This window comes from Ixodes scapularis, unplaced genomic scaffold (genome assembly GCF_016920785.2).
Source record: "Ixodes scapularis isolate PalLabHiFi unplaced genomic scaffold, ASM1692078v2 PGA_scaffold6__148_contigs__length_123643588, whole genome shotgun sequence".
NCBI lineage: Eukaryota > Metazoa > Arthropoda > Arachnida > Ixodida > Ixodidae > Ixodes > Ixodes scapularis.
This window is the reverse complement of record NW_024609881.1, coordinates 118,848,839-118,920,927: the sequence shown is the minus strand read 5'-3', so window position 1 is coordinate 118,920,927 and position 72,089 is coordinate 118,848,839. Positions and strand designations below refer to the sequence as shown.

General features: G+C 42.1%; 1 protein-coding gene and 1 non-coding gene across 2 annotated transcripts; both read left to right on the top strand.

The window, feature by feature from the left end:
* Positions 1 to 35,682: 35,682 nt before the first annotated feature.
* On the top strand, positions 35,683 to 35,764 carry Trnas-cga. Its single transcript has one exon. It is a non-coding gene; the product is annotated as a tRNA-Ser (tRNA).
* Positions 35,765 to 55,790: 20,026 nt separating this feature from the next.
* On the top strand, positions 55,791 to 71,511 carry LOC8053118 (basic proline-rich protein). The gene is made up of 6 exons (XM_029969702.4): positions 55,791 to 56,023; positions 62,042 to 64,371; positions 65,359 to 65,465; positions 66,839 to 67,095; positions 68,657 to 68,817; positions 69,861 to 71,511. Exons 2-6 carry the CDS (start codon positions 62,050 to 62,052, stop codon positions 70,038 to 70,040), a joined length of 3,027 nt encoding a protein of 1,008 aa, XP_029825562.2. The 5' UTR covers positions 55,791 to 56,023; positions 62,042 to 62,049; the 3' UTR covers positions 70,041 to 71,511.
* The last annotated feature ends 578 nt before the right edge of the window (positions 71,512 to 72,089 follow it).

Genomic DNA, 72,089 nt, shown 5'->3' with positions numbered 1-72,089 from the left:
AAAGAGCAATTCACGAAGCAAGAAGATATTGCGGTGGCTCGTGCACTATCCCAACTCGGTGCGCATAATAACACGACCATGCAACGCAAACGCATAACCGACAACAAGGAGGTTAGAAGTACTAGGAGGGGGCACGTTGCAATATTGGTGAAGCCTAGTCATAAAAATGTTTAAACGATATTGTGCCCAGCGTGACCGCAGATCTCTCTGGCGATTGATGCGCGTGACATGTCACGTGCGAGATGGATGGTTGATCGTAGGAGGATTCCTTACAGGCTTGCGCGCGCTCCGTCCGGTAGGTTTTATCAGATCGAAGGCTAGACTGTGGTGTATTCTAGTACCCCATAGCCAGACGAAGGCTAGCTTCGGTCACGTGATGTGGTCACGTTGGCATGGTAAGTGAAGAGAGTAAGGAGGAAAATGAGAAAGAGGCGAGGCGTCAAGGGAGCATGGCTTGTGGAGGCTACGCGGCCGACGTCATGCCCTCTCCTGCCCTTCATCCTCCTTGACCGACAACAACGTTGAAGATGGCGCTCATCTTTCAGTGGCCTCGTGACTGACAGATGGCGCCACAGGTCTACAAACTGCCTGCACACCAGCTGAGCCAGGGAGGTTGCGCGAGTGTTTCGCTGCATCTATGATCATATCTGGTTCGCCACAATCATATCTGGTTTGTTTTTCTTTTATATATTTTTTGCTTAACGCCCTGGGCGTATCATAATGCTACGCGTTTATGAATGTAATCATCGACACGATTGTACAAAATATGCGCCTTCTGAACGCTACCATTTTCGTCCACTGGGATCTGGAACGTGTTGGGAGAGTGCACTTGGTGCTGTAGAATATCCGACACCGTGCATGCCGCTCGGCTTTTTTTCGCCTAGAGGATAAGCTCTGGAAGGACGTATAAAACTAAAACAATTTCGCAGACCTGTTTTTTTTTACTATGTTTTCTTTTTATATTTGCTACAGTCACAGACAATTTAAGAAACGCAGAGCGAGGCCTATTATGTCCTTGCCCCTTGCTTCTTGATTGTCTCTTTGTTGTTCATATCGGCTCACGTCGCAATCTGATTGGTTGCAGAGCGATAATTATATGATCAGTGCTCGTCCCTCCCTGGTTTCCTTTAAGCTCTTGGTCGCTATTGCGAAGAGCGTCGCGGATACATAGAACCGAAGCGTCGCGATAGGCAACACTATAAGACTTGCGTCCAAGGTGGAACACCGTTCGCGCATAAGTTCCATGGGAACGTTCACTTCTTAGTCGCGCATGCGCAGTTGGGTTCCCTGATTATCCTTAAACCGTTTCTGGAGCCTGTCTCCTTTTTTTGCGGTTTGTGTTTTGCAAATACTGCTGTTTGAATGAGTTAAACAGCCGGTGAACTTCCGAGTCACGTCCGCAATAAGCGTTTTTGAACACGAAAATGTTGCGAACGTTATATTCTTAGAGCAATGTTTGAAAAATGGGGCAGAAAACGGGCTCGAATGTGTAACAAAGGCAGACAGAGAGCTTACGATGTAGGGCGCAGTAGGGGATGGTCTCTGCTCACAAAATATTTTGTGAGGGAAGTGCATTAATGAAAACCACTGAGTTCTGACCCTGTACAATTCTAATTTTTGTGAAAGCACATGCCTGAACTTCAGAACTTACTGATCTACCGAGATGTTTCGAAAGACAACAGCGGCACAAATTACCTTCTCGGAGGTCGTCAGGGAATGCTAACCCGAGGTTCATGCGGGAGACTTATCTGACGAAACGCTTAATGGTTGCTGATTTTTATGAAATATAATGGTCGTTAATTTTCATACTGAAGTTATGGAAAATGGAATATATTATTATTATTATTATTAAGTTGCACTGAAATTAAACACATACTATAGTAAGTTACATGTCAAGAAGGTAGTGGCAAATTCCCCTCAAAGGGATTCATAAATCCCTTCGCCACCTCCGCATCCAACAGCGTCCCATCGTTTCCGTGACGTCGTGGCCAACGCGCGAGGAGGGTCTTGCCTTCCTGCAAATATTTGCTTTATCTTTCGAATGACTTGGTGTTGGGGAAGCCACGAGAGGGAGATTAGAGTTTTCCCCCTCTGGGGGAAACAAATACGACTTTGGGGGTTTAGGTTCCCCCTCCGATGGACACAAAGGCCACTTTAAGGGGCTCGGTTCCATCTCCGATAAATACAAAGGTCGCTTTCTTAAAAAGTGGGAGTCGGAGATAACTTGGGAGCATAACTTTATAGCCATTATCTATTCATGGAAGCGGAACAAGGGGCGTTTTCAGGGAACTTTTCTTTCGACTGCGGATGGATTTGAAACGGCCGCATCACGCTTGTGGGAGAAGCTTCTCCTACCTTCTTGATTTGTAACCGACTAAAGGTTGGGAACTGCTTAAACAAAGAAGGAAGTGCTTACGAGTAAATTTTTTTCGGGATCCGGCCAACTCCTCGGAAGCTAACTCGCCGACGGCCGATCCATCGAATAGGGCAGTTCGCAATAGAGCAATTCTCCGAAGTGCAGCTTGTTGAAGGGTTATTTGTTGAAGCGGGTGAATGACGGCCCGAGGTGCAACTTTGTGGTTTCTTGTTATTTTTTCAGACAATTTTTTGTTTGTGTTTAGACTAGGAACAGCGCCCTTGTCAGATTACAAGACTGAAAGGAAAATTACAGGGGGGCGCAGACAGGGCAGATCTTGAGAAAAGTTGAGACATATCTCATCTCGGGATCGTCATTTTGTTCCTTTTCTGCGAATATTTGAAAGGATAAAACATCAAGGACGGGAACGCAAACAAGACTTCTTAAAAGAAGTCCTGTTTCCGTCCCCGTACTTGATGTTTTATCCTTTCAAGTATTCGTATCTACTCACTAACACGCTTGTCCTCAATTATTGTTCCTTTTCTGTATTACTTTCTGTAATCGTCCAGCCCAGAGTTGTCACCGAAGTAATGACCGTCGCCCGCTGCACCGTGAAAGCGGCGAAAGCGGCGAAAGTGGCGAAAACGGCGAAAGTGGCGAGAGCGGCGAAAGTGGCGAAAACGGCGAAAGCGGCGAAAGCGGCGAAAACGGCGAAAGCGGCAAATGCGACAAGAAAGAGCGTACTTGAAGTCGATTACCGCACGACAATTTTACGGATCGCTATAGGGGAGAATTATTTTAAACTTTTAGCACAAAAATTATATATTTGGCTGTGAAAAAGCGGTGGCCAGTTGGCCTCTTCGAGGAGTTTTCCTTCGACAAGTTGCCCTATGACGAATAGGCCTATTCGACGAATGGGCCGCCGACGAGTTGGCCGACGACGAGTTGGCTTTCCACAAGTTGGCCTAGACCCATTTTTTTTTTTCATAATATATATATTGTACATACCGGTATCGAAAGAGGTCTCCACATTCTGTCACCAGATCAGGCGTCTTTGAAGTTCTATATTACTAAACAAATGTCTGAGAATAACGTTCTCAGACAAACTTCTCGTTTTCGTTTTTTTAAGAATTTTGCTGTAACTACTTGCGATTAGAATATACTGCCGCAACATGTTGTTTATGTTGCCGATTTTGACTGCTTTATTATATATAACAGAGATTCATTATATAGTAAAACATGTTTTTCCATGTTTTTGTGGGCTTATTTTCCACTGGTGTATACCCCTGCATAATGAATAACGGCGTAGCAGGTATACATGCAAATATATAAATAAATAAAAGCGAGTTAACGTATTAATAGAGATGATTAAAGTAGAAACTCAAATAAAAGGTTATAAATAATATTATATTTTTTGCTTGGCGAAATGTTAAGTGTTTTGCATTCACATGTATTTCGTACTTATTACTAAGCTGTGCACCATGGGCTTAACAATCAGTGCTCATGTGTTCTGAGCCAACTAAACCATAGCCAATTTCCATCCCTTGCCGAGGTAACCTTACAAGATAATTTTAATCGAAACATAAAATAAATATGTGCATTTTTGTCACTGAATGTGACAACACAGACTGAATTGACACCGGAGAAAATATTAATTGGATATCTTGTCAACATTTTATGAGTTTTGCTTTGCCAATCATTGAGGGTAAATATTCTCTTATAGGCAAATACGCTAACTTCTTGTCGTCCTCTTTATCTAAAGCTGCACTCTCTAACTATGGAAGAACTGGCGATTCATATAGAGGCCTGTAGTACGTAATTTATGCGATATACCGTGACAGGAGGGTACGCAGGAGGAGGAGGGCAGAAGGAGGAAAAGGGGAAAAGGTGGAGGGAAGGGGTAGGAAGAGGGGAGAAGAAGTAGGGAAGGGTCCTCCGTACTCTCCCCTATTTCTTTTCCCCTCCTACTTCACCCCACCTCCTCACCCTCCATAACCTCCCGTCTTCCCCCAGTTTTCCCGCTAAATTTAGCTGAAAAATTCACGCGAACTGACCTCAACACCAATTATGCTTCCCCGCTACATTTAGCGGGGAAAATGCCGTCACATGGCTTCGTGTGATGTCACCTAGGAAAAATTCAGTTTCTCCGCTAGATTTAGAGACAAAATTGACGTCACGTAACCGATTCAGATTCCCCGCTAAGTTTAACGGGGAAGCTGAACTGGTGTTGAGGTTATGTCCCGGCAGTTTTAGCGCTAAACGTATCGGGTAAGCTCAATTTATTCATAGGCGACGTGGCACGAAATCATGTGACGTCATTTTTCGCGCTAAAATTAGCGAAAAATTCATCTGGTGTACAAATTCGTGATGTCCCCTAAAACAACAGGCGCGGTAACGCCGACGGCGACGGCGAGGCTGCGAAACACAGAAACGAGCGCCTAAGAGCTGCGCTCTAAGAAAAGGAAGAACACACGTCGAGACAGGTGAAGCGAGCATCAGCGGCGGCGTCAGCGAGCGACGCTGCGTCGGCGTGACAGCAGGCTATCGAGAGATAGAATCAGCGAATGAATCGGCACTACCGCGCTCGGCTTCTTACCTGCTAAACTCGGCTTCTCGAAGATGCGGCCTAGACTATTCTGGAATGAGCTAAGACGAGACTGACTTGGGTATCCTTACCTTTTTACGCTCGGTGTAACAGTAAACACAAATTTTCTAGATGAACGGAGAAGCGTTTCTTTTCGGTCATGCACGCGGCATTACTTGCTTCTTTAAAAGTGCATCGCGCCGATGCCATTTTAAATACATGAACACGGTCAATAACGGCAAACAATAAACTGCGGGGCCGTCTGAAACAATAGTCTTCAGTGCTATAGAGCGTAAAACGGCTTGGGACGCCCGACGTGCACCCCTTCGGGTCGCGGCTGGCGCCGTACTGATGACCGTGTTCCGTCTGGAAGCACCTCGTAGTGCAGGTCTCCGAGGCTACGGAGCACCCTGTACGGTTCGAAGTAGCGTTTCAAGAGCTTCTCACTGAGGCGTCGTATCGATGTCCACACCCACACTCTTTCTTCTGGTTGAAAATGAACGACACGTAGACCGAGGTTGCCCTGGCTGGAGTCGACCCGTTGTTGGCCTTGAATCCGATGGTAGGCTAACCAGCGCGGCTCCTCTGCTCGCTGACTGGTCACCTGGGCGTCTACGGTCCATCGTCAACTGACTCGAGGGCAGCGTCCAGTCGAGCATCATCGTCACTTTTCTGCCATGCTCCGGCTGGAATGGTGTCACTCGGGTGGTTTTTTGAATTGGTGTCCAACGTGACGAACAGCAACACTTTGTCCAACGTCTAGTGCTCCAGGTTTACGTACATAGAAATCATGTCGCAAGGGTGGTCTTAAGCCGTTCCGTGAGCCCGTTGGTCTGCGGGTTATACGCTGTGGTTCGTCGGTGGCTTGTGAGGCTGAGCCGAAGAACTTCCCAAGTCAGCTGAGCCGTAAATGTTGGAATCCTCCAGGTTGCTTTGTTCGTAATAAGGACTTGAAGGGCTCCGTGACGGAGAACGATGGACTGAATGAAGAACCCGGCGACTTCTAGAGTTGTTCCGAATGGGAGAACTTTCGTTTTCTAAACGAAAAAAAAAAAAAGCAGTCGTGGCCGAGTGATTAAGGCGATTGACTAGAAATCCATTGGGGTCTCCCCACACAGGTTTGAATCCTGTCGGCTGCGTAATTTTTTTCCCGGTTATTATCGGACTCAACAAAAAAAAATTGCGGTTTATTTTTGTTCCCCGGACTCTTTTTGGTATGATAGGGTAATGTTCTCTCCTTTGTGCATCCAAAGTTTTACGAATGGTTAAATGCTTCTACTGCGGTGCCTTAAACGTATTGTCAATATAGCGATCTCCGCCCCCAAAAATCTATAAAGAAGACTCGAAGTGGCAACAAAAGATGGCAAGAAGCCAGCGCGTCGTGCTCTCGGGTGTCGCCGTCTTGGCGGTTGGTCGTAGAGGTTCAGGCAAACGTACGAGCAAGCTCGAGCGTCGTTGTCGTCACGGCGTCATAGCTCCTATCTGCCGAACCTACCTTGGACAGTCAAGTTGGAGAGGCACCTGCAATAGACCACGCGTCTGCAGCGAGGTAGAGGGGCTTGGAGCTATGCACTGGTATCCCGTTCGCCAGGCGAAAATGACCCCTATCCGGCTGCCACCATCTTGTACAATTTTGGCCCCTAGACACGTGGCCGTACCAAATCTTGAGGCTTTTACGCTACAATGAGACGCGATTTGTATTGCGATCGCTGTAGAAAACATGATAAACTATTTTTTCGATATTGTCAGCCCCAGACATCAGTGTCTAGCTCCGAATATCCCAAAATACACACCACGGCTGACCGCATCTACCGGAGGTATTGCGAAGCTGCCTCAGTTTTTGTCGTTAACGCACATTTTGTACTCAAAACAAACGAAACATTACTAATCTCGTTGATAGTGTAATGAAAGATCAATAATTAAATATTTGTGCGCGGTACTTCGTTAAAATCTAGACGTAAAACTATAAGGTCACTTGTCCTGTCGTCCAAAATGTGCAACATGGAGGCGGCCAATGGCCAGCTGCCCGTTTATCGCTCTAAGGCCCTCTACCTCGTTGGGCATCTCCCACTTCTATCTCGGCTGCTGAGCTAGCCGTCTCGGTGGCTCCGAGGCGAGAGCGCCGGCCTACGGATCCCGACCGAGGTGTCCGCAATATGACGGAGGCTTATAGTGGAGAAGGCGCCGTGTAACCGAGCTTTCGGTTGCACGTCAAAAGATCCCCAGGTGGTCGAAATTATTTCCTCAGTCTTCCGCTGGGGCGTGCCAGATGCCCGTCGTAGGTTTGGCACGTAAAACCCCCAAATTTGATTTGACTTTGGCTGCTGAGCCACCACGAGAGTTGCAGCAGACAAGAGCATGATACGTCTGTGACTTCATCAGGCACAAATCGAACAATCGCTTTTGAGAACAAGGTAGAGACACAAATCAGACACGCTTTACACGAATCATATTCTTACTGGGAACATTGTAACTTTAGTACTGCATCTGGCCTTAGGAAGCTGAAATTAATTTTTCTGCAATTAGTTACACTTTCATTTGGTGTGTCTGTGTGTGCATGTATTTTTTTAATGGGCTTACCAGCACTGTTTCGCAACTTGTCCAAGCTCAATGCTATCACCACGCAACGGGAGAAGGAAATGGCAAACAATGTTAAAAGTTGGCGCCCATCGTTCAGTGAGCCAATGTCTAATGGATGGCGCCACAGGTCCACTCTTCTTTTTATTTGTGCGTACTAGCCTAGCGTTAGAGGACGCGGGTGAGTTTGGCTACTTGTAATGTGATTTCAAGTACACCACGTGTCTTGACTACCTTATCACTGATCACTTCTCTACTGCTCTGTGGGTGTAATCGCTATAAAGATTGTGAAGTTCAACCTGTATGAAGCTACATGTTTAGATAACTATTTTCCTATTTTCTTATTCTTCCCTTTATTATTTACTAGGATATCAATCAGGAAATGTCTACAATACATAATTCAGCCGTCGCAATATATCAAAAATATAATCCGCAATCGGTATATATTGGTGGAGATTGTTTGACTGCGCCTTATTACGCATTCTCTTTTTCTTACATGACAATCGGTTTGTTTTATAGTGCGTGGTGTCTTCTCAGTAGTGAGTTCTACCATTAGTCTCTTACGTGAAACAACGAAGGCGTTCATTGCCAATGCAGAATTCTCACATGTTTCGTTGACGCTTGTTGATTCCATAAAACCTGCGCGTGCGCATCAAATACAAGGATGAAGAAAGGCCAGGACACAAACGATTTGCATTCGGAGATGTATCTGTGTCTTAGCCACTATCCGTCAACAATTACAAACTAATTTTAAGGTGTGTGAAATCACTAATAAAACTTCACAACAAGCGAATTCTTCTATAAAACCTTTTAATAAAACTATGTTATACTTAAAAGTCCAAATGAAAGCCGGTCAATAAAGATTTGTCATACCCACTATTAATAAAAACGAACCAGTATTAATTATTATTATTTGAGCGGCGATTTATTGTTCATGCCTCACTTGCAAAATACTGTGCCACTACGTTGCTAGAGAAGATGCGCACTTCACTGGTGACTGGCTTTCGCTTACTATACTGGGCTGATATAACCAATCAGAGAGCGTCAAAAGCACACCATCAAGGCGTTCATCGTGTTTCTGTAAGTGTTCTATCCTCGCTTTACCAATCATAAACAGAAAAGGCTTAGTGACTATCGTGTTCGCCGCTGCCTACTCTCAAGAAAAAAGGGTGTAAAAGGGTGTATCGTTACACACTTTGTCCCATATAATACACCCCAAAACTTTATCTCGACGTACAGAGCCCTATAGTCGAACAGACGATCCCAAATTTTACGAGGGGCTTGATAACGGTGCGATATAACTTTTTAAATAGCTATAGTACGTGTCAAGGACCACATCAAGAAAACGAGTTTTTACAGTAGGGCCAAAAAAAACTATTATGTTGTCGTTGTTTTTTTTTTTTTGTAGTCAATAAAACGTACATCAGCTATTTTAATAAGTTGTACCACACGGCTATCAAGCCCCTCGTAAAATTCGGGGCCGTATCTTCGATTGTAGGGCCTCGTACGTCGAATTGAAGTTCTGGGGTGTATTATATGGGACAAAGGGTGTAACAATACGCCCTTTCACACCCTTTCTTCTTGAGAGTGTAATGGGTCCCATTAGCTTGTCGCGTCAGCTGCGTTTTAACTTGAAACAAAGTATATATTGACCAGGATGGACTTTTTTTTAATCCCCACCAAACAACGCGGGCGGAAACAATTTCTTGGCCATGAAACGTGGCAATGGGTGCGAGTCCTCGACGAACGCTGACTGGGTTTCGATACGAGCTCAGAACGATTCCTGCCGAGCGCTGACGGAGCCATCGTGTACAATAAATGCACAAAGTGCGTGCCCAAACAATGGAGCCTTCGGATAATTGCCGCAGCAGGTACCAGATGGCACGCTCATTTGACAAGAATCAATTCCGCACGCCTAAATTCTCCACCCCTACTGCTGCCTAGGGTAAACGAGGCCACAGGGCAGCCCGTAATAGGTTCGTGAATTGAAAGATTTCTAAGGCCAATATTGAGTTTTAAAATGTCTTCCGGCGCTTTCCACATGGTTGCCAAGTCGCCTCAATATTCCCTAAACACACCAACAAACACTGCAGAACTATATCCAAGATATTCTGCAAAAAAGAAATTGTTTTCACTAATATATATAGAATTTGCAAATGTTCTCCTAATATTTTTATTGATTTATTTTTTAACTGGAAGTTTTTACTGGCAACAACGAAATACTTATGTCGGCGATAGGCAGGTGTTTTCTGTTTGGATGTATAATTTGCTCCCAACTGATTACAAAAAGTTTAACGATGGCCAATGAACACTTTGGTAGCTCGCTCCAGCTCCGACGCAGCAGTGCAGGACAAATTTGCGGCGTACTCTGCTTCCCAGACTCCATGCACAATCTGCAAGCCTGCCAGCTAGTGACATCCCGACACTGGAAGGTGCGGGCGTATTTGGATGTTAGTATTGGTGCCACAATTATTTGTCGATTTCAAGAAAACTATTCTGAATTTATCCATACTAAATAACATTCCGGAAAGAGTAAAGGTCGGGGATTTAGATAATGCATTTAATTGGAGTAGCTGACAAAAACTTTCAGCCTTTCCACTCTGGTGAAGAAAGAAGACCAGCGGAGCTGTACAATGGAAAGTAATGGCAGGCCGCAGGTCTACAAGCCAGAGTGGAAAGGCTGTCGCCATCTATTAGCGACGGCGGCAACCAGATACCTGGCTTGCCGCAGTGTTCATAGATCGCGGTAGGTGTCCACAGTTCGGTGTCTTCATTTCTTTGCGGGGAACACAATCCTGGGAAAACTAGCCCTTAACAGCTCCCCTGTAAAAAAAAACATCGGAGCGCTCCTTTAAGTGAGCGAAGGGGATTTCACAAAGCTCTTGACATGTTTTTGCAAGCGTGAGTTTCGGCTTCGGGCGCAGAGATGTATATTAATAAATGAGCTGATCAGCTGCTTAACCCGACAGCCTCATCTTCATTTTTATATATGCAAGCTATTTGGCACAGCAATATTATTAGAAGTAACGTGGTTTGATATTGACACACTTTATTAAAGCATATGTCAATTTGTTTTAGATTCCCAAAAATTATAAAGTGCCATAGCAAGCCCACTTGGGAGGAGGGTTTCCATATCAGTGCCTGCAAATAAAAAAAAGAGACATTGTCACGAACGATTCTGCGAAGTCCAACCAATGTGTATTCACAAATTGAACCCAGCGTATACCAGTTTCTAAATATTTTTATTGCCTTTTCATCAATTTCAACAAATGTCGAATTCTTACTCGACATTACTTACGCGAGAACAATGAGAGCGGTGCACTCTAAAGCACCGCTCTCATTGTTCTCGCTGATGGAAAGCCTCCGAATAGGAAGATTTAATAGACCGTTTTCATAACTCCGCAAACAATACCCGACAACGAAGCAATTTATGCACAACGGTGTCCATAGAGTACCGGGTATTGTTATTAGATTTATTGTAACAATTTCCTAAAACTCCCCATTAAATTGATAGGCCACCAGAAGGGAGGTTAAAGAAGAAACTTTGCATCTGATTTAATGCTCAATTTGGAGTAAATCAGAATTATTATCCTGCCACGCAACAAACACAAAAGGACACGCACTCTGGATTCATTTGCCAAGCTGCGGGTACCTCTGCTTCTGGGTATAATGACAAATTAGACCTTTGGTTTTATTCTATAGCATTCAAATATCTTGGTCTTTTCTAACTAATAATAAAATATTTATTGTGTATCCTCTCCAAGATATTTGTTGTAACATTTATGTGAGTTATTTTGCATTTAGTGTCTACTTGTTATGGAGTCATGATGCTACTTTTATGTTAAATTCACCATTTTAGTTAGTCTTGTAACCCCCATAGAGCGCTGCATAAAGACATCCTTGAAGGGGCATGCGCACCTTGAAAGATTAGTTGTTGTTTTCTTTCTATCATAACCAAGGTAATTTGGAAGTTCATGAGCACGTTCAATGAACAAATAAATGATGATGATAACGGAAACTGGTTTTTTTTCTCTGACTAATCTACAAATCTTTGCCAATTTTACCTAGTGTCATGTTGTTTTACTACCATATCCCTTTTTATTAAGAATAATATAGTCATGACCTCCTATAAATGTTTTAGGACATATTGTTCTGTAATTCAACCTAATTTATTGTATGTACGTTTCTGTATGTTGCAAAATATTAAAAAATATATACACCAAGATAAGAAAAGATCATACCTTAACTGCACTTTGTCCCAAGGAACTTCTGTATCGTCTTAAACACGGATTTAATGAGTGGGTTATTGCCACCCAAATTCTTGGAAATAATGTTCATCACGCTGCAGACAAGGCCGTTCAGTAGATCTCCAAGATTTGAGTCGAAGACGTTATTCACAAGGCACTGTTGGAATGGCGCAGAATTATTAAGGGCAGCTGAAAAGTTCCTATAGTTACGCCAAAATACTTGTAGCCGCAAGAACCGGGGGAGCGAACCTTTCGAGCAAGGCAATTGAATAATCTTCCAAAATGGCGCTGGCGGTTTTATGGTACAACGTAGTTTATCTAAGAGCTCTAGAGCCTACAGTGATGAGTAAGCATAAAAGAATAAATTAATGCGTTCAATACTCTCCTAAAAAACGATTTAAATGGTACTTTATTTTTTATGTGCTGTCATTTATTTTCTGAGTAATTCAAAGTTCAATCGTTTGCTGGATGGATGGAAAGTGTGAACTTCGCAGGCGCCCTTGCTTCAACGAAATACTTTCTTAATTTGTGAACACATTATTTCTGTACCGTAAAGCAAAGTTGATATATCGAAATTTCGCAACAGACTACAAAAATGTACGTGTTCACATCAATTTTAATGTTAAACGAATCGTTGAAATGCTGTAACTAATTTAATACTGATATAGCTAACAACAAGTATATTCATCGATATCAATTATAGTGTGAATTGCCTACGTACCGATAAAACTCTGAAGAACCCAACCACACCAGGCTCCTGAATACGAGAAAAAAAAAGTGGTCAGCTGTTAAGTAACGAAGGATTTTGTTAGAAATTAGTAAGATTTGTTTTGGAAAAGTCTATTTTTCTGCAGTTGCGTCGGCAGTGTTTTTTTTTTTATCTGCCTATGTTTGTGTCTGCATTTTTGGGCGTCTTCCGCCCCAACGCGCGGGCGGCTTCGAGCAGCCGCGAGGGTCGGTGGAGAAGAGTCGGACCCCGGTCGTTAAGAAACGTCTCGGGTTTCGCGAGGGGGGTGCGGGCAGAACACGTGTGCGGAGGGGCTGCGGCTTTTAAACGAATGTGCCTGTATAGAGAGGATTTTGCCGCTTAGTGTAAAATTGTCGCTTTTTTTTCGATGCAATAACTTAGTGGTTGGCGCCAGTCAGACTGGGTAATTTGCAGAGAACAACTCTACAGGGAATTTAGGTTTGGCGGTTGCAGCGCCAGGACGACAGCTCGCCGACCATTGGACGACAGTGTACCACGTGGGAGTGGTGAAATTTGAAGTGATTGGTCCATCTCTGGAGGGAAACGAGGCCTCTACGAGGCTAGAAAAGGGCTGCCGAGAGGATTCTCGGGGGGAATTCGGCTCTTGAGACTGGGGACTAAAGTATGGGGTTTTAATTTTGGAAGTTTTGGTATTACCATTGACTTGTCGTTTTGCTATGAAAATAAACGTGGCCACACTGGCCACCGTAAACCTACCAACGTCGGAATGTGTTCAGCGGGATCGAACAACTTTTAGTTGTTTTTTATTTCTTATTCGACTTCCCGGGGGACTACCATCGGGCGAACACCATCATCGTTAGTCACCATCCTGACCAGGCCCCTTCCCCCTCGGAGTAAATTAACTAAAAAATATTATATCAGTAATTGCAATGACTTAATGCTTACCTGCACAGGCATTCCAGCGTCACAGATTTCGGCAGTCTGGTTCAAGCACTGCGTCCAGATAATTCACGTTAAAAAAGTGTGAAATATTGAATTACAATATTTCATTGCTATCTATAATAGACTCACAGGGACTTTTTCCAGCTTCAGGACAACTTTGAAGCCTCAACGTGTCATAGCTGTGGTGAGAATCGAGTCTAGTCAGCACCTCCTAGACAGCTTTCAAGCTTGCACGTCACGTGACATGACGTCACGGTCCGGAGGCCTGCACGGGCACTGATTGGATGCGAGTGCCGCGTCAGTGCTCGCGTGGGACTCGTTTCCTATCATAGTCCCACGCGAAGGCTGACGCAGCACTCGCATCCAATCAGCGCCCTTGCAGGCCTCCGGAACGTGACGTCATGTCACGTGACGCGCAGGCTTGAAAGCCGTTTAGGAGGTGCTGACCTAGTTCGAAAAGGAAGCATCGTGTCACATCTTGGGCTTGTCTTATGTCTATCCTTCACTAGCTCGTTTGCGCCTTGATCGGCAGTTGATATATACCGGACAATGTACCGATGCAACACACTTGTATATTGGCGCGTTTATTATCCAGAAAATACGCTTGTCCGTTCCTTTAGAAGATTCGCGTACACTTTGACCCCGAGCATAAACGATAGGAGGCCAGAATGACTGTCTAGTTAGTCTCGCCCTAGATCATTCCCGAACATTCTAGGGGCCCCAATCTAGGCACTTGGTGAACAAGTCGGCGAGAAATTGGGTGAGCGTGATTGGCCAACGCTGCATTTGACCTTGGCGCCGGCCAATCATACCCGTAGGATTTCTCGTCGATTTTTTCGCAGTGTCCCCATTAGAGTATTAGGTCACATATTCGAGATGACGAGCATAAAAGGTAAAGAGCTGAACGCCGTATTTCCGATTCATTTGCGGATTCTCTCTCGCGGTAGCGAGCTCGATGTACGGTCACACGCTGCTGCTGCTGCCGTCGGTGCTCACTGCTGCTTTCTCGACCTGTGTTGTTCTCTTTTTTCTGTTTCTGGCAGATGTTCACCTCCATTAAATGTTTAGCTCTTTCCGTTTTCAACTGCCCCATTGTATGTCACTTGGGACAATAGGTATTCTCATGGTGTGGGTACGGTCATTATAAATAATTTCGGTAGAGAAAAGAAAAACAAGATTAAACTTGTCAAACACCACGTAATAGACAATGTGCTAAACAAACTAAATAATTTCTTCAAATTTTCCTTGGAAAGTGCGGGTCCTGGATTTATCTTCACAAATATCGAGGTCAAATCCTAAAGGTCTACGTGTCAACCTAACTTGAAGTACATGTTCGATGTTTTAGTTGTATAGTCATTTCGTTAGGGGCGGTATAAGTCAGGTTTTTCTAATACTTCAACAAACGGAGTTCGCTTAGCTTTAGGCTAGCTGGGGCTAAACGTTCTATAGTAAGAGTTGGTAAAGATGAGTGCACTTATTACGGGACCAGCTTCAATTGCTAGAAAAAATATTTCATACTCCTTTTTACACAATTCAACAAAAATAATGATCCCAGGGAGAACTTCTGAGGAAAGTCCAACTGGGCTCAGGCTTGACAACCCTAGGGCCTCAAATTGGGACCAATAGTTTTCCACCAAGAAGTACTTTTCTGCCAGATTGATTTTCTTTGGCATTTGTATGACTTATATGGCTAGCCACGTCATGGTCCAAGTGCCAGCCTTGAGCCATATATGCCACGTAAGGACCGGAGAACCAGCAGTGAAGCCTAAATCTGGCACTTGCTTGTCGATTTAGGCCTAATGTTGCTACTTGGAAACCAAACAACTAAAAGTGAAGCCTAGCACTCGGACTTGTTTGGCCATTTAGGCCTAAAAAGTCCAGATGACAGCCAAACTACCAGCAGTGAAGCCTAACTTTTTGCACTTGTTTGGCGAATTAGGGCCAAGATACCCAGACACTGGCCAAGGAATGTCAAATTTGGTGTCCCCTTGGCTTATTCTGGCTTTTTAAGGCCCTGAATTGTCAAACAAAAAACACATTTTGTCCAAAAGAAGTGCGCTATCTGAGCTTGTCCTAGCCGCACTGTTATTGGTCACTCAATGTAATTGTAGTTCAAAAGTGGTTGGAGTAAATAAAGTAAGCACACCAGAGAGTACTTTCTTCAGGCTTTTTCATGAAGTCAATTTTTGGGGAAAAGTACTGAAATAATATTGTGAATTCAGCATAAAAGGTGACAATACTCCTTACAGTTCCAAGTCCAAGAGCGCTGGGGAGGCTGAGCACGATTTGGTCTTCACATAAGGTGGTAGCGTTCAGCTTTAAGCCGGAGCAGTCAACCAGTCCGTTGAACAGTCCACACAGGCCATAAAGAATATCTGCCAGGTAACCTGCAACAATCAAAGCACCCTAATAAAAAAATTGCATTTACGTTTCATCAACGTTATTCTTAGCTCGATCTAATTCAATAAAGAGATGTATCTATTTCAAAGCAAATTTAAACCCACACTTTTGCTTTTAGTTTGAGAGGTCAGAGCAATTTTTTTTCTTCGCGTGTCTTTGAATTCCTCAGTTCTTAGTAGAACCTCTGTGTGCAACTGAGAAATATTTAGTAAGAATTTATCTGCAATCTGGTTATTTAATTCCCGGAATTATGCGTATTTTTATATTTATAAAAAATAGGTAACTTGTCGTATGGTGGTTCTCTAAAATGATAATATTATCTTGGGATACCTCATATAAACAGTATGCAAACTAGATATGCATTTTTTTATCTAAAAGTTAAAAAAACCTTTGTGCTTTTCGAACATCTTTCAAAATAATGGTTCAAAGACATCTGCATAGCTCCTCGACAGAGATGGGCACTATTTCAAATACAAGTATTTGAAATACGTATTTCAAATTCTTTGTGTATTTTTCATCTGTATTTAATTACAAATTGGGTAATGCATTTGACGTGTGTATTTAAATACTAAAACGTAGGTATTTTAAATACAATTGTAATTAAATACAATTTAGTGTGCGAAAATACATCCCTCAAATTTATTGTCACTGTCCAGAGCAGGAAGAAAACTACGTTCTGCACAGAATGCAGTGTGTCTCAATCAAGCACAAGCGTTTAGTGACTTTGTGATTACGGTGCTAGTCCAGAGGAAGAATAGTGACGAAATCGACGTTCACAGGCAGACTGGCTAAATAAGCGCCTATGGCAACTTGTGATGCTTTCCAGTCTGATTTCCATCCATATTTTTGCATGTAGCGTTCTAAATGCGCGGGTCGTTCAGATTTTCGTAACTGGTGCGAGTTGCAACAATAAAAAATTCTCAGCTAGTGCTGCGCGTCTTGGTCGTCTCGGTTCTTTGTTGGTCTATACCAAAATGTAATCGACAAAAAAAGCTGTTTGAAGCTCTGTACGTTTTTCACCTATTACGTCAAAGCTCATTACATTTTTTTGTGATTATATTTCTATTACGTTACTAGAGACTCGCACACTAACTCCCGAGTGTGCGATGCAAAATTAATATGATATACCCAGGAACCCGTTGCAGGTGCCCTGAAGTTGCTGACGCAAATTTTGAGGAAAGTATTTGGAAAAGTATTTGGAGGAGACCAAATACATTTGATTGTATTTGTATCTTGTACTTAAATGCTTTTTTTGTAAATGTAATTAGATTTGTAATTAAATACATTTTTGACGAAGTATTTTGTATTTGTATTTCGATACATATTTGCATTATTTTTCCCATCCCTGTTCCTCGATAATGGCAGTTAATGATAAAGCCAATTTAGGCAAATCCGTGGTTATCGGTGGCCTGTTAAAGACAGATCATTTTACAGTTATGTACTCATGTTTACTGGCCATCTATATCACACTTTAGTTATAACATTTTGATTTCATGTTAAAATCACTCTTTACTTAACATGGTTTTGAGATTTGCTAGCTAAACTGCCTGTATTCCTTTCACTTATTTTTACGACAGTTTTGCGCCTGACATAATGATCTACGAAACGATTCAATAGAAACAAATAATGTTATGGAATGTTTCTGAAATACACGAAGAAGACGTACCAACGCCGTTTCTTGTCAAGATGTCGGTGAGCAAGTTTTCAAGCAGAAATAACTGCGAGCCAAGGTCGAGGCTCCCAATTCCTTTTATTGAGCACTGCAAAATTCGTGTAGAATTAAAAATTAAATTCAATTATTAAGGGTTATTATTGCTATACCAATCAGTCTTGTTCGGATGAAGTTAAAAGAACTCACATGCCACTATATATGTAAAATGTGCAGTTTATTGCATGCCCTATTCTTCTACTTTTTAGTGAAAGGGGAAAATCTGTCGCGGCTTTTTTCAACAAAAATAGCAATATACTTTTTTTTTATTCTAGTTTCCGCTCAAAGATTTTGTTAAACATTTTTATATGGGTTGCGAAATCAGAGAATATTATGTAGTCAACGAAAGAAGTAGCAATAACACTCAAGAACAAGCAATGAGGAATGTATTCATATAAATGCATAGCTGAACCATTTTCCAAAACTGTGCTTTAGAGTATTCATCAAATTTAAAGCAAACTAATTATACTCACCCCCACTAGATCAGCAATAATGACTGCGACCCCTGTCTGTAGAAATAAATAATGAAGATGTTCAGAAACGGCCGGAAAATAAAATCATTTATTTGAGATCATAGCCAAATTTTTACTTCTTTCATATTCCTCGCTAGCAAAACACTTGCTCTAGTCTAAGGGACTATTAATTTTATTACTAGCATTTCATAGTTACGTTCTTTGGTATAAACCAAAGACCAGCGAAAAATGTAGGCCCTTAATATAAAGTTGAATCTAAGATTCCTTACCAAAAAATCAGTTATGCCACAAAAGGAATTGACCCATGGTAAATATTTTTACGGGCTTTTTGCGTTTTTCAAGTGCTACAGAGGTAAATACATTAAAAAAATAACCTCGTAATCATACGAAGAACAGTACGATTTCTGGCATAAATAAATACTGGATCAAAACATCGAACTACGGTGACATTTGTAAAACAAAATTAAAAACCTTCTCCAATTTTACTAAAAATATCTTACTAACGCTTTTTCATAGTTCAAGCAACGAGGTGCGCTTATTTTTAGATGTGTTTATAAAATTTCAATTATTTTTTTCATAAATTTAGGAATCTTCCCAGATATAAAGACACCTAGTTTTAGAGTCAAATAACACATATCCTTGACGATTTACACATGGAAATTTTAAAAATAATTAGTGTTGTACTTAATCGAAAGCAAACTTAATCGAAAGCAAAGATTAAAAAGAGCATAAACGATTATTTCACTTAGGAATAGTAGATTATGTACTCAGTGATTCTAAGTGATACAAGACGTATCACTTAAAATGAAAATGCGAGTAATACTGACTACTGAATGCCTCTTAACAATAAAATGTTCAACAACCAAAACATACAACACAGCTGGATTTAAAAAAAGGTATAACTGGAGTTTACTGTTTCAATGGTCCCCACCTTTCCCCGCGCTCAAGGGATAAACAATTTCGCGTCAGTTCTGGTTTAATCGAGGCGTTTGTTATTTCTTTTCAAATACCGTCGTTGGCGCTGCCTTAATTTCAAGCACAATTGCTTTTTTGCTTCTTTTTTTTGCAGAAAGACCTTACGCAATGATTTCAAAGTCAGGTAAAAGCGCCGTTACGTGCAGGCTCCAGAAAGTGAAAAAAGAGACAAAAACAAGACTACTGCATACAAATGCGGCTCGCGGCATTCAGTACGTGATATGACGTCACACTAGTTTAAATTTATTAGAAGAAAACGCCAAATTGTCTACAGCCGCGGGCTTTTTCTAGTCGCATTAACAAAAAATTGTCAGAACATATAAACCACCACGCTCGTTATGCATAAAAAAGGAAAATTAGAATAAACAGCTCTGATAATAGTATAATATACTTACTTCGTTTTGGGTGCATATGTTCCCTGAGTTTCCAAAGCACTTTTGGGATAGAGAAAACAAGATAATGAGAAACAAAAAGGTTTATCACTGAAAGTGTCTAAACGGCCGTTTATTAACCCGACTTGACAATGTCTATTTCGAGAACCGCCGCCCCTTACACATTGCGTCCCCCCCCCCCCCCAACTCATCTTTATTGTAGTTTTTTTTCTTATATTTCTTGCCATATTTACATCCCAGTTACTCAAAGAAAACACTGCAGCATATAATGTTTAATATTCACAAGTGAGGATACTGCAGTGGTGCGTATTTCTGTAGTTTAACATTCTGTTACCTGATGGCAAGCCTTCTAACCCCCTATATCACAAGATACCCAGACACCCATTATTAAACGAACTGTTAAAATAAAAAATAAACAAGTCGTTTTCGATAAGCAGATTACAATCAAGAATCACTTAGATTTTTTTAAGGAGTGGCCTGCGATTATTCCTGTGTTCGTGTTCGAAACCGCCAGATTAATTTCTATGGAAAGTTGCACTTTAGACTAAGAATTACAAAGAAACAAGGTAAAAGAGATTTTTATACATAGTTCCGTATGAAAGGTTCCAAAGGGGAACCCCGGGATTTTGAATAGGTGCTGATATTGCAATGTCATTTATTATACGAGGTTATTCTGTTTTGTTTTTAATAGCAGCCAACACTGCCTACAAATAGCAGTCCTATTTAGTTGTCGAGACATTGTCGCGAGTTGTGTTCCAAGTCATATTTTATTTCCCCTTACTGCATATTATCTTTTTTGTTAAGGTCATTTTTTTAGGCGCTTTTCACCAAACATCCACCAAGCTTTTCGTGCAGGAACTAAACAATGCAGCGATCGAAACGTTGGCGGTGAATGCGTAACTGCAAGGGGTACTTATCGAGGTATATAGGGCTTTTAGGATGAAACTCTTATCGTTAGTATTGCCTAAATAACTTATTAATTAATAAGGTATTTTCCTGGGATATAAATACACTACCGCAGCTTACCTCCCCAATTCCCAGAAAATTCGGAAGAGTGATGTTCAGACAGCTTGCTGTTTGTGAGAAATGGTGAAACGTTTCAAACATATATCGTCAAAACACATAAGCAGAAACATTAGAGGGAGAGAGGCAGCTTTGTGATTTTTTTATATAACTTAAACTGACACATTCTTTCATTTGAGATGCAAATTGTTTTCAACAAATGCATTATTTAAAATGTATTCAGATGAGCATTTCTTACTTTGAATATAATTATATTACCGCGCTGTTTTTCGCTCTCAACGAAGTTCACCCTAAGCTTGTAATATAGTATCCTTACCACAAGAAGTTTTTAGGCCAATTGACTTAAAAATAAATTCTAGCTTTGGTAACGTCGGCACTACAATTTAAAAAGTAATGTTATTTGTTGCATACATATACCCCGCAAAATCAGTCTTTAAGCCAAAGTTATTTTAGTGTTAAATTACGGCTTGGCACCATTTGAGACACAATAAAAGGTATTTAAAAGCAGTGCTCGGTCCAATCCAAAAACTTCGTAGGAAAAAACCTTCAATGTGTTCCGCATTGTGCAGCATCTAGGAATTCTTATATAAGAATTAATAAAAGAAAATAAAGTCTCACTGTCGGTTGCGGAAGCCTTGGTAATCAGGAACAGGAAGGCAGGCAAGACCGAAGCGTAAAGGTACTTCATATTGGTGGTTGAACTCGGTCGTAGCAGACAACAAGACGTCTGATGAAGTTTCCAAGATAATTTTCAGCCAAATATGTCCCGCTATTTATATACCGCTGACACGTGCCGGCGGCAGATTTTTAATTTATATATTTATCTTTGTTTTTCCTACAGCCACCTTTGATATGGGTGCATGGTAAAATAGATGGCTTTAAGATTAAAAATAGAAATATCGCTCGCTGTGGACTTTGTATTTCGTCTGCTTCCTGCCAATATAAGGTCAAAGCAACAAAATGACATATCGTTCTTAAAAGGTCACAATAACACGTCACTTTTTCTTTTATATTTTTTTCTTTATCCTGATAGGAAACACTATTGCATGTTACATGAGAACGCCGTATTCTTACCTGGGAGAATTAACCCTGAGAATACCATATTCCATCGACACGTGGAGAGTAACTCAGATTTATCAAACACTTGCGCCGTTAAAAATAGCGGGTGCTGCTAATGACAGAAGGACACATAGCTCTCATTAGACACAGCTCAAAAGAGAAAAACACTGAACACGTTCCGGAAAAGAACTTAAATTACCGAATAGACAGGAAATAAATCGGTCTTCGAAACATAATATACCAGAGGCAATGTGGCATATTCTCGTTAATCTCCAATGACGTTCAATGTCAATCTAACCACGAAACACTAAGTGAAGCACGTGGCTGTTGAACATCTGCCCGTCATTTTTTATGCTTTTTGTCCTACCATGTGAGAATGAGTTATGAGAAATTGAAAAGCATGCAGTAGGTGCCTGGCCGTTTAATCATCATGATAAGTGGCAATTTCCACCACCATTTTATTGGACAATAAAGTGCGCCGTGACAATACGATTTTTCTTGCACAGTTGGACGCATAACAAATATGAGAGCCATTTCAGTTTGATTACTTAGTGTCTCAATTTTTAAATATTTCCGAAAACAGGCCACATTCGATTGTTTTGTTTATGGACCTCCACATTTCCTCGTACTGTACCCCAGATGTGCATAAATTTGTTACTAAAACCAAATGTCTGCTATATGTTAAGTTCAATTGCTCCAATCAGGAATATGCCTCTTCAATTTGGGACACCGGTACTGACATAGGAGCATCCGCCGTGGAATAATAGTAATAATAATACTCTTTATTTTTATGTGTCCACAAACAGCACAGGGCCTTTTGTGTGGTACACTGCAAATGCTGACAAGATAAGAAACATAAGCACAGAGAAAACATAGCTAACCCAAAAAGAACTCACAAAAGAAACATAGAACACATAGCAACATCTGGTAAGCAAGGTAAGGTAAAAGAAGAAGAGGCGCTGAAAATACGAATACAGCAAACCACCCCCCCCCCCCATAAAAAAAAAAGAAACGCTTAAAATTGCAAAACACTGAGATCATGCAAATAATATATTCTCTAGATTACGCCGAAAAGTTGACTTGTAACTGAATATTTCTAGGAGTGAACAATCCAACTTATTAAAATCATGCGCATTTGCGTATTAGGGGAGACATGTGAAAAAACGTGGATGGATAAAAAAACGTTACGATTACCGCTTGGACGTGGTGGGGCGTGAAAACATACAGCTCTTAACAAGACAGGACAATCTACAAGCCCTTTGACAAGTTTGTGTAAAAACAAGATATCCCGACAACGCCGTCTGTTAAACAGAGTACATAAACCAAGTCTCTTGAGCAGCCAATCGTGATTATAATAAAACTTGCGTCAAAAAAAAACGATGGAAAACGATGCGAATAAAACGCTTCTGTACATGCTCGAAAGAGCAAGATGCTGCATCATTTATACAATTCCACACTATAGATGCTAACTCGAGTTTTGAGCGAATTAGACGACAGAATAAACGAACGATACATACATAGGAAGAAAATCGTCTTGTGAAACGTGAAATTGCTCCCAATGTTCTAAGTGATGCGGTGCATGTGACCGACACGTGATGATTAAAATTCAATGCCTTATCTAAAAAAACTTCAAGATCACGAGCAACACACCCGTTTGATGACGACGCCATCTAAGATATAACTGAACGCAAGGGGCTTTCGCTTTCTACAGAGACCTATAGCCTGTGTTTTATGTTCATTAAGCAGGAGATCATTATTAAAGCACCACCTAACTATGTTGTCGACATCGCTTTGAAGAAGTGTGCATTTAGAATGTGAACTAACATGACGAAACAATTTTATATCGTCAGTGAATAAAAGCACTTTAAAATTTTTTACCAAAGATAAAATGTCATTCACAAAGATTAAAAACAAAAGTGGACCTAAGTTGCTCCCCTGAGGCACCCCTGACGACGAAATAAAGGTTTTGGACATAAATCCCGATACACGAACACAGTTTGTACGATCGCTAAGGTAGCTCCTAAACCAATTACAATACGTTGAACATAGGCCGTAGTCATCTAGTTTACGCAGGAGCCGATCATTATTGACCCTGTCGAACGCCTTTGACATGTCAAAGTGGATAACGTCTACTTGTTGATGGCCACGAACAAATGGCACAGCATAATGTAAGAATGTGCACAAATTTGTTCCCCCCACTTTCCCTTCAACAATCCGTGTTGCTCAGGACAAATTGTTTGCCGGAAGTATTTGTAAAGACGATTATGCAGCGTCATCTCGAAAACTTTAAAGAAATTAGATAATAAAGAGACAGGGCGATAGTTGCTGACAATTGTGTTAACGCCTGATTTAAATATCGGAACTATCACCGAGTGCTTCCATATCGACGGGAATCTGCCCGAATGTAGCGACAGGTTAAAGATATGAAGCAACATCGGAGTTAAAAGATAAGCACATCCCTTTAAAATAAAGCTCGGTATTCCGTCTGCGCCAGTAGATAACTTCGACTTCATGTCCCTTATGCATGTATTTATCTCAAGCTCATCTATTGGAACAAACGGAAAAAAAAATCAGAGGTATTTCGGCATTTCACAGCTGAATTCATGTTAGTTCCAGAGGAAAAGCATGACATAAAATGCTGAGCAAACATGTCTGCCACTTCATTTGGGTTTGATGCATAGCCGGAACTACCCCGTAAAAGAGAAATACTACGCTTGTTTGGTACGAATTTCCAAAAGTCTTTTGGGCTTGAATTCAGCGCAGACTAGGTCTGAGAAACGTGAAATTTCTCATCTCTCTTAAACAGCCGCTTTGCAACAGAGTGACACTCGCTGTACTTCAAGTATCATTTCTCTAATCCCATTGTTTTTAAAGTCCGGTGATAGTGCAATTATCGGACTTGTTTGTTTATCTAACTTATCTAACTCAAGATAGATATGTCCGCTTCATACTTACAATTATCGCACTGCCAACATAACATGAATTAATTTTAGTTTGAATCTACCTTACCTTGCATCTTATAAACTCTTTCTCGTTTTTGTTAATCTCAAAAAATATATCATAAATCTTCATTACAAGGAAAGCTACTAATGTCTCCCTTCTATATTTCATCACGTGTCAATCACTAACAAAATAAGCATACCATCGTCTAAAACTGCCACTTTTCACAGTTCATTTATATGAAAGGATGAGTGATTATTTTAGATATAGTTTGAATAGTGAAGAGCACAATCATGCTGAAGGGTTTAACGCTCACACAAATCTTTGACCCATTCCTCCGTGCCACACTAAATCGGTGAAATTAGGAGTTGGTAAATCCTTAAAAAAAAACGCGTTGCGCAAATAGTGCACTCATTTTATGACTAATTGCGGTGAAGGGACAACAGATGATGCTAGAAGCTTTAAGATATAAAGAGAAATTCATAAAAGACAATTGGAATTGAAGTTTAAAGATGGCCATCAGCAAAGGGATTAACCGAGGGAGAAGATAGAAGGGATCCCGTATTTCCACAGGATTTTCCATAGCCTAAAGGCTTGCGCAAAGACATTTGTAGTAGACGTAGCATTCCCCTCAGATTTCAAAATGAGCAGGTTGATGCCATTTCAGTCATATCATAGAGGCTGCCAGAAGGTTCATTGCGAACCTTCAGTTCCTTGCGTAGGGAGTGTGGTGTATGTGTTTACGTTAGCGTGCTGCTTCAAGTACGTAGGAGAAACCTTGAGATGCGTAAACGACAGGGTATTAGACCATAAGAGAAATGTAAGCACAAATCCATCTAACTGAGAAATCATGAAGCACATTCAGGAATGCAGCAACAGTACTACGTACTGGTCAAAGACGGAATTTCTACATAAAGAGAAGGATGATACAAAAGGAGTCGTGAATGCAACAAAAAGGATAAGGTCTATCGGAAGCTGCGTAAGTAAAGCCTCGATGCAGCTTGGAAGCCACGGCAAAACGTTCCTCAGATTATAAACAACTGACGGCGGAGAAAAGATCACCGCAGAGAAGCTCACCGGAAATGCGCTCATCGGAGAAAAGCTCACCGAAGAAAAGCTCACAGAAAAATTGTCCAATGCGGAGAAAAGCTCGCCGGCCTTTTGTCGGATGCGGAGAAAACCTCACCGACGAATCTAAGAATCCAGCGTTCACTCAAGTGAAATACGTTCACTCGACTGAAGTATGCTGGAATGCCTTATGCGCATACGATCATTCTGCGGTTCACTAGCAGAGTATTTTTTTAATATAAATACATCCTGTGACACGTCAGGCGTTGACCGACAAAAATAAAACAAAAAACTTTAATAGAACGCTAATACGCAAATAACGGGTCGAAATACAACCAGTGTGGAGGGCTGCAGCTTGAGTAGTCTCTGGATATTTATTTATGAAAGGACATTTTATGTAGTGGAGCGACACCGCATTGTCAAATCTGGGTGATGTAAATCAAACCTTAAACGCAAAAACAAAACTCAAAAAATTGTTTTCTTTTTTTTTAAATAATTTATGCTTTCTATAGGCCATATAGTTTGCATCTAAATCAAGAAATAATCACACAAGAAAGAATAATATCAGACTGAACACAAGCAAAATGCAGTGGCCTTCGGAGCAAATCGATGCGTTGAGCTTCATTTCTACCTCCGATTTCTGCCGGCAGTTACGTCACATCTTTTTGCAATAAATTCATAAATTCAGAACGCAAAAGTCGAAACAAAAACTGGGTAAGTAATGTCGTGCCAATACCAGTCTTTTCGTTAAAAAAAAAACAAAGTAGGCTGCTCTTCTTCTAGTATGGCAGGGTTTTCAGGAAACGAAAGTTGTTAAAATTGCAGTAATTCTACTTTGCGCATTGTTTGCACTGTTCGGAAGAATTGATCAAATAACCTGTCGTGCTTAAAAATACATAGCGTGGTAATTAATCAATATTTTCTAGCGACAGTGATATTAGTCTGATTTAGATCATAAAAATCTTACTTAATTTTTTTTTAAACCTGACTTTTTAATTAATTTTTTTTTCTTACAGCAGGGCGATTTGATATGAAGTGTGTGCACTGCGCGATACTTTCAACGTAAACAACCAATTAACAAATTTTTTTACATTTTAAGGGGCTGCCATTCAAATTACTATTACGGTGAAAGTTGCTCCTTCAGGTCACAAACTTATGTCATAAACGTTTGATCCTAATCATCCACTTCTCTAAGTAAAATGCGAAAAACCACTTCGTGCTAACTCTAAGTAAAGGCTGTACCCCCTGCGTGCGAGACGCCTAAAGCCTTGGTGGTACTATTCCTATTAAATATTAACAACCACTTTACATAATAATTTATTTTGAGGTGAGCTTTTCTCTGTGTCTGTCAAAGGACTGGTGAGCTTTTGTCCGGACCCTCACAAAGGTGGGAGAGCTTTTCTCCGGTGACCTTATCTCCGGTGAACTTCACTTCGAGATTCATAAACAAAACCTTGGAGTTTCTTTTGTTTTTTGTTTTTTAGAGAAATATATTTTAAGCGGTTTTAATATTTGGGAAGCGTTGCCTGAGTTGGGCTACAAAGCGCAGCAGTCGCTCTGTTCCTGATGTCACCCAGATATATGTCCCGGAACCCTCTCTCGTCGTCCTTGACGATGAGGGCATTGCACTGTGGGTTTGTCCGCGCAGTTTCTTGCAAGCGTATATGTTATGTGTACTTGAAAAGGCTTTCAACACAGGAGGCCTTTGCGTACGACGATGTGGTTGACAATGATGGTATTGTGGGTTTAACCTTCTGGTCCCTTGTGTATGCACTTTGTATATGAAAATGCTTACAGCAAAGGGTTTCTCTGCGTAGAAAGTGGTTGAGAGTGGCTGTGTGGGTATATCTAGTAAGCTTAAGAAATAAACCAGTTAGTTGAGTTTGATGACGTTCCCTTCTGTGTCTGTTCCGTCGACTAAAAGTTTTCCTTTTTCTCCACCCCAGTTTCAGGTTTTAAAGGACATGGTTAGCTACCACCAGCTTGCCTGCGCACTTATGGTCTTTTCACACGATATTTTACGCCTGTCGCAAAGCCGGTTGTAGCCGTTGAATTAAAGTATGTAATCTACTACTCGTAAAAGAACATAAAGTACAGTCGTGGTCGAGTTTGCAATTAGAAGGCCGGTGTGCCCAAGCAGCTCCTGAGATGAACCAGAAAATGAATGAGGCGCCCCTGCGCAGGTTAGAATGCGGTCGATCGCGAAAGCTTTACAACTTCCCAGCAGCATCTTTGATGCAGACTGCTCGAAGAATCCTATCGGGCTCCTATCTTGCTGCAGTCGTGGCCGAGTAGTTAAGGCGATGGACTAGAAATCCATTGGGGTCTCCCCGCACAGGTTCGAATCCTGTCGACTGCGTAATTTCTTTTGTCGCCGTAGTAACTCCAATCTTTCTAAATGTTATTTGTCTTTTGCTATCGCTCAGCTCCTCTCAGGTGTACTTGGATTGTGGGGTGCTATTTAGATTAACGAGCTATAAACAGTACAAAAACTCCGGCACTTCATCTTCAAAATTTTTAACTTTCGTGTAGCTTCTGGCGTTAGAAACGGCAATCGTTGCAGTTGAGATGCACGAGATCCGCTGTGTATTAAGCTTAGCTTCGTACGGTCACTGACAATTTAAGAAAAGCAGGATTTGGCGACTCCCGACCACCTTATTACTGCTCCGCCGCCAGTGAGAATGCTGCATCGGCCGACAATAATTTCAAAGAGCGATTCACTACGCAAGAAGCGTATGCGACCATAGAATACGTGCTGAGCGTTTCTCCGGCCGTCAGTAAACATTGCGGTGGCTCGTGCACTATCCCAACTCGGTTCGCAGAATGACGTGGCCATGTAACGCAAACGCATAACGGGCAACAACGTTGAAAATGGCGCTGGTCTTTTAAGTGGCCTGGTGACGTGTAGATGGCGCCACAGGCCTACAAACTGCCTGTACAGCAACTTAACCAGGGAGGTTGCGCTAGCGTTTCGCTGCATGCATGATCATATGTGGTTCGCCACAATCATATCTTTTTTTTTCTTAACGCCGTGGGCGTATTATCATGCTACACGTTTATTGATGTAATCATCGCGACGATTCTACAGAATATGCGCTTTCTGAACGCTACCTTTTTCGTCCACTGGGGTGTGGAACGTGTTGGGACTCCCTGCACTTGGTTCTGTAAAATATCCGACGTCGCGAATGCCTTCACAACCCCTCGGCTTTTTTTTTTCGCCTTAGTGATAAGCCCTGGAAGGACGTACAAAATTAGAAGATTTGTAGACGTGTTTGTTTTTTACTCTGTTCTTTTTTATACGCTGCAGTAACAGACAATTTAAGAAACGAAGGGCGTGGAGTGTTCTGTCCCTGCTCCTTGCTTCGTGATTCGTAATTTTCCGTTCTTATCGGCTCATGTCGCTATCTGAGTGACTGCAGAGCGATAATTATAAGCTCAGTGCTCGGCGCGCCCTGATGTTTTTAAGCTCTCAGTAGCCATAGCGAAGAGCGTCGTGGAGCAACAATATAAGACCGAGGTGGAACACCGCTCGCGCATAAGTTCCACTGGAACGTTTACTTCTTAGTCGCGCATGCGCAGTTGATTCCCTCATTATCCTTGAGCCGTTTCTGGAGTCTGTGGGTTCTTCTCCTTTTTTTTTTTTTTGCGGTCTGTGCTTTGCCAATTAATGCTGTTTGAGGGAGTTAAACGGCCTGTTAACGTCCAAGTTACGTCTGTGATAAGGGTTTTTTGAATACGACAACTTTGCAAACTTTATATACATTAAGAGCAGTGTGAAAGATGGGCAGAAAACGTGTCCGAATGTTTCACGAAGTTAGACAGAGAGCTGACGACGCAGGGCTCAGTAAGGGGTCGTCTCTGGGCACGAAATATTTTGTGAGGGAAGTGAATTAATGAAAACTACGGGAGTACTAAAGCTATACCTTTCTAATTTTCGCGAAAGCACGTGCCTAAACTATCGAACTCGTTGATTAACAAAATTGTTTCCAAAGACTTTAGTGGCTCAAATTGCCTTCTCAGCGGTCGTCAACAAATGCTAACCCGAGGTTCATGCGGCAAGCTTATGTGACGAAACGTTTAATGGTTGCTGATTTTTATTAAATTTAATGGTCGCTGATTTTCCTACAGAAGTTGCACTGAGATGAAACACCGACTAGGTTGGAACCTTCTTTACACGGAAGAAAGTGCTTGCAATTAAATTTTTTTCGGGATCCGACCAACTCCTTGAAAGGCAACTCGTCCACGGACAATTCGTCACATAGGCCAATTCGTAATAGAGCGATTTGTCGAAGTTCAGCTTGTCGAAAAGGGCAATCTGTCGAAGGGTGATTCGTCGAAGGGGTTAAATGCCGACCCGAGGTACCAGTTCGTGATTTCCTGTTATCTTTTCAGCTAATTCTTTATTCGTGTTTTGACTAGGAACAGCTCCCTTGTCAGGTCACAAGGCTGAAAGAAAAATCACAAAACGGCGCAGACAGGACAGATCTTCAGGCGAGTTGAGATATATATCCCAAGTAGCACCCAATGTTGTGCGAACATTTTCTGGGTGTTCTGAATGTTGAAGGAACGTTAAAACACCATTCGGGACGTTCTGGGAACGTTCGTATGCGAACATTCTTTACAAGGTAAGCTGCTCAACATTCTAGGAACGTTCGTTGGCAAACATTCGTATGCACAATATTCTCGGAACGTTCCCCTTCGAACTTTCATATGCCCAACATTCTCGGAACGTTCGTTTGCGAACATTCCTAGAATTTTCGAAGGTGAAGTCAACTTTACGGAGCTCTCACGCAACCTGTGGTTCGGAACACCATCCACTATATGCCACTTTGTGCCAAAAATATGCGAATTAAGTGGAGTTTCTGAAAACTTAGCATAGGGGATCAGTTTCATCGTCTATGAGTCTACCGAAGATTGTGACATAAGGTGTAGGAGAAAAGCAATGGTTTTTAATATTTTATAATGTACATGGCACTCACTGCATATGTAGAGGAGCAGTTTTAAAGGGACAATATTTTTAGTATCTGGAATTTAATACATTGAAAAAGGTATTTCCCAGTTTAATGTGGGGTGCCATGTGTATCTGTTCTTAAGGTCGGAGTGAGTAATCGGTTATGTATGCATCACATTTTGAATGAAAGAAGTTGACATGTGACAGGTAGGAGTAAACTGTCACTAGTACGTGCTCAGGCTGGTGCGCTGGGAAATCGGCTAGCTTGTTCTCGCGCCTTCTAGAAATTTGTTTCGATTAAAAAATATCGCTCTGTGAGGAGCTATATCACATCCATATATGTAGTGCGACTCATTAGGGTGTAGCCTAAGCAAGCCGTAATTGTGGAATTTTTGAAAATAGTCCTCAGAGAATGTTCCGTGAATGTAGCGATGTACCCACGCCACGTTCTGAGGAGATCGGAAGGATGTCCCTGCATAAATTTTCAACATTTCAAGGAAGTTACAGAAATTCTTTGGATATTCTGAGAACGTTCTTTGAAACTTGTTAGGATATTTGAATATTTATTGAATGCGCTGGTAATGTTTTATGTCATTCTAAGAACCTTCTGAGAATGTCCCTTAGAAAACATTCCCCGAATGTAGCGATACGTGCCTGCGCGACATTCTAATAACGTTGATAGAATGTTCTTACGTAAATTAGCAACATTCCAAGAATGCTGCCTATGTTCTTTTCAACATTCCCGGAATGTTCTCAGAACGTTCTCGTGCTACGTGGGATATGTCATCCCGGGATCGCCCTTGGTTACTTTTTTGTATTACTTTTTGTAATCAGTCGCCCCAGAATTGTCGCCGACGTAATGACCGGCCCCCACTGCACCATGAAAGCGGGGAAAGAGGCAAGTTGTTATCTTCGACGAGAAAGAGCGTGCTTGAAGTCAATTACCGCTCGAAAAGTTTACGGATCACTATAGGGGAGAATTTGCTTTAACATTTTAGGACAAAAATTATACATTTGGCTTTGAAAATGCGGCGGCCAGTTGGCCTCTTCGAAGAGTTTTCCTTAGACGAGTTGCCCTTTTACGAATTGGCCTATTCGACGAATGGGCCGTCGACGAGTTGGCTTTCTACGAGTTGGCCTAGACCCTTTTTTTTCATAGTATATATAATGGACATACAGGTATCGAAAGAGGTCTCCACATTCTGCCACCAGATCAGGGCGTCTTTAAAGTGTAATATTACTAAACAAATGCCTAAGGATATCGTTCTCGTACAAACTTTTCTTGTTTTTCTTTTTTTTTTTTGAACTATTTGCATTTAGCGTATACTACCGAAAGAAGTTGTTTATACTGCCGATTCTGACTGTTCTATCCCTTACAAAAATGATCAATGAGTTTCAATTGACTTTCTATTGTGTTCCTATAGAGTCAGTTGGAACTCGATATAAACTCAACGTCTGATGAGTTTGACCATTAGAAACTCAATTTTGATTCTATTGAATTTACTCATTAGGATACGCAAATGAGACTGATCATAAGAAACTCAATATCGATTCTATTGACTTTACTCACTAGGAATGCAATTGAGTTTGATCATTAGGAACTCAATATTAATTCCATTGAATTTACTCAATAGGAATGCGATTGAGTTTGGTCATAAGAAACTCAATTTCGATTCTATTGAATTAACTCAATAGGAATGAAATTAAGACTGCTCATAAGAAACTCAATATCGATTCTATTGACTTTACTCACTAGGAATGCAATTGAGTTTGATCATTAGAAACTCCATATAAATTATATTGAATTTACTCATTAGGAATGCAATTGAGTTTGGTCATAAGAAACTCAATTTCGATTCTATTAAATTTACTCAATAGGAATGCGATTGAGTTTGGTCGTTTGTGGATTACTGCACCGAACGGTTATTGCTTGTACGAATGGTTTTCTATTATTCTATTAAGGGATAGAGTCCAATGACGTCGAAACACTGTTTATCATTTATGAGACTTCCAAGGAGGAAATAGCAAACTGGGAACCTTAATAAAGGCTGGGGTGGTCACCGGCCAAATGAATACCTTTCTTATGTAGGGCATATAAGGCGGTGGGGTAGTCAAGGGGAGTACGAATAGTGGGTTGTGAGTGCTTAGTTATGATGTTTGTGTTCGTTTTTCCATGTGCTTTGTTTCCTTCATGTTGCGTGCTTTAAGGAATTATACAAAAAAGTTTTCAACCAGTTTTTGCGGCAGAATTTTTTCACCTTGACGTCTGTTACTATAGTCGATTACAAGTCAAAAGGTAAGAGAAGCTCCTCCCATAAGCGTGATGCGCCCGTTTCAAATCCATCCGCAGTCGAAAAAAAAGTTCCCTGGAAACGCCCCATGTTCCGCTTCAATGAATAGATAATGGCTACAGAGTGATGCCAACTTATCTTCGACCCCACTTTCTAAGAAAGCGACCTTTCAATTCATCGGAGAGGGAACCGAGCCCCTGAAAGCAGCCTTTGTGTCCATCGGAGGGGGAACCTAACCCCCCAAAGTCGTATTTGTTTCCATCGGAGGGGGAAAACTCTAATCTCCCTCTTGTGGCTTCCTCAATGTTAAGTCAAAGTCGAAAGATAACGCAAATATTTACAGGAAGGCGAAACACTATTCCGCGTTGGCCACGACGTCACGGAAATGATGGGACGCTATTGGATGTGGAGGTGGCGGAGGGATATATGAATCCTTTGAGGCGCATTTCCCGCTACCTTCTTGACCTGCAACTTACTATAGTTTTTCAGATAAAACTATTCACTGGCTTTAACGGTACAAAATGCGCTACACACTTCCAATTAGAAGTAACGGTAATATGGATTAACTTATGAATGCCAGTTTAGTACCGTTGACTCATTCTTCAAATATGTTCCTCTACATGAGGAGTCGGCAACCCACGGCCCGCGGGGAGTATGCGGCTCGCGAGACTGTTTCATCCGGCAACCCTGGCACAACACCTTCCCTCATCTTCGCAGAGACGCAAGGACCACACAACAGTTCGTTTTGCATCGAATGGGGATAGACAGGAACAAGGAGCACTTCTAACTGCCATTGTCCGCAATTCTCATACTTGGGCAGAAGACGTCTTCATGAAGAAAAGGTTAGAGTGCAAACGAGCTGGTGATGACTGAATATTATTGACCAAAACCTCGAGACTGGAGTTTGAGTCAATAATGAAGATGAAACAGGATCCAGTTAATGTTATCTGTTCTAGATTAGAATGTTTCTCTGTCGTTCACGTCACTTTTGATGCTATCTTTGGCTCTGGGTTTTAGTCAAAAATGTTCAACGACTTCACCTCCTTTTTTGCCTTTTCTTTGCCATCCCCCCCTCTCCCCTTTTTCTGCGACTTGCGTCCGCCCCCGCCAAGTCGGCTTCGAGACGACTTGGCCCGCCGCTGCAAAAGGTTGCCAACCTTTGCTTTACTTGGTAACGCAAGATGGTGTATCCTCTGTCAGCTGGTTTCCTACGATTTAGACGAAAGCATACAGGTTTGACAATTTTCTTTTCCGGGTAGACAGTCAAAACTCTCTCTGTAAATAAAACAAAAAAAAATTTATTTTTTTCTTTATTTGGAAAAGGGAGAAAGAGAAAAAAACTCCGTCGTTGCTTGACGAGCACTTGGGCAGAAGACAGCCTTACCCACAGCAGTGGACCGCAAGTACATATATACAATGGTTTTCACAATCACACTTAAAACACAAAAATAATAAACATTAGGTGGGGGAGGGGGGAAAGGAAACGGAGAAAAGTAGTGGATTTACCCTAGTTTACAACTTCCAGTGGCACTCTCTCAAAAACATAGAACGTACGTTTTTAAGGGTTTTGCTGGAAACTTCTATATTGAATTCAGTGAGGCAATTTAAAAACGAGGTACAGTATATTTCAACATCTGATTACCGTAGATCGTTCTAGAGTGGAATTTTCTAAGTATCATAAGTAAGAAATGCGATTCACTTTTAGTGTCTTAGATGGAAATACGCACGGAAAAATGAAACTAAAGGCCAATATGTGAACGACGGTATTAAAAAAAGAAATATTTAAAACTGATTTTTAGAATGCACATTGAACAATGGGTCCGAAAGAGCAGATATATCTGAGTTCACGGAAGGATCAAATAAGGCTGAAAAAACACTTTGCTCAGGTAAAGCAGTAAAAAGTGTGTAAAAACATAACCTGAGGTTAAAACCACTACACGTGTCATGAACAAATATAATATTGCAGACAGATAGATTCTTCACACACATACACCTTCATTATAAATTGGGAGAAAAATTATATTTTTTAGAAAACGTAAGTAACCTAGCTTCCTTATCGCTCATTTTTGGCAAGATCCGGCAGCTGCGAGGGGTCTAAGAGTTATGGCGCAAACGAGCTAGATACCCTCCACACTGTCATCCGACTCATGTTCCACTAGGGAAAAACCGTGCCCCGTTATATCAAGATCTTGTATTTCTCCTCTGCTTAATTTCTCTGTTAAGCAACGTGTCTGTTTCTTCAGAAATATCCAGGATCCAAAAACGTTTGCCCCACCTTAATATTTTTTTGCATGTTTTTGCTTTTATTTTTTTTTTGTCTTTTGAGTTTAAACTTTTGCATGTTGTGGCGAAGGTCCGAAGGTATCACAAATAAAAATAAATGGTGTTAAATAAAATTACATTGACAATACTGACCTTGTAATTCTCCATCGTGAAAGTATCTGAACGTACATGGAAAAAGAATTAAAACCTACATAAAAGAGTCTGCCTTATTTGCCTTGGTTAAATTAAAAGCGTAGTTTTGAATTCAAAGCAAGACGTTTCTAAATTTGTGAATGTAAATTGCGTTGTGTAAGCACTTTGCGGTGCTTTAAATGGCATTAGTGTTGGCGAGCATATCGGTAGTTCATCAATTACGCAAACGAAAGTTTTCGTAATTGATTGTTGGACAGTGCAGTGCCGCCAAGGCCACTTGGTTGTTGGCAGGCACTTATCTGTCTATCTATCTTATCTATAACATACGTTCACCAAACTTCGACTGTGCTTTTTTAAAAGATTGGTGTTCTTTTTTGCCCCTTTAGGTCGTTTCTTTCTTATTTTAAAGCAAATATCCATATCCTTTTCTTAAATTATGTTTGCAACCATTGCAATTATATTTCACTTTCATGCTTTTTCGTAGTTATAAACACCACGCCGGCAAACTATTGTTATTTTCAGTTTAACATTCAATTAAGTTATTTAGAGTGGCCGCTTGTCTCCCGACCGTCGCAATCGCGGCCGAGTGGTTAAGGCGATGGACTCGAAATCCATTGGGGTCTCACCGCACAGGTTCGAATCCTGTCGACTGCGTAACTTTTAGCGTTGCAAAGAGAGATTTTGCCGCAGTATTACGGTACTTCTTTGTGTGCTGTTTGATTACTTAACGTGAAACAGCGGTTTTCACGAATGTGTCGCATCACAATAGATTCATTGAACGAAATCTCCGCTATTTTTTTAAAGGTAAATAAGGCCTAACTTTTTTAACTCGGTTAGATTCATTGTACTCTATTAAAACTCAGCCCGCACAATGACGCATCAAGCGACAAAAGCACGCAAAAATAAATTAAAACTGGAGCTCATTTTTAGTCGGGAAGTATAAGCGCGATTAGCGCCACGGGCTTGCGAACATTGTGCAGCAGCATGTGCTACGAGGCTGGCTGCAAGCTTAGCTATTTGTGTACGAGCTTTTCTGGTTCGTTCTGCTCCGTGTTTTTCTATCGATTAAGCATATGGAAGCCGCTCCTTGGACAGGAATGTAAAAAAAAACTCAAAAGAAAAGCAAAGGTATCTGCTTTCTTGTCTTCTATTCATAATACAATCTCACCCATTCCGCTTATTTAAAAATTATTCGCAACTCTGAACACTTAGAAACCTCAGTAAATGTGTGCCCATCGTCTATAAATCCAATTTTTATTCTATTACAATTTTTTTTCAAATACTTCCAGGCATGCCGATAAAATATACTGAAGGATCAAAATCAACAATGTATTAATCTTGAACCCATTTTTACTATTATTCGTTTTTCTAAGTCCTGACACACAACCTAATAAACGTAAACAAGTGAGGATTTGTTTTTTGCCTGTTGTTGTCTTTTTGGGGTTTCAAGTCAGGACCTTAGAGTTCGCTGGTAACCACCTAAAGGCACCTTTCTCTTTGGACCGCTTCTCGCATATAATATTCATGCTTCTAGTTTTTGTTTTTGTTTTGCCCAAATTATCTAAACCGTTACTTGACGATAATACCACGTTCCTTCATTTGTAAGATTTGCAGTACTAAAGCAATGGCTCCGTTTTTAAGAGGGAACTGCGTATTTATTATTACTTATATATTAATTACTCTTAAGTTCATCGCCGACTTTTATGATCATTTTGAAACTTAAGTGTTTCAGTGATATTTACACTTTTTGTTACGCTGAGTAGGACACCTAGGCCGTGTTCCAAAATTTACTCGATCTTACTCCAGGGTAAGGGTTTTGTACCCTTGGCGTTCTAAGACCTACTCGCGTCCAGCGCTTTTCAATCTGTGCTGTCACGTGATACGATCCGCCGGAGTAACTCGGATCCATTTGGGTAAGATTTGGAACACAGCCCTAATGTGCCCTACTCAGCATGCACGTGTGACGTCACGAGGATAACATCACTCGCAACTCGCGTGACGTCACACGTGACCTCACGTGTGACGTCATTATGGGAAACTTCCCATAATGCAACGCGTGGTTACGCCGACGGCGACGCCGCTCAACCCTTAAACGGGCGTCTAAGAGCTGCACTCTAAACAGAAACATTTGGAAATAACGGATAAATTGCAGATGCTAATATTAATAGAAATACGATACATTTCAAACTTTACTTTTCTACCGGTCACCCTATTATGTCTAAAGTAAAAAATAACAAAGTTAAAACAGGAAAACCTGAGATTAGTAATGAATGAAAAAAATTTATTTGAGAATACAACGTGATTGTCAGAGAATTAGTAAAGATTCGCCGTATACTTTGTCATTCAACATCGGTGATCAAGTAACAAGAACAATATTCCGTTTCTTCTGTTCGCGAGAACACTAAATAATATATGGAAAGGATAAAATAAACGCAGCTACGTTAAATGGGTGGTGCAACGATATTCAGTTGAATTGTTTTTCACTTTCCACGAGCCTACTGGCATATGTTGGACCAAAGTATACTCCCAAGGGCAACGTCATTGGCCACGAAACCTCTTTGTTGCTGCGTAATTATAAGAATAAAAGTTGGTTCACACAACCCCATTTTCTTACGTCACGCTACAAGAGGCTTACGTCTACTTGCGCCGCAAGTCACCAGGCGTCCCTGCTTCATATCAAGCGTTGCTACTAGTTCAAGGAGATAGCCTGACAAGCGGCATTCGAGACACGAATCTTTCGGTCACTTGTACGTAACGCGAGGAAAACGTGAGGAACATGTGAACCAGCCTTTTAAATGCGAGCGTCTTCTTTCAATCTCCCCTTCGCGAAACTTGATGACATAGTTCAGGGGTCGCAGTGCCGCCCTGCGAGTGTATGTAATCCCCCAGTGAAGATATCTGAATGCAGTTCATGGATTGAACGCGGGCCTTGAGTGAGCACTCGACTTGGGCTCCCGATAATCAATAGTTCGACAAGCATCCTGGTGCCCAGGATGCTTGTCGAGTGGAAGGGGAGAAGAACGAGCAGCGTTCTTCCTCTCAACTCGTGCCCAATCGCTTCAGTGAGCACAATGGCCGAACAATGGTGCCTGGAACGCGTCTCCAATTAGTGTGCTTGGCGTCCTATCTGCTGCCCATACATCCAAAGTGGTTTCGAAGCGGCAAAAAATGACGTTACAGAAGCCGGATTGTCATGATGTTGCCTGTCGCGATCCTGGCGGTTGGTCGTACAAATGCTGGCGGAAAGCACGAGCGAACGTGAGTGTCGCTGTCATCAAAGCGTCCCAACTTCTGGCTGCTGAAGCTTCCGTGGACTGTCACCCTGGAGAGCGACCTGCAGCAGAACAGGCGTCTGCTACATCCACCACCGCTGCTGAAACACCGCCAGGATCGCGACCGGCGACAGCATGACACTTCTATGACGTCATCAGGCGGAAATTCGAGGGACCTCTTTCTTGGAGGCGATAAACACAGCAGTCGGAGACGCGTTCCTGGCACCACAGCCGAACCCTAACAATGTCTGGAACTCAGCGAGCGCTCTGTGCTTTGTAAACCCCAGCGCGTGGTTATGATAAACACTCTGGAGCAGATGATATGCCACCAGTGTTTAACATCTAGCCTCGCGCTGGGGTTTGCAAAGTGCAGGACACGCGCTGAGTTCCAGACATTGTTAGTGTTCGGCTATTGTCGTCATTGACACCAATGGGCACGAGTTAAGGGAGGAGAACGCTGCTCGCTTTTCTTTCATTTATTTTGTGAGCACCACTGCAAGAGGAGAAAAATTAACGAGTGTTTCGTAGTTTATAAATGGCAGGTACTCGTTATAATTGGTATCTACACGTAGCATGAGAATCATCGCTGCACCCTTTTTAGAAAAAATGTGTCACGAAAAATGGCAGATGTAGCGAGACAGTCTTAAATGTCAAGATCAAAGACATCTTGCGCAGAGAACAGTCATGAGCACAAAATACTTACATTTTCGTCAGACACTACCTCAGTAAAAATGAGTGATAAAATAAAATAAACCCCAAAGTTAAAAAAGAAGAAACAAGTTAAAAACAAACATTCGCCATCGCCTGCTGATAAGTTTCCGCAACAGGAAATCCCTCGAATCATCCGAGGAAAGGCGTACGATTGCATCAAAGTCAGTAGACGGTCTCTATATTCTTTATTGTGGCAAGACCGTCGTTGCGAGGGGCGAGCGGCTACGACGCAACCCAGATAGATACATGACCTCGACAATGTCGCTCGCCCCCGACTCGTATTGCACGGGGAAAAACTGCTCCCCATCGCGTCCTGGTCTTGTACTTTGACTCTCTTCGAGTTTCAATAAAGCGACTTATCGTCTTTCTCGAAAATCGCCGGGATCTATACCGAGGTTTTCCCTTACAAATGCAGTCAGCGTCAAGAAAACTGCATGAGCCCAGAAACAAACAAAAAATATCGTAAGGCTCGCAAGATTCGAAGCCACGCAGGCGAGCTGGTTAGGAAACATCACAATTATGGTACTACCGTGTATTCGGTACATACCGATAAACCCCGAAAATTATATCCCGAAGCACTTTTATCATCACCGAGGAATATTGAAAAACACCAAATTAAAGCCTTCATTGAATAAAAAAAACATAAATTCACTGGAAAGAAAGACTTAATCTGGTTTATTACCCCGAAACAGAGCCCCCCTCCCCTGTAGTGTACGCGAGCCAAACCTATGCGAAGCGCAAGTTCGTCTGTTTCTTTTGGTGAGGTTGTTGTGACGTCACAAGAGAACGCCGAGCCCTGATTGGCTCTGATTGAAAGATAGCGCGTTGACCTAAAGGCAGTTTGCTTTGATATCTACCCACTATCCTCCAATCAGAGCCAATCAGAGCCCGGCGTTCTGACGTCACCACGACTCCTGCAAACGAAACAGACGAACTTGCTCTCCGCAAAAGGCACTCATTACAAGTTAACAAATTACTTGTAATTCGTAACAATTTTAGTTACTTTGTAGTCACTTGATTGCATTGATTAGGAAGTAATCATACGAGTGATTTGATTACTTTTGGAGCCAATAGAATTACCTGTAACCGTTACTATGTTTTCCTTCCCCTTTTGATGCCGCCTTTTGTTTGTACGTGATTCCAGCCCAAGGAATCCTCGAACCAAATCTTCAAAGAGAGGACGGTTTGCCGAAATCGGTGGATTAAGAAGATAAGTAGTTTATAATTCGGTGATTTTAATCCAATATTGGGCAGTACAAAAGAACTGTTTTCAAACCTGCAGAAAAATTGGTCGTTTTGAAATTCTAAAGTAATCGGAAAAGTAACGGTAACTTGTTAGAGTAACGTCCGATTACTGTTGTTCCCAAGTAATTAAGTAAGCTCACTGAATACCTTTTAACCAATCGTAATTTTAATTGTAATTCATGACTTTTTTTCTTTTCTTTTTTAGTAACGTGTACAAGACAGCCGCGATGCTGCTTCCTTCTTGGAAAGCGCACCCCTGATCTGGGGTCTTTCTCTTATCGGCACCGGGACGTTCTCCATATCACGCCCATGCGCCTTAGAGGTGGGGAAATCTCCTTACCGGGTCCTATTTTATTCATCATAAGGTCAGATAAAAACTTCGAACTTTTTTTTTTTTGTCTGACACTGAAAGTTTAAATCAAAAAACACCGAATACGCGAGAAAAAAAAAATCCCCAAAGCCATGGAACACTAAAATAACCTGAACTCTGCGATAAGGAGAAATAAAATAACGGACAAAACGACACCAAATCTTGCGTACTCTTGTGTCGTCCTGCGCCGTTATTTTATCTTCTCCGTTACTCGAAGCTTAGACTATGAGGTAAGGCTTGGCGGGATTTGCTTTCACCTACACGCCAGAAAGCAGGAAGAATACGTGTATTGAAACCGAGCTGCGAAGTTCTAAGCTTGAGAACAATACACATACGGGTGCTTTGTGTTACAAGCACGTACAACGTAATAGAGAGAAGCCAACCGTTCTTGACGAATGAACGAAAAAAAAAAAACAGTTGTGCAGTATTATGCGGAAGTGTATTTAGCTGAACGGATAATTGGTATTCATCAGACTCCTCCCAAAGACGCAAAAACAATAGTGTGCGGAACCTGGGGATTGTGTGTTCCTCGTTGAAGTAGCCAAATTTGAGGATAAAATATAAAAACGAAAAGTTTAACAAAAGAAGTAGCTTCTGATTTAAAACAAATTGTCTAAATTTGATGACGATTTGTTTAACGTGGAAAGATGGTGTGCCCGCAAGCGTAGAGCAAAGGACTCTTAGCACTAGTTTTGTGTAAGAATATGGGGGATCACCGAATGGAAGGTCTACCGAAGTTTTACGCCAAAAAAGCACTGGCACAAATAGTGACGCAGAAAAAGGCTTTGCTGCCAACGCAAGACAATGCGTTACCTCTTGTCCTGCGTGTCGCTTGCAACTTTTGTTCCTGAGCTTTTGGCGTAAAAACTCAGTATCAATCATAACGAGCTATAGCCCAACTTGCACTCTTATTCTGAAGTTGAAGTACTTCTCACGGTAGTGCTTCTGGTAGATCACCTAAAAGTTTGAAAGGCAAAACATAAAATACAAAACCGCCGATACATATTTTAGAAGGATTCGTTTCTATTTGTTCCTTCCACTTTTGAATTTATAGTTGAGAATTAAATGTTCATAAATGATTTTTCTAGGGATTGTCTCGGAAAGTTATGGAATTATATTCCTTTCCTAAGTATTTCCTCGCTTATAACATAAGGAACGCACAGTGTGGTCAGTCTTTATCAGGCTGTCATCGCGTCTCAGCCAATCAGATAGCGATACCCAGTACAGAACACCGCAGCACCAATCACGAGGCTATAAGAGGCGACATATTAAGCCACGCCCTGCAGCTCAAAAGTTCACAGTGACTATTATCGATGTATACGCCGTTAAAAAGCATCGCTGTGGTCGACGTACGCTCCCGATTGACCGAACCATATCTTTCTGTGTACTGATAATGTCTGCCCGATCTTTGGCACACAGCGAGGAAAATCCTGGCTGTGACGTCACGAACGGACACTACAAGAGGGCGTCACCGAATATCGGCGCTAATAAAAGGAGGTCATATTTTGTTTGTGTGTGTGTGTGTCTGGGACTGTGTCCTGATCTTTCACGTGATCTCGATCCCCGCTTCTGCCACCCACATTGCAGACCAGGTTAATGTATTGCATAAACATCAAACAATACCTTAAAAAAAAATCTCGCCGATTCCTCAAATTGCTTTTCTTTTTTTTTTTTCTTCTTTCTTTTTTTATATAGAAATTAGGAGCACTTATGCCCAGCACTGATTCCGCAGCGATGCGAAGGCGGGCTTTCGGTACATCCGAAACTATCACCAAGGCCACCCCGTAAGCGGAAGCCTGCTCAAACGATGCGCATCCGGGGATTCCCACCCCTGCTGCAAAAGGTGACAATCTGTTTCGAGTTCGAGGAGATATATGCCACGTTCGCTTCTAGAGGTCTTCCTCCTCGAGTTTGACGTGCTTTCAAAAAAATATAAAAAAAACATCGCGAGTTTTTGCCGGAAACCGCACGCGTCGTGCGTGCTTCGACGGGAAGAGGCTTATCGCACTTTCTTTTTCTAGCTCTGTTCACTGGAAAATAGGATCCGAGAAATGTAAAACCCGATGGAGCCCGCTTTTCCCGCACATTTTTGTCGGCATGTGAACGACGTCTACGCTGGCGCTAGAGCAATAAATACAACAAACTACGATAACCTTCTTTTTTTTTCTCAACAACCTTATAAACAGTAACGACATAGAGACACCTTGTTCCTTAAAATCATTGTTTATTTATTTATTTATTTAGCATTTATTTCAAATAACCTCAAGGCCACGGGGGCTTTGCCGAGGGGCAATACTTATATGTTAACAAGTTACCACAATATTGACATTCTTAATGCAGATGTAAAAGCGACGCCATCAAATAAAGTTATCACCGTTGCTGGAAGGTGGCGGGTAATGAATGAATTGTGTAAAGCTGTAGTTTTACACGATGGTATGCTTATCACAGTCCCATGTAGGGACTGATAGTATTTTGAAATAAAAATCTTGTGTTGCTGATCGAGACGCGGTGATATGTAGAAGGGAGGCATTAGTAGCTTTTCACGCAAAGGAGGATTATGACAAATTTTGTGGAAAGAAAGCGAAAGATAAAGTTATCCACGGTATGCAAGATTAGGTGGGCTCAAACTACGTTTCATTAATGATACGCTGGAAGTGCAATGATGCTTATTAAGTATGAAGCGAATATATAAATTTTAAATTGCTGCAACTGCAGGTACTAATACGTCAGTACCGGGCTCCCAAATTAGGCGGGCATATTCCAGTTTGCAGCGAACAAGAGTTTTGTAGAGAAGCAGTTTTAGAGACATGAAGACGGACGGACAGTTTAGTTTTTGTTTTTGTTTTTTAATCCTAACATGCGATTGGCATTACTTGTTATGTATTGAATATGAATTTCCCAAGACAGGTTAGATAAAATATGAGCGCCCAAGAATTTGTATTATGATACTTGCTGTAAATAAGTGTGGTTTAGGCAGTAAGATGGGACTTCGGGACTTTATTGTGATGTCTAGAAACCCTTTTTACTTTACATTTGTTAGTGTGAAGTTCTATACTCCAAAAGTCATACCACTCAAGCACGCGGTTAATCAAACTGGACAGAAGGTACATCAGAATCATTATCTTAACGATATAGATTAGTCATCGGCAAATAAAATAATTCAGGATGAAACACAGAAGGGTAAGTCGCTAATATATATATATATATATATATATATATAAGAACAACGAGAGGACCCAGTACAAACTTTGATTGACCCCGGACGTTAGATAAACTAAAGATGAGGAAGTGTCATTTACGAACACATATTGAGACAGGTTATAGTTAAGAAAGCATGCATCCAAGAAACTATGCTGAAATAAATATTTAGTGAACTTAACTTATGAAGTAATAGGTTATGTTACACCTTATCGAATGCGTCGGTGAAATTAAGAAATATGCAATCAGCTTGGGAACTACGATCAAGAATGACGTGAAGGTCGTGAGTGAAAGTTACTGGCTAAGTTTCATATGAAAACAGGAAACAATTTTCCGCAAACCGTATTGCGCCGATGAAAAAGAGCTGTATTTACTTCCAAGAAATTGACGAGGTTTCAAGATATAATATGCTCTAAAATCTAGAACTTTGCATGGCATACTGGTTAGCGATATCGGACGGAGATTGAGAGGACAGTGTTAATCGCCACATTTGTGTATCGGTGGGAACTTGGAATTGATAGCGTCGCCGCCAGCTGACCAAGCTAATTTTAAATTATTAATCACACTAACAATTCGAACAACGGCAATAATTAGAAGGCAAATGTGTATAAATTCGCTTTGTTGCTATGGGCGTAAGGAGATGAAAAAACGTCCGTGAAAGGGTCGACAAATGCGAGGATGAAAGCCAATGCAGAATCGCTAAGAGACACCGGAATTCCTAGATCATCAGACAGGCATATTACGGGCTTCTCGTTGCGATCGATAGCATTCCAAAACTGTTTTTGAATTGTTTGTTGGCATGGATGGTAAGGTTTTAGGAAAGTGCGTAGCTGTCGCTACTGTAATAGCATTTTTGTAAGTACATGCGGCAGCGTGATAATCGTACCAATCACCGTCAAGTTTCAAAATATACCTGCTCGGATTTTTTTGTTTCCTGCTACGAGGTGTATAATGTATTAGCGAACCAGGGAGACTGCAAAAAAACAAAATTTTCGTAAGGCTACCTAGGTATTGGTGAGGTGCGCAATCTGATTTTTATATAACTGCCAGTTATCATAAACAGAGAGCACCGAAAAGTTAGGCAAGTAGTAATCCAGAAAGAAAAAAGTTAATTGTTGATAGCCTCGAAGTCCACTTTACCATAGTCACGTATCTTACGAGGTACCTGAAGCTGTATCTGAAATCGCAGTGAACGATTCACCGTCTTACAGGGTAGTTAAAAGAGTAGGCAGAAACAATATCGCCTGAGCGTCCTGGCACCCTTATTCGGAAATGCGGCTTGGGAAGCCGCGTTTCCAAATTCTAACTATCGCCGATTGCGCCCTCTCTGCACAAAGAACCGAAATTGCTGCGCTCACAAGGTAGAAATGAATTGATCTAGTAATACTCTGGACATAGCTCATTTACTAGCTCTCGGTGAAGCAAACGTCGAGCGTCGCCGGTTGCAAAGTGTTCGTTTTAACAGCAGCTACCGAACATTTCGTTAACTATGGCCATTGGTAATTATTCGGGGCATTAGAAGTCCGGCAAATAACACGAGTACAAAAGAGTTTTAATGACATCAAATTCCGTCACTATTATTTATCACACGCACGTCGAGTGATCAATGCCAAAGGTTCAGCTTAGCGAAGCGTTTAACTCTTTCGACTACACAGGTCGAAAGTGAAGAAGCTTGCGCTATATAACCGCGGATAAAAGTAATATCTCGATGCACTTGACACCCATCAAGCTGCGAAATACTGTGGTGATTGCATTTAGTTCTCAGGCAATTTTAGTCTGGTTACGTTATTTTTTCTTAAGATGTCTGCAACATTTCAAGAGTTTCTTTTTTTTTCTTTTTTTACCCTGAGAGGTAACATTTAGCAAATCTCAAAATGGCAACCATTAGTTTGCTAACTTACTTACTCCTTTCATAGTACTGCCTACATGAAGTAAGCGGGTGGTTTTGCAATTCAAACCACTTTTCCCCGTACCCCCCCCCCCCCCCACTCCCTCAAGGTGACCTTTGCAGATCATCATAATAGCGTAATAGTACGTAACCCTTTGCGGCGACTCTGCAAAGCAATGAGCTACATCACACGACTGCGTCTACACACAGCACAACACAGACACTGCCGCCCACCGGAAAAAGATAAAGCTTGCAAAACAGCAAAGCAGCCGTACAAAAAATACACAACGCGTCACGACTTGGTCGGCGAAAACGACGTCTGAGACGCATTAAGACTCCAAAGTCACTAGCTAGCGTCCGAGACGCTAGAGTCACGAACTCGCTTGACAGAGGGGGCAAAAAGAGTATAAACACCCTTTGAATCCGGGGAAGAAATAACTCGTGGGAGGAGGGAAAATCCCTCCAGCCCACTGCCCCCATCAGCAAGTATAGATCATAATGCCGTCCTCTTAACGACATTTCTCGCTGGAGAAGAACGAAATAAATAAAACACTCGGAGTAGAAGGGGTGCGCGAGGGTGCTACAGCGGTATGACGGTCGAGCTTTTAACCAAGATCCGGGACCTTTCATGGAGCACGGCTGAGTGATTTCCCGGCTAGAGACTCAACAGGGCCAAGGTTACGCCGTCGTCGAGGCAAAGAGAATATTTATCTTTTCCTATTTTTTATTTAACAACTTTTTTTTAATGGATCTCTCGCCAAACATCACGATTTCCTCGCACGTGTGGCTGTGTAATGAAACTTGGCGCGATGTAATCATCTGAGCAGGTGTTTGAGGTTGATTTGACGTTTTGTGTTGCTTCATTTCGTAAGCTGTAGGGACAGTGAGAGCCACTTAAAAAAATGATACTTTATTATGTTTGCTAACTCGTCATGTGAGTGCTAGCGATTTTTAGAATAGAGAACGAAATACCGTATTCACGACTCCAATTCACTTTAGGTGGCGCCACTGGTTTTCTAAAATGGCGATTATAGTGAGGGTCGGAGGTGCGTTCCTGTGTATTAGTTGCTGGGCCTTTCTAGTGTGCGGGCTTCACTCAGCGACATAAATTATTCCTGCTTATAAGAGGAAGCTAGGGTGTTATCAGAGCAGGTCGCCTCTTTAGCCTGAAAACAAAAACGGTGTTTGGCGTAATATTTTCGCAGGAGGCACGTTTCGATGTTGGAACGAAACCGAAACTAACATCTCTTTGGATTTAATTTCTCGGTATACGTATTCATTTCGAATTCTTTCAAAATCAAGATGTTTATGACATATGTGTACGATCTCGGTACTTCTAAATATCGTTAAGTTCAGTTTGCCTTTAAAGACAGGGTCTTTCTTACATGCACCTTAGATATAACATAGAATATTGTATTTGTTGAACAAATCAGTTGGGATATTAGTGCGTTTTGATGTCTTTTCTCGCTGCGATAATTGTCACGCGAAAAAAAAAGTACTGTAAGCCTTTTAATGGTCCTTGGGGTATTTAGATGATTTATTACCTTAACATGTTTCTCAGCACAAGAATAACAAAATGAATCCATATTTTATAACATGTCGCCACGGGTAGTGAGTTTAGAATATGTCCACAAATGGTATAAATTAAGGAACGCTGTTCTCACTAAAACAGGACGGAATTTGAGTCAGACAGCAGAAGTGTTTATGTTTTTTAGAGCAACACGTGACGCAAATGACTTTATATTAGATCCACTGTTTACGTTTGTTTTGGTATCAATGTCAGAGTTTTTCATATAAAAAATTGAGACCTTTCTGGGAAGACTATTGGTTGAATGGCGTATTTCTGTGATCGTTGCGTTTATTGGGAGCCTGCATTGCCACAATTCGCATTAATCATAAGAATATAATTAAGATAATTTAATACGCATTTTATCAAGCTCTGATATAATTTGTTGCTTATGATTTGACTTCCAACGCGCGAACAAGTATGGCAATCAAAAGGGTCCAATTCATCATCACTGGTGCGAATTGGAGCATTATTAATTAACATGTTATAAAAAATTGTCTAAACTCAATGAAAACCTTCTATGTATTATGAGAAATCCATACAAAATTACATTATTTGTAGGTAAAGCATATGATGCTATAAAAGTTCGCCGTGTCCGCCGCGAGAGGGCGTGCAACGAGTTGGAGACGCGAATAGTTCGCGGACTATGTATGTGTCAAAGTTAAAGTTTTAGACTGTGCGGACTATCTACGCTTGAAGGATTATACAAGAATTTTGCTTTTTAATATCGTTCATTCTGGCGAGACATCGGATTTTGAGAATGAAATGGTATATTAATGATCATTCGTGTATATTACAAGCCTCTTTGTGAGCTAGGAAAGCAGATATTTTCAAGGTGTGCCATGTATGAGATTTTCGTGTCGACTATAAGCACCAGTTGCGGACTATGCACCAGGTGCGAACTGTCTCAGTAAAAACTTTTATTTTGACTTAAAAATTTGCCTTTGCGGACTCTATACATCGTCTCACCCTACGATGGACTAAAGGCAAAAGCTACAGACCGCCAGATCCAATCACGAGCCACTTAGGAACTGTGCGGTTTTTCGCTTCGGTGCACGTATCGGTGCCCGCGTCTCGGATCACTGATGAGGGGACGGCTGGACAGTGGTTCGAATTGAAAACCACTGACTGATCAACAATTTTACATCGCAAAGAAAAGCACGACATATAGGCTCTTTGCAGCGTCGAAGCTATAGAGATGATGCGGCGCTTTTGGATTCGGAGCATTATTCGTCCACCCCTAGCTAATCAGTGTTAAGCGTGTCGTAGTATAGCGTACGTGGAACGTGATTGGACCTGGCGGCCCGTGGCTTTGGCCTTTAGTCCATCGTAGGATGAGACAAAGTATACGCAGGGTGCGCACAATATACACCTTTTTCGCAAGAGCGCCGCCATCTTGAATTGTCGTCACTTCCAGTATGGGCGAAAACATTGTTTTGCCACCGCCACGCCAATAGAAGGCATTTAGGACACAAGCGTAACCGTCACACATTCTCGTTTTGCCCCCCCCCCCCCCCCCCCCTCTATTTTTTTACTATTTGCAGGTTGAAACGTTTTGACATTTTTTGTCGCCCATACCGGATATGTCTACTTGACGGTCGGGGGCGAGAGTAAGCGGAAAAGGTCTACAACCCGGAAAATACGGTACCTTTGCTCACCCAAGAAATAGCGTCGCGCCTTGCGCCAATCCGAAACACGATATGAGCAAGCGCAGTGCCGACGACGACACTATTTATTTCCGTACGAGAAGTTTTGGGGCACGCAATTCTAAAACTCGCTGTTAGAGAGTTTTCCTGGACCGCGTTTCCCCCTCCGCTAAGCCCTACGCAACGAAGAAGCCGCTACTGCGCCTGCGCGCCGATGGCCTTGAATGTAGAGTCCCGGATATTGTAGCGGGTTGCGGAGAAAGTTGAGGGACGGCGAAAACCATCTACGAAAACTCCCTATTATAAACAAACATATATGCTCACACAAACGCGCGCACAACCATGTTTGCGGCAACACTCTCCAAGGAATTGCGTAACTGGGAACGGGTTAATTATTTTTCGGTGAAGTGCCAAATCTTTACACGTATTACATTTTTATTACCAGGTCACGTATTTAGCTTATTTTTAGTAACTCAATGCAGCTTAGAGCAAGGCCAATCATTAGCCTTTTTGTACTCAAGTCTGATAAGCCTTACATACATCTCATATAGCTATCAATCCCTGAAAACTGATAAGTCGATGATAGTTATCGCAGCGATGCAGATATATGTCATGTACAAATTGCACCATTTGTCTCCTCCCGAATGCAAAAGTAACAAGAAAGTATAGTCTGTAACCGATTAAGATGAAGATGGAAGCTTCTCCCACCTTTTCTCACCATAGCAGAGCGAGCGACCTCTCCAGCGCTCGTTCTTCTAAAGTATAAAGTGGTTAGAGGAGCTTCCACTTTATTCTTTCCCTGTCAGAGGCTATAGTATAAAATATTTTTTATTGGTACACTATGAAGTACATGCCCTGACAGCTCTTTACATAAAATAAAGAACCCTCATGCAAGGCAGCTCCTTGCTGTATAAGCATACCTGCATCAAAAGCGACTCGTCTCGTGCATGGCGCGCATCAAACAGACGTAATAAAGATTACACGTCTTCGTGTTTTATCGTCTGTTGATTTTTTTTTAACATGATTTCATCGGTAATGCGATAATCGAGGCGGGAATCGTCACACCAAGCATCCTCTGTTTCCGGAAGCTGGAACAAAATGGCGGAACTACTTCCGTCTCATAACCCGTTTCCGACTCTTCCGATCGCGTTCCTGTGGGAATCCGGATTCCGATGTGTCGCTCAGATGCTCCGTCCGGTTCCACAAAAACAAAAAAACAAACAAAAAAAAACATTTGGCAGTCGCTCTGTTTCCACTTCCGCACACTGCGGACGTCGCCACGTACGAAAAGAACGAAAACCAAATATTAAAAAAAAGCGGCAGATATAAAAATTCTTTCTAAGTGGAGTTCTTATCAGTCAAGCAAAACTAGGCGTTTTATTCGGTGAAACGTGAGCCTTCGTAGTAGTCTAGCATCCTTTCCCGGGGCACATAAAAAGGTTTGTTATGTTTTATTAGGTGATATCTCGAGTAGCTATTCGGCCCTCTTTTTGGTTTTCAGCAAGATCGTTCCCTCGTAGCATCGCATCGTCTGCCCGCCATCACAGGTCCGCATCCGGTTCGTGTGTATTCGATATCTAGGAAAATTGGTTTCAGCGGATTAGCGGACAATGAATCGTATTCTCAACTAAGGTTTAAGAAACAGAGGGAGTGACATATGCATCTCATAAGTCTTGCTTCGTGATTCGTTATTCAGCTTTCTTACCCCTAAATGCCGCGTTGTCATAGGCTGCGGGGTGGTAACAAGGAGCTCAGAGGATGCCCTGTCCTAGATTTCTTAAGCCGTAAGTTACTATTGTAACTGGCGCCTTCAGAAAGGAGGGCGCTGTCCATGGCGCTCTTACGTCTTGCTTTGTGATTTGTTATGTGGGGTTTCTTATAGTGTAGTGTCGTAATTGCAATGGCTATGGAACAACTTTAAATTCAAACTCTTTATTCTTTTCTTTATTTTCCTTCAAATATGAAGAGCGGAGAGACATAAAAAAGCCACTAAAAAGTTGCTTCACAAAGGCTTTGCCTCCCCCAAACCGCAACAGCAACAACAGATCAGAAAAATAAGGAAAGACACAGTTTAGCAGAATTACAAATATCAAAATAAAATGAAAACGAACTAACATAGAAGAGTAAAATACATTCAGTTTGCTTACAAGTATTTTCAAGACTGTCAGATCCCTAGCGTGTTTATAATTACAGAAAAAATATAAGAAAATAAATTATCATAAAATAATAGTAACATACATTCTCTTTCCATTCAAGAATTGAAGCACCGACAGAGTCCAACATGAATAGCGTGCGTATATTTTTTTTTCTAGTTACACAGATGATATCCATGTTCAGTCTGTCTGGACGATTTTACAAATAGCGCAGCGTATATCTTAGCGTTTGAATTCCGAAGTTTCTTCAGGGCCCCTAAACTCGTCAAACACAAAGTTGGGGCCGAAGTTGACGGAGTGCACCGAAATGCCTATCACAACGATGACTTCGCACTTTTTTCGCCGACGTCCAAACGGTGCGTTCCGCGAACTTTCTGCTCCAACTTTGCGTTTCACGAGTTTAGGGCCCCTGTAGTGCGGCACTGTCCATTTTCTTACACCGGGACTTTCATGAACCCCTTCCCTTCGTTCAATGTTGGCAATTGTTGAATAAATATTTCATTATTTTCAAAAGAGCTTTTTTGTCAGAAAGAGCAAGTTTGCAATCGTAATAACTCAGTATTTGTACTGTTTTGAATTTATCAAACAATGACTAGGTGCGCGACACTCGCCGCGTTCTGCGTTTGCTATACTGTCAGTGGCGATGAGAAGGCACCAGTATCTTTGTAAAACATCAAAACAAAAGATTAAATTAGCGAGTTAACTATTCATTAAATTTGAAAGTTTTTAGCGTGCGAAGGAATGAGCATTATGTCCAAGGCTCGTCAACGTTAGGGGTTCCCATTGCTCAAAATTAAAGCTAGGAGATTTTTAGTTGTAGATGCCGAAAACGCAGCAGCGAAGTGCAAGACCGCAAGTGTTCAGAGTAGATTTGCACACCTGCACCGCCACGTTTCAACTCACACGAAAAAAAAAAAATTTGTACATCCGGTTTTTCCCTACCTCCATTTTTCTTTTCTTTTTTTTCAGAAGTTTTGGGAATATGACGTACCGGTCTTGATAAATGTAACTTAATAACAATAACTTCATTGCTGATTGTTTGTCCAGGCACAATAACAAATTCTTATTCCCCTCCCATGTATCATATTTAAGACAGGCATCAGACTGGTTCAGCACACCCAGTAAAATTCATTTTAATATGTGGTGCTTTATGTTTAAATAACGTTTCCCTTGTATCTATAATGCTGAGCTTTATTCTTGTAATCCGTAAGTGAAATATAAATTCGTCGTCCGTTGTCTCGAGTTTGTTTTATTCTTTCTTGTCAAGCTGAATTTTATAGAGTTTGCTAAATTCATAAAAAAAAAAATCTCAACTAATGCGCAAAGCCTTTCGAACTTTGAATTCTACCTTAAAAAGAGCCTCACCGACAAACGTTTCTAACATTTACTGCGTATAGTCTGTTAAAAGTTTAGAAAAGCCGGTTAGGTCCCACCCACAAAGTTCTCTGATCACGACGATCTGCTATTTTCTCGTCACCAGCGTTCACTCTGCTAAAGTGAAAAGAGTGAAAGGCTCGGTGGGAGGACCCTTTACGGCTTTTCTTAAACTGCAACACTCTAAAAAAGGATATGATCCTTCCTTACGCCCCTTGTCACATATACGACACCCCAATACTTCAGTTTGACGCACAGCGCACTGAAATCAAACTGACGGCCCCAACCTTTACGAGAGGCTTGATGACGGTGCGATATAACGTATCAAACAGCTAAAGTACGTATCAAGGACCACAGACAAAAACACGGAGGTTTCGCAGTAGGGCCAAGAAAACCACAATAACTTTTTTTTTGCGGTCAGTTACACTTACTTAAGCTATATTATTAATTTGTACAACTCGGCTATCAAGCCGCTTGTGAAATTATGTAGCGTCGGTTAAACGTCAGTGCGCTGTACGTCCAACTGGAGTTTTGAGGTGTCGTATATGTGACAAGGGGTGTAAGAATATACCCGTTTCTTTTTTTGTTTTTCTTTTTTTGTATGTCAAGGTATCTGCATACTTCGGAAGAATTCCGTTCTTTCCGGTCAGGTTTATTCAGTGCAGATTTCCACTGATGCTCAATATTTAAAAGGAGCCGCACGTTTAGTAACTACCATTTCGAAACATGCACATTTCGCGAGGACGCTTTTCCGGGTCAGACCTTTACATGTCTACGTTCATTCGTGTTACCAAGTCAAATGAGACATGTTAATAGAACGATCGCGCACGCGAAGCCTCAAACTAGAGGCTAGGCTTTGAGATACGTCTACTGCACACCGTTCTCGCGTAAGCTGACAGTGCGGTGGAAGTTAGGCAATCGCCGGACCGATCAACCGCCTCTCTTTCTTCACGTGATCCCGCCCTCTGCGTGTAGGTATGAGCAGAAGCGTGATCACGTGGCTAGATGTAGGTGCATGACAGGTTCAATGAGTACGTAACTCCTACCCCGCTAGACTTAGGGGTGAACGGAGGACAGACGAACGTAGCCTTGGCCTTTTTTGCAACCCCGCCTTTATGTTCCTCGGTGCTTTTATACCTATCGACATACTTTGATTGGCGCAAACAGGAAAGCCATCGGCTCTCATTTGGCACCTGTTCAAAATATTTCATGAACCAGCCGCCATTAATTTTCTTTTTCGCAGAAAAATTAGTAATTCTTGTTTGAGAAACAGAAGTTCTACTTTGTATTGAACAGAAGGCATATCACGGATGCTAAGAAAACTTGGTTGGCTTTTTGTAAATTGAAGACGACCTTTGTACTGGAACCAGCTCTGCTTTAACCATGATTAGACGTGAGTTATGTTCATAACTGAACTAATAAGTATATTTATTCTGTTACCTGTCACTCAGCGTTGTGCCATTTCTTATATCTTCTTTATATGTGTAATTTACCTATCAACATAGTAGCCGGTTTATCGGGCTTCAACTTTTTTTTTTATCTCCTGACTCATGACCACAAATATAAACCCCACGTAAAGTAGCAGCACACAGGAAATTTTAAGAAAATTTTAAAAAAGGTATTTGAAGGGACCTTTTGAAGAAAATGCTAGTGCACATTACCTGAGATTTACTCAAGCACATAGTGTCGTTTCGACATACTTATGGAAGTCGCCTCCCTTGTCATTTTTAGTCACAACATGACATCAAAGCTACAAAAGACTATACCATTCATGATAGTCCCTCACACAAAATTTTTCTTAAATATATCAGATCTTTTATAACGCTAGTTTTATTAGCGCACCAATCAGGCATTTAGAAGTAAATATGTCATTTTACGAAAGCTCCAGAAGCGCCTTGAAAATCTCCTGGTGAAAACTGCATACTAAACATCGGATGTCGCAAACGACCAGGAAATATAATAGATGTTTACCCACGTCGCGGACGCGAACATAATTAGAGTAACACGGGTCTAGTTACGTTGGGTTTCGTGCAAATGAAGGGCTACCCAACTCAGCACCCGAAGCGTTTTTTGATGCCTAGAGTTGGATGCCATTCCTGCTAATCAGGGATGGGCAAATTGCATAGCGAAGATTCAAATCCCTGACTTCTGAGGCTGGAGCTCCTCACGCGGATAACAAAAATGTCAACAAAAAAAAACACTTTTTTTTTGTGCTGGCGTTTGCCTTCTAAAAAGAGACAAAATTACTCGTAATTGCGATAATTGAAGAGTTAGGCGACGTGACCTTCGCTCAAGTAGCATCCCTAATGAGGTATTGTCACGATACATGAACAAGTTTTCGCCACTTCCGCGAGCGCTCTCGACAATAATTTCTATTATATCTTGACTCTCGAAGTCACAGTTATTATCGCCGCCTGTACAATTACGCGCATTTCAGTAATCTCCACACGTCGCGCACTAAGATAATAGCGCGTAAATTAAAACAAAGGAAAAACTAGACAAATTATTTCACAAAACCATACCAGGGAACCTATTGCTGGTGTCAGACACGTCACTTCTATTGTGAAAGAATCCGCCATAGAAAATTTATGTGACCTAACCACCGCAAATCGACACACCTGTCCTTCCCTCCCATCGACGTTTTCTACAGATGACACCTAAGGGAAGTGTCTTCGAGGTATAACCCCGTCTGGACATATTACCATTGGCACGTGAACCGGCCGGCTCGTCGGCTATTCAGACAGATGACATTGACACTGACACGCAACGACGGAAACGATCCTACAAACCATGACGTACGGCAGGCAACGTCACTGTGGACAACCCGAAGCTTTTTTTTTTTTTCACTGTTTTTTTTTTCTATAGACCATAAGCCTTCTCGTCACACGGGCAAACCTTCTGTATAAAGTAACAAAACAAAACAAAAAGAAGAGGAAGCTCTTTTTTCTTTTGCGTAAACTTTTGCCATGGAAGTAATGGAGCGCTTGCCCGGTGGGGGAGAGGAGGTTAAGTCCGCTGAATAAAAAAAAAAGAGTGCACCACGTGGTGTGTATGCGGTTTCAGGAGCAGGTTTCCCGAGAAGTGCCACTGGACTCGACTCGGTTGTTGCAGACACCATTATCGAGGTTTCTCCCTCTCCACGAAACCGTCGTAATTCGGCCTGAGTCACCCCCCACCTCCCTCGGTTTTTTGGTGAGAGTTGAGGAGGAAAACCTACCACGCGAGAGTGAAGAGGGTGAGAACGGGTGAGAGAGTCGAGAAAGTGAAAGGGGTATCTAGATGGTGGAAGGAAGGGGGGGTTTTAAAAATACAGGATACCACTCCTCCGGCACAAGCGGCGAGGTGGGCAAAAGCTTTCTCTCCGGGTCGACACAGAAAGTTGCTCCTTCTCTGCGCGTTGGGGATCGTTTGTTTTTTCTCGCCGCGGGACGCCGGCTTAAAACTTCAGAGGAGGCGAAAACTGCACGGAAGTCAGCAGGAGACCATCTGGTAAGTAGACTGGTTTTACATATACGTTTATGATAGGCTTAAAATTACCGTGAACTTGGCCATTGTCGAAAGTAAACATCGGATCGCAATAAGGCCTGTTAAGTGTGGTGTGGAAAATAAAGGCCAGATCATTTTTTTTTTCGGAAATGTATTACGAACGACGCTGCACCATTCAGTTGCTAATTTATGGCCCATCGAGAGAAGAAAAAAAACCGAGACGAGTTGAAGGGGCTCTTGTGTACTCCTAGTTGTTTGCAAGTTAAATTTGAGATTGGCTCTTTCATTTGAAATTAAATGTGATTACAGTCGCCGACAGCCTAAGGAACGCAAGGTGTCGCGAGTCCCGTGCATACAATTATCGATTCACAGCCAATGGGATTGCAGCACTAGCCGATAAGACGTCGAAGGACCAATCATGAAGCGACAAGATAAGAAACTGCGTCCTTCCTTAGGTTCTACTATAGTAAGATAGTCTGCTTAAATTTGTCCGCTAGCACGAGTAGATTCTGCATGCATAACACCTTGTGAGTGGGTTTATTTGAATAACATATTTGTACAGCAAATGTTAAGCAGAGAACACTTTATAGACCCACAACGCTTTTTTTATTTCTTTGAATTACAAACCAGTTTACCTGTCTACTCGCGCTATCTTAGACTTTTGAGGTTCGATAGCATGTCTAAATAAGTGTGTTCGCCTATATGCACTAGATGTGCCAGAGGAAGTAGGAGGCTGCTCAATTGTATGTTTTAACCCGACGCTAGCTACGAATCTTGCACACCTTAGAGTCACCAAAGAAGACTTGTAATTTGTCAGGAATGGTTGAATCAGGATAGTATTGATTCTACCTTCATTGTGGGACCTATTGCAATAAATTGTTAATCGAACTTTGCCTATTCATTATACAAATAACATTAAGATACTCTCCTGACAAAACCGGTTCCAGAAAGGCTTTCGTATGCCCGTTCTATTCAATTGAAATCGCGAACGCAGCTCCGATCTGACATATTTCGTGCAGAACAAATAAGCAACGACAAAATATTTTACCATAAAATCTTCAAAGGCTGTAAAATTTAAAGGGTAATAACTTTAAGGGCAGATTAATAAAATAATTATTTTAAATAAGTAACTAATGAATTCTTTGAAGTAAACAATAAACTCACAGAGCAAGGCCTTTGGGAAATATATCACGGTGAGCTTTTGTGTATTCACAGTTTTTTTTTTTTTTTGGAGGGGGTATCTTTTTTTATCCTTTATTGAATGCATTGTTTTGAATGTCAATCACTCTTTGTAGATCTTGTGTTGAATGTACCGCGCCGAATGCCAATCACATTCGAGCACTTTAGAGCAAGAACTCTTTGAAAAGCATGTGCTGAATGTATTGTACTGTTGTACTGAATGGCAATCACATTCGAATGCCCTTTAGCATCTGACCTTTGTAGAACCTACGGTTTATGTATTTTACTTATTCCCAATCACATGCTAACCTCTTTTGGAATAGTCGCTTTATGAAACCTGTACTAAATGTATTGTATTGAACACTAGTCACATTTGAAATTTGTTTGTATAGCTTCTTTGTTGAGCCTGCATTAATTGTGTTCTATATAATGCAAACCACATTCGAACACACCTTTTAGCTTAGTCCCTTTTTGGAACCTGTATTGAATGTATTACTATTGAATGCCAGTCAGATTCGGTCTTCGATGCGTGTACCAGGTCCTAAAAGCCTGTTGTCCCAACGCTCCTTGGATATTTGGCAGTGAGGGGAAGACCAAACCAACAAAAAGCGCAACGGCGCATTCAAAGCGCGAGAATGGAAAACGTTGCCTGGTGAAGCCAGCTGCGGAATATTTAATGTCGACATAATGAGCAAAGATTTCTTAGGCAGAATTCATCAGGGAACATTAAGGACTAGTCGCACCCAAAGACAAGTCCGTGAGATGCATAGCTGTCCGAAAGATTAATGGAGTAATTAATTTATTTTATTCTTTACTTTATTCTCGTGGTTTTCTTCGCATGTTATAAGTACACTCAAAGTGCAGGTATATTAGTCGACCTTCAACATTTATGTTTGTTCGTGCATTTCTTTTTATTCAAGAAGTCCATTGCGTGATTTGGGTCAGCCTTTTTTTTTTCTCTCTCAGTTTTATACTTGTCTGTGAAATCCTGCTCGGAATAATTTACGTGACTTCAGTTTGAGTTTGTGATTTTGTATCACCTAATCGCATTTTTACTACCCCGTATCTGTCCTTGAATGTCGTCTTGGCGAGTCGGTGATAAATCATTAGCAGTATTCGTTATTTACTTTGTACATTACTTGTTGTGATACGCACATAACCTGTATATCATTCGGCGTTCCTAGCGATTTAATTACCTCCGATTTTGCGGTCGCCGACTGGGAATGAAGTAATTAGTAAACAACCAGCCTCCTTTTTTTATTCACTTCATTATGCAACAAGCACGAACCCGTTGAATACCATTAGAGCCCTCTATTAACGGCACTTTTTTTTTAAATATGCATATGTGGAGGTATTTAAGCTTAACGCTCAGTCAGTAATCTTAAATTTTAAAATTACGCCATCTCTCGTCCCACCTTCGTCTTTTTCCTTCGGTGTTCCCCAACTCAACTAACACGCTTGTTTGTCTCCTTATAATTGTAGTGCCATATTACGAATCCTTTGTCATGCGCACATTTTTTATTGATCATGAGCTAGATGGCCACCCTATCATGAGCATGTTTTTTGCTGTAACTTAAAATAATACTTTTTTAGGAAAGAAATCGGTACATATCTTAAGAGACAGGCGGGACAGTCCTACTTTTCGTAGGCACTCTGAAACTTGACATTTATTATAATTGTTCACCATATATAGGTATCAACAAGTAAACACCGAATATTCCTTTAATCTTCTTTTTCATATTATGGTACATTATCTGAAGAAGTAATATTTCACAAAACACGCCACTCTGTATAATAATTAAAATCCATTAACCATATCTTTTATTGAGGCTGCCGCGAAAGCTATATTTTAAAAATGCCAAGCACGCGCGCCTCGTTGCCGCATGCGATGGGAATGTTTTCTAGAAAATGTACAAAAAACAATTTGTTTTTACTATAACTGATTCTATTAAGAATACGGTTGAGTCTTAAATTCATATATGCGCATACCTTAATATGCAGCTAAAGTTACTGACAACTTAAGAAACTTAGGGCGAGGTTTATTATGTTCACGTTTCTTATTTCGTGATTCGTGTTTTATTTTTTTTTGCGTTCTTATCTGCAAATTTCGCAACGTCATTGGCTGCGAGCGATAATAATATGTTCAGGACACGCTCTCGACGCCCGACGTTTGTGAAGCTGTCAGGGAATACAGGACGAGTTCTAAAACTATAGCTGAAGACGCCAGCAGAATCTACGACTAGAGCCGTAGTTGAATCATATTTGTCAGGCGTCGACAAGTGCAGGAGACCCCATTCCAATGACCCCTTCTCATGGGTCATTAGACCGATCACTCGGGTATTCTACATCATGATCAACTTCCACCAGCTCGCCTGCGCACCACTGTTCTTTCACTTCCTTAAAAGGAAGCTGAAGAGGTTTTTGAATTCGAACAGGCAGTAAAAGTTGTAATGTAGACAACTTAAAGACTGTGTCTCTTAAGTTTTCTTTCGAGCTGATCAATGGGAGCATCGTAATAGCCAATTAAAATTTCGACGTAGACCCGCACGCTGGGGCGCGCCGACCGTAGGAAAGCGCGAGAGCGGAGATAAGAACTACCAAGAGTGACGTCATCATCGGGATCATATGACATTTTCTCGCCACTAACTTGGCTCGGAGATGCCGTCAATGACGTCACGACGCTCTGGGAAGATAACAGGTGGCAGAGTGGATCGCCGCATACCCGGCGGCAATCGCTGCACGTATTTTTTTTTTTTTTTCAAACTAAATGCGGTTTAAGTTTACCTCTGCCCAGAATGGGTGCTGTATCTGAATCCACGGAACGAAAAGCTATAAAATTTCGCTCCTAACTTATATTCCCTGAAAAGTGCGGCAGCTTCTTTTCAATAAATTTGTCGTAATAAGCGCCAGACAATGTGAAGTAAACAGGTACATGGATAGATCGTAATCCTAAAAGAAACACAAGCCACGACCGCACAAGGAAAAAACGTTCACAATTTCACAGGGACCTTGAACTCAACAAGCAAGGCTCCCGAAACGGCCTCAGAAGACAAATTAAGCGAAACAAAATAAGCTAAGCCATGGAAATGTTTTCTACGCGAGTGCTCAAAAAAAAGAAAAAAAAAGGAAAGAAACTTACCTTGTACTATGTTTTGAGGAAACATAAATCGAACAAAGACTAAACACTGACATATAAGGTTAAGAAGGCGGGGCCCATGAAGCCACCTATACGTCAACAGGCCTCTCATTTTTCTTTATTTTTTCCTCTCAGAAGTGTTGAAGTTTAGGCATCAGTTCCGGAGATGGCTCTTAGCGACGAGGCAAGGATGTGCATAACCCTTTAAAAGGTTGTTTAGCTTCCCCGTGATCACTTCACTGATCTTCCAGGAAATAGATATACATGGCAGGAAAGTCTAGGGGAAACTGATTGGTACATTGCGCTACAGGTATTTCCGTCTCCAGTAATAAGCTTAAAAAAGGCTACACGAACTTTAACGTAGTTTTTGCACATTGTTTTTGTTTTCTGCACGACAAATAATTTCGTTCCTCGCTTTGAAGATTTTACTTAATCCGGATGCGCTTGTCTAACCAGTCAAAAGACAAGTAGTGAAATATCACAGTAGTTATTTTTGTCCAAAGCATCTACAAATTTCCACCTATCTCACGAAAGTTTGTGGTAAAATTCTTCACAACCTTTGCTTCGAGACTTTTCCGTGAAAGTAAACAAAGTTTAAACGACACTCATTCCACAATCAATAAGAACATTTTTTGTTACTTGATCATCTCAAAACTACCTTATATTGACACTCAAATGTAAAAAATCTAGTATTTAGGTTCTCATTATTCTTTACTAAAAAACCTCACTCATTATATTGTACTCATTACCAGCTATTCAAATTCCAATCCCCCTGAATTGTGACTTCGTATGATAATATTCGTCGTGCCATACTGTCCTGATGAAAAAGGGTCTCAAAGACTAAAATTTCATAAAGGTTTAATCGTCGAACGTGTGCCAGAAACAAAAGGAAGAACGAGCGTCCATAAAGCAGCAGCGAGTGTCGAGGTGTCGGTATAACAGCTGACTAGCGCGAGGGTGTTTGAGTGAGTCGGTGAGGTCGCGCTAAGCTCCTGCTCTATGACCCTCGCTATCTCGAGCTTTCGGTCTAGAATTTTTGAGCGTCGAACACTCAGGTTAGTGACTCGTCATGATCATGTTGACCTCCTTATTTGTTACGCTTGGGGTAAGAGTAAACAGGAATCTTTTAGACGTACTTAGAAGCATTCCTTTTCGGCCTTGTACATGACAATAGTTACAGGACCAGTTACAATTTAACTTCATTTTCAAAATCTTTAAAAATAATCAAAAAGCGAGGCAACTATGCAAGCTAGTAGGAGGTCCTTCCAAACTCTAGCTTTTTGAGTGAAAAGCTAAAATTATTCGCAGTTACATATTGACACCACCTAAATAAACGTTTTTTCAATGGATTAATAGAAGTATAAACTAAATTCGAGAAATAATTTATTAAATATAGCACAATTTAGAATTAAAGCGAGGTATGTACTTTGATTTCAGGATTTGTCTCTTCTGGAAAGTAAACTCTTACGTAAAAACTTTGCTCGCGATTATTTTAAAGTCCCCAAGTATTCATTATAAGGGGTGGTTACGAAAATACTGACTAACGTTTACTCGTTTTTTATTTAATTTTCCAATACATCAAGAAAACGCAATATTTTATAAGTTAAAAGCACGCCTCACATTTTTTTTTAAACGTGTGCTTGAGTCGTTGTTATCGATGTAATTCATTTTTGAATTCAATACTTGTCTTATTTTGTCAATTTCAGAAACCAAAATGAGGACCTTGGTGTCCTGGACAGCAGTCCTTCTAGTCGGTGTAACTGTCCTTGAGACCGCATCATCCGGTCTTCCTGGATCGCTGGGCCGCGTAAGACCTACAGGTGTTGCTGGACGACGGTTTGCACTCCTGGGGCCGGACGGCGTCACTTATTCCGGCTCGCCTGACGACCCGGACGACAAGTCTTCTGAAGAAGTCCCTCAGGGTAAATACCCTGATGTTCCCGATTCGCCAAAACAACCAAAGCACCCTCATAAGGATAGACCACCACACGTTCCTGGAGGGCACCACACGAAAAACGGGAATGGGCCGCACCACCATCACCAGAAATACCCTGATATTCCGCAAGGCGGCGAGCATTCAAAGAACCCTCTAGAGGACCTCAAGGACCCTCATGTTGCGTCCCCGACGGACGAGAAGCCCGACGTTGCGCTTCCCCCTCCCGGCAAAGCCCCAGATTCACCCTCTCCTGACGGGGCTCCTCCCAAGCCTGACAACCAGGGGCCGCCCTTCCCGGCAGGGAAGACCGGTGACGAACCCGGTGACAAGTTGGTGCCACCAGGACCTGGGGGCGCGCCACCACCCGGTAACTTTCCAGGAGGGCCCGGTGGACCTAACGTTCCACCTCAAGGACCAAACGGAGTTCCTCCTAACTTCGGAAACAATCCCAACGTTCCCTTCGGCTCCTTTCCGGGTGGTCCAGGTGGCCAAACACTACCAGGATGCCCAGTCTGCCAGTGCCAATGCCCGCAGTATCCGCAAGGAGGAGGAGGAGGCTATCCTTATGGAGGCGGTTTTCCAGGATTCCAAGGGGGAGGATTCCCCGGCTACGGTGGTTTTGGTGGCGGATTCCCCAACACCGGTTTTCCTGGTGTCCCATACGGAGGATATCCCCAAGGTGGCTATCCCCAAGGGGGTCCCCAGGGCCCTCAGGGACCGGGCTTCCAACAAGGAGGGCCCCAAGTGGTACCGGAAGGCTCAAACTTCCCCCAAGGTGGTCCGCAGGGACCAGGATTTTCTCAGGAAGGTCCACAAGGGCCCAACTTTCCTCAAGGACAAGGAGTACCTGTTGATACGCAAGTTGTCCAACAAGGACCTGGCTATCCCCAAGGAGGACCAGGAGGACCACCACAGCTGGGACCTCAAGGGCCGGGCTATCCTCAAGGCGGGCCTCAGGGACCGGGGTATCCTCAGGGTGGACCTCAAGGGCCAGGCTTTCCCCAGGGCGGGCCTCAGGGACCAGGCTATCCTCAAGGACCTAACTTCCCTCAAGGCGGTCCGGGTGGTCCCGACTACCCTCAAGGAGGTCCCGGAGGACCCGGTGGACCTCAGGGCCCCGGTGGCCCTCAGGGTCCCGGTGGCCCTCAGGGTCCTGGTGGCCCGCTTCCAGGCGGACCTGGACCCTTAGCGCCCGGTGAAGACAAGAAGCCCGACGGTCCCAAGCCTTTCGATGGTGCTGGTCCCCCTCCGAGTGACAAGACCCCCGGTAGCTCAGCCAACATTGAAACTCCCTCAGACGACAAATACCCAAGCGAGTCACAGCAGGTTCCTACAAAGGTGCACCCTGACACGCCCTTGGGGCCACATGACAAGTACCCTGATGTTCACGACTACAACAAGCCACCGCACCACAAGCATCCCGGCGTGCCAGTCCCTAACCAAGGTCCTCCACTGAACAAGTATCCCCAAGATGTGGATGACTGTCCCTGTAGGCATCAAATTAAAGAGGAGCCCAAGATACCGTTTGTTCCCGAACCCGCGCCTAAATGCACCACGCCCGATTGCCTTCCAGAAAACCCCCTTCTTCCCCAGATTCCAGAGAAGCCTGTACTTCCCCCAATTATTGAGGAGAAGCCATACGGACCACCGGAGGGTCCGCTTCTCCCTCCTCAAGTTCCCGAGAAGCCGGTGCTTCCACCAGTTGTAGATGAGAAACCGTACGGCCCACCAGAAGTTCCCGAAAAACCTTACCCAGTGCTTCCTCCGCCTGTGTCTGTACCTGAATATCCGCCGGAAGTTGTGCCAAAAGAGCCACACGAAAAGCCAGTGCTGCCACCTGTTCTTCCTCAACCGATTCCAGAGATACCCGATGTGCCGTACGAAAAGCCAATTCCTCCCAAGGAAGTACCGTACCCTGACGTGCCCCCCCAGACGGATGTGCTGCAACCGGAAGTTCCACCTTACCCGGAAGTTCCCAAGGGCGGCGAACCGGTGGTTCCGCCTGTCGTTGACCTGGACTTCAAGCCGTCGTCCTGGCAGTACGCACAGTGTGGAATTCCCAAGAAGCAGCCCTCTCTTAGAGGAACATTCCCTTGGCAGGTACAAATATTTTTGCTTATTTTAGTCAAGTCACTTGTTGTATAGCGTACGTTTCCATCTTACTGAAGTGCTTCTACTGACATCTTCCTCAGAAGCATTGTAAATACTGATCATTGTTAACGGACTACATATTACCTAAAGGCTGTGCAATTATTACAATTAGTCCTCAGGGGTGCCATATTTGCATGGATCACAGCTGTTCAAATAATGGACCAGATTTTGTCATTGATTTCGAAGTATATTTTCTAGACATAATTTTGTTTTTCTAATTTCAAAACAGGTCTAAAACAACGTGCGGGGAAAATATAAATTGCAGCATAGAACCAAACCGATTTCTGTATACATATTTAAGGCAGGACGAAGCAGGGTATTTTATTAGTATTAATACATAACACAGATAATGACTTGCTGTACCAATCTTTTTTCTTCGGGGTATTGCTGTGGAACGCATAAAACAATGCTATTCGCGGTTCTAATTATATTTAAGTTATGGAATAATGCAAGTCAAATACTGAAGTATATTTTTAAAATATTTCAGAACTAAATGGACTCCAGCGTAAAACATCGGTGTTTTCCAGTACAAAAATGCCGCATAGGGCTATTTGAAGAATTGGGCATGTAAGGTCATATAGCCATACATGGTCTTAATTACCCGATTCTGGATATAGCCATGTATAGCATTTCTGGACCCGTTGGAAAGGCAAGCGACAACGAGGGAAAGAACTGAAGTGCTTACTTCCGATATGAAACCACAAATAAATCGTAACAATACTCTGGACTCAAACCGTTCCACCCAAACCCGACGTCCTTCTGAGCGCCTCAGGAAAAACAAACAACAACAAAAAACGCGGAATGTAATCTTCTGTCCATCGGCACCGTTTTCGCCGGTCGCGTAACCAGTCTCGATTACGACACACAATCTGCGACAAAAAAAAAGACGGAATTACCTAACGCGCCATTTCGTTCGCTTGTTGTTCCCACGCGCAGGCGACCCTCGCCAAGCAAGTGGACAAGTCCAAACGTTACTTCTGCGCGGCGACACTGGTCACCGCAAGGCATGTCCTGGCTCCAGCCCACTGCGTCGCCAAGATAGCGTAAGTCCTTAATTGTTTGTCTTTTACATTTTTATCTTCGCGAACACCCTGCCGTGAACCCGTTTGCGCGGTGCATTGAGCGCGAGATGCTATCTTTGTGGAAATAGCCCTATTTGAAGCACGGTCAAGGCTGGAGAACCGATTTCCGACGTGCAGGGCGTCACGTCTTTTCGAGTACGAGGTTCGAAGAACCGGTACAACATTTTTTTAGAGGACGTAGGAAACCGTGAATATTCTCCTTCCAACTTTCTGGTTCCTTAGTTCATAAAAGTTTTCTGCACGTAACACAACCTTAAAGAACCTCCTTAAAGTTGAATTCATAATCGCCGTCTTTAAGCCATATCTCAGAAAGCCTAGTCGTATTACGCGGGTAACACCCAGATGATCTCGATACTTCTACGTGTGACCACAAAAGAAATAACGTATATACAATAATAACACGCGTGCTTTAAAAAAAGACAAACACAATATTCATATTTTCATTAAGGTAAGTATTACCTCGAACTAGTAAAGGTATGTACATCTATCTGCCTCTGTAAAGATATACAAAACGAGGCACAAGTACAGTTGTATTACACGATTCTTTCAAGAACAACGGCTTTACCTTATTAGCCAGTCTGTTCAAGAGCAGAGCACAGACCCTTCCAACAAAGGACTTGTAGCGCCGGTGGCATTTTCAATGTTCTTGCATAAGGCGCGTGCTTTCCTCGTCTTCTGAAACGACGAGCAAGTGCATGCTGGGTTGTGCACCGTTAAGAAATATGTAGCGTCTACTTTCCCGCAAAGCACTTGGGAGAGCGAAAATATCACAGCGCAGACTGGTTATTTTATGTCTAAACGTATCATCAGCCCACTCATTTCTCGAGCTCCGACGCCATTTACTTCAGCGATTGGCTGTCTCAAATCACCAGGGGGAAAGCAGACGCAATGAATCAATGAATCAATGAATGTCCCGGATTTCTTAGAAGGCAATCTATACTCCATTTTACTTTAGGTCCAAAAGCAGCCGACGCTGCGACCCCATCGAGTCGATCAAGCAGAGCCAAAAGTGCATCGTCATGGTGCTAATCTCCTTTGTACGTTTGCCATCACCCAGTAAACCAATCACGCAGAGTGAAGGCACCCCAATCCTGCGTATTTTTAGTGCGTGATTGCTTCAGCCGGTAATGACAAACCCGTGAAGACAACGAACGCCGTGACGAGACACTTTTGACGCTGCATCATTGGCTCTGGTGGATCGTTGTAGCGTATGCGCTGCCGCCGGGAAATAAAAGTGATATGGGATAAAGCGCGTGTGGGCTGTGGTTTTTGTAAACAATGGAATTATGTCTATTGACGATCCTAAAGATTGTTTCCTTCTTTGGCCCTTGCAGAAGCACACCTGAAATCCTCCTGGTTCAACTGGGCAACCTCCTCAAGAACGGTGAGAGGAACACCTACGGAGTCCAAGAGATCGTTCTCCATCCGTCCTACGGCCCGGACACCTACGCCAACAACCTCGCCGTCGTGGTTCTGAAGAAGGAAGCCATCTTGGATGATGACGTCACTCCTATCTGTCTTCCCGAGAACCAGGACCAGTCCTTCGACGAGTATGACTGCTCTGCAACGGGATGGCCCAACAGTGCGCTGAGTGAGTGTCCCTGCGATATTACATCGAGAACATTGACTACAAATTTACGCGGATGGTTCATGCTCCGAAGGGCCGTGATTTATTTATTGCACCCAAATATTGTCACGAATGACAATTGATGAGGCGATAAAAACTGAAGCAACCTAAACATGTAATGGAACGAACTTGTGTCCAATACAAAATAGAAGGATAGCATTGCAGGCGTCGATATCGGTGAAACAGCAGGATCGAGAGCTGGGGCGAGACTGACTGCGGCTCGCCACGCGGAGCCCCCTATGTACACGCGTGGGCTTTTGAAACATTCGGCGTAGAACTTTTGGCGCGTAGAACAATCGGAACTCGATCAGACGATAATGTTCTTCAGCTTACGAGAAAGCCAAGTTGAAATAATAAATAAAAGAACATTCCGCTTACTAGAATCGAACCTAGACTTTCCGCGCGACAGTCAAGCGCTGTAATCATTTGGCCACGCACGTGCTCACTCAGCGACGCGCGTGGCAATGTAGAGAACAAATTTAGAAATCAAGATTGATACATACTGTGGATCGCGCCAAAAAAAAAAAAGAAACGATGACAAGATGATGAGTGGCACGTAGAACACGTCACCAACTAGTTCAACTCGCAGTCTTAAAATTAAGAATGCTTGACTTGTGTCATTTTTCCGCTGTGTTCTGCCCGGAAGTTTGAGGGTTATCGTCAACCTAAGTTTTAATCGAATTTCCTCACAGCCACACCCTTCCCCCTATATGAGTTTTTTAGAGCGCAGCTCTTAGGGGCCCGTTTCCAGCCTGAGCGGCGTCGGCGTCGGCGTAACCGGGGGGGGGGGGGGGGGGGGGGGTCACGTGACCCCCCCCCCCCGAGATCACGTGACCCCCCCTCCCCCGAGATCACGTGACCCCCGGGGTCACGTGACTACCCGCAGGTGACGTGACCCCCCTCAGTACCCTTCCCTACCCCTCCTCAAGAGCTGCGCTCCAATTCGGCGTTACAGGGATTTGTAAGCGGCTTTCATTTTTTTTATACTCATGTTCATAATTAACTGTATACAAATACTAGAGCTACATGCTCATGAGCAACCACTTTGGCTTAGACTGCAATAATCATTCCGATCTGAGACATTTATGTACACTGTACAATTTAGTAATATTTCGGTATTTTTTCAATCTAGATTGCAAAGTGTGGGAACCACCGGTCCGCTACTTGATTATTTATATCATGAGCATGCGTAGATACAAGTTACTATTTTTTTCGGCAACTCAGGTCACGTCGTTTATATTTAGAAACCATTACTTATCTACTCCTCATAAAAAAACTCGTAAATATAGAACGATATATCCGTAAAACGTGAAGCCAAAACTTTTTTAAGAGTTCTTGAAGGAGCTGTGATTTCGATTGTGTTAAAACATTTGGAATACCATGCAGCATACTGAACGCCATAACACCCTGATAAATAACTACACACGCCGAATATCCGAGAGTTCGGTATCCAGTTGAAGTGGTTTACCCGTGTTCAGCGAAACATGTTGTAACATTGGATCGCTTCTTCCTGTCCATTCTGCAGAGGTCAACCGCTACGACACCCTGCGCAAGATCGGAGTGCCAACGATGAGTAACGACGTCTGCCAGACCAAGATAAAATCTGAATCTTCTCTCGGCAAGGATTACGAGCTGAAGAACGACTTCATGTGCTGCGCAATGCCAAGCGGAATCATGAGCTTCCAGGTAAGCCCGTGTCTCATCATTCCTAAAGTTAAAAACCATCGGATTCGCTCATATAAGTCGCTCTAAGTGCCAGCGTCCTACTGCGCGCTTACAGCAAATGCAATGTCTAAGCTCCGCATAAAATAATGGTCTAGTGCAAAAGGTAATATCCGGTTGGTTTTATTTACCAACAATAAGACATCCTCAAGTACTTTCAGTGGTTATCGTCTGATAGTCAAGGAGATAGTCAGATGCGCCAAGAAAAGATATGTCGTTGTTTTGGGCATCCTAGTCTTTTGCGTCTCTGAGAAACACGGCATCAGCTCTAAAAAAGCTAGTTTTTTTTTAGTATAATGGCACTTCACTGACGTGTGTTCGTTCCAAACACCGGAATAGGTCTTTATATATATATATATATATATATATATATATATATATATATATATATATATATATATATATATATATTCAGGATATTTCGGAGGGGAACTATTACCATTTACGGCGGAGAATTTCATTTTATTCACTATTGCTTTATAATTTCTTTGACAGCTTTTTTTTTTATTTTAGTACAATATCAATAACAGCATCTACTCGTATAACCTGCGGCGTATCCAACTGAACGAAACTTTTTCACGTTTTATGCCGATGCCTAAATACTTCTATGATCGTGCGGCTTCCCTCATCCCTGTCGACACCGTTAATTAATAAACTGCTATATTTGCACCATACGGTACATATTTTACTTCAACAACTTTCGACATAGTTTGCGTAACACGAGATATTAATAAAAAAGTGCAACACTTTCAAAATCCCACACTCGTATATAACGCGTTACTTGTACCTAGTACATTATTAGTAACGAAGTAACCACCTAGTTTGAAGAGAAGAAACGAGTAATGCATTTTTATTGTGTTTAGTTGTTTTGTTAGTTACTTTTATTTATTGCATGCTGCTGCAAATCAAATGAATGATCCCGGCACAAAAAAATAATGGTCCAGGCAGTAACATGTACTCGTACATGTCTGCAAACGCCTAACGCTCCCTTCTCGTCTTTCTTACAGTCGTGCACGGGAGGCGGTCTGGCCTGTGTGCCACGTGGCCCATCTGGAGGCAGGTACATGTGCGCTGGCGTAGCCACCCTCAAGGAGGACGTGACCATGGGCCCCAGCATTGCCGGAATGTTCCTCAGGGTCAGCAACCACATCCCCTGGATCAAGTCCGTCCTCGAGAAGGCATACTAAAGCGACTCTCATCTTTCGCACGTGGGTCTCGCACCACCCGATTTTGCGGCCACGTGAAGCCATCGTTATTACCAGTAGCTGAGACTATCGTCTTCGACAGCTGAAGAACCATAGGACGTGATCAAGCGTGGTCCTGTTGTCGCTCTTGATATTAGTACTTACGTTTGCGTTATTCCTCGAGTCACATTTTACTCGATGTCAACAATTTATTGTCCCGAATCTGGTTAGCATTCTTATTTAGTTTTAGAGCTTAAGTCGTTTTTTGACGCCACATTTACCAGCCTTTATGTTGTCCTTCTCAGTTGATAGTGACTTTCTTATTCTTGGTGCCTATCAAGTTGTTATTGTACTACGTGCGGCAATTTAACGTTGACGTCTAGGTCATCTACGTTCTACCTGTTATACCTCTTTGGGGTGAACGTGTTGTGTATTGGAAGGCCGAGATGTCATCTACATACCATCCATACCAACACTAAGTAAGCATCGGCTAATAATGGCGAAGATATCTTGCCCAATTTGTTAAACATTCAAGTGTTTAAATATGCCTTTATTTAGAACTATACTGCGTTTTATAATCATTTTACATCACAATGTATAGGGTTCCATACACCCCGCAAATAATGTAAAGGACGTTTTGTTTGAATTGACTTTGTGTCAGACCTGCTTTGTCGTTTGCAGTCGCAAGTACTGCAGTGAATATTATATTGTTGCTTCTGCGCATTATCCCTTTATCCAAAGGTTATGCACTAGCGCTGCGTTGCCGGAAATATTGTTCAAAGTACTAAATTTAGTTTCGAAAACATGTTACTACCACTGAATCTCGTATCTGTCACAAAACTGTTTCTGTGGCTTAAACGTAAGTATTAGTTCTGAGTTGGGATCGATTTCTCGTCGGGTAACTAATTTTACAACCGTTCCCTTTCAAGAAAGTCAACTCACATGACAAACGTTTCAACTGACGCCATTTTTATTTTTGCTGCAGTTCGCCCTTTTATACACGTTGTCATGTCTGTCGCCATCTCTGCTTTTAGACCTACTTTTAGAAGAAGGATGAAAGGTTTGATATTTATACCAGGGGCAGACGAATACAAGCGTGCGAAGCCCTAAGGCGTGTTATGCTCTGTCTCAAAATAAGATTAAACGCCCATTCATTTCCAGCGTGATTTCAGCGACATTCTGAGCGCCTCCCATCATAGAGTGAGGCTCCTCGCCTTTTATGCAGACAAACATTTTGCCTAATTGAGCCCAAAAGGTTACATGAACTGAATCTGTGATATATTGTTGAAGCGTACGTTGTTTATGTACCAATGGTCGTTGTGTAATGTTAAACGTGTGAACAGTTTCACCCAGTCGCGTGTTGATTGTGTTTTATTTTTTCGTTTCATTTTATTGCAGTGCTACAGAGTTAGTAGCACTTCCCTCTCCCTTTCTTCCTTTTACAAAACAGCCGGCAATAAATGATTCGGACGTATGTTGGTGCATTCTTTGTTAAATTCGTTGAACTTCACTTTCGACATCCCCCCCCCCCCCCTTCCCGGGCCTAAAAAACAAATTTACACATCTCACATATCTGGGTTTCAGAGTTTTTCAGGGATAGGGTACCACTTGAAAGCTAATTTTAAAACACGTACAATTCACAATACACTCAAAGAAATCAGGAGCGTCTGCTTTACCACAAAGCAAGTGGAGAACCAATCATTGCAATCTAAAAAGGGAGCTTGAAATGTGTTTAGACTTAACGAAAAATGTCTGAGTTTTGGTTTTGAGCATGGTAAAACGTCATGCTCAGTGCCACAGCTCAGACTATTATTAGTTAGGTCTACACATAATTCCAGCCTCGTCATTCGCCGACTGTTTTTCGTAGATTACGAGGATTGGCTCCCGAAATTGGTTTCCACGAAAGTAGAGGCTACAACTTTCTTCGGTGAATCATCAATACTTGTGTCAAAAATATCTTTAAAAAATCACGATTAAGAGCAGAGCAATCCGCACATTAGCGTTATACTTTGTCTTATATTCAGGTTCGCTTGTTGCATCTTCTTCGGTAAT

Coding starts and splice junctions, on each gene's coding strand:
- LOC8053118 (XM_029969702.4), top strand. CDS start 62,050: ATGAGGACCTTGGTGTCCTGGACAGCAGTCCTTCTAGTCGGTGTAACT. Junction 67,096..68,656: donor ATGGCCCAACAGTGCGCTGA/GTGAGTGTCCCT, acceptor TCCATTCTGCAG/AGGTCAACCGCTACGACACC. Junction 68,818..69,860: donor GCGGAATCATGAGCTTCCAG/GTAAGCCCGTGT, acceptor TCTTTCTTACAG/TCGTGCACGGGAGGCGGTCT.